Genomic DNA, 71,943 nt, shown 5'->3' with positions numbered 1-71,943 from the left:
TACCTCTGATGCCTCCAGTGAGATACCAATGGGACCAGTAATATCAGCAAGGGAGACCTCCATATTGCTAACTGTAAGATCCGGGTAAATGCAAGACCTACCATCAGAGTACAGCACCTCAACAGGTTCGACCTCAAATTTCTTTTCACAATACTCCGAAAACATTGTTACCTGCGGAATCACAAGAACAGCTATCATCATCAGAACTTATTAGATTATCTTTAAGGGCAAAAAATTATGGTGTTTAAAATGTTTTCACCTACCATTGTATTCAAAACAATGTTTGCCTTTGTCAAATCAGTGGCTGTGCATTCAATGAACACATTTTTTGTCTCCAGAGTGATAGCTGAATGAGCACCATTTATAATCGGTGGCAGTGACAAAACAGTTCTACAGAGCACATCACATCAATACGTAAACAAAAGTAGCATGAAAATTGCTTTGACTGCAAAAAATAATTTTAAGCAACCAAAAGCTCTCGCATGACAAGTTATTGTAGAAAAACAGATATAGCTGCATGCTCATGGTAACACAGTTACATATATTCAGTACTTTAAGAAGTGATCAAAGGGGTATAAAGAACAAGATTGAAAGCCAGTAGAATCTTAAGTAACACAAATAAATATCAGTTAAAAACCAATAAGAAAGAGTAAATCAAATCTTTACATTCAGAAAAGCACAAACTGATATAGACCGACTTACTCACCTATCGTTGTCATATATGACAGGGTATACAGGAGAATTCTCTATTATATGCAAGAATCTCTTCAGTTTCATATCTGACTGCCAAAAGATGATAAAAGCTTTACATCAATGATAATACAATGTCAAAATTTCCAACATATACTATGACCAAGTTGGAGAAAAGGAACACAATCAAGAGGAATTATGTCAGCCTTGTCTGTCACAGGGAACTGGTCTGGTGCTTCATAAAGATTTAAGAGAAGATGAATTATTGCTGCTTACTCTGTATAATTCCAATAGTTCATCGGCCCTGAAACTTTTTACCTAAAAAAGAAATCGGCAAGAATAAAGACAATGTCACTTAAAACTTTTGAACTGCTAATTCTCACTGGGAAGCAGACATCTCCACAATATATATATATATATATATATATATATATATATATATATATATATATATATATATATATATATATATATATATATATATATATATATATATAATGATAATAATATAATCATGACAGGTCATCTAATATCCAAAAAAGAACCATGACAGGTAAAAAGATATACAGGAAACTAAATCCATGATATATTGAAAGATAACAGCATATTTAGGTCCTATATGGTAACCTTAACCAATGCCCACAAATTATTTATTTTTGTATAGGAACATGTCACAAAAAGATGTATTAACATCCAGTATTGCTTCAAGAAAGTGTGATATTAACAATGTTTGATCCCTGTGTTTGAACCATCCTTTAAGAGCATGCCCTTTACGTATGCTTCGTTTCATGTGTAAAACCCACATAAGCACGAGAGTTCGCCAATGCTTGTGTTATGATGATATTGCCCATGGCATGCTCCTTTGTATTGTATTATCACTCAATCCTTTAATTTAGCATTATGTAGTCATAAATTAGTTTTGTCTTCTGTTCTCATTACCAGGTCACTACATGTTAATTAGAACTTAAATGATGGTCATACAATTTGTTGGTAGGTTTGCTAGAGAATTATCAATAAACATATAGTAGCAAGTTACATAGACGTGTGTTGCACCTGTGTTCTTTCCTTTCCTTTCCTTTTTCTAAAAACATGGTAGAATTGTGCCACCACAAGGTTTGGACCTTGGAGCTCTCCCAAGAGCAAACCTTTAGGTGAGCTGAGGGTGCTAAACAGCTGAGACAAGGTTGCTTTGCATCTTGCATCTGTGTTGCTTATTTGATTTTTGGGGAATCGCTATGAGAAGCCCATGTATTGGTTCCAGTTCCACTGTTTCTAAACTACAGCTATGTTAAATGCAAGACTCAAGATAGCATACATAGTGGCTAGCCAATCAAGATATTAAATTCAAAATAAGTTTTAAAGATTATGTATATGTTACCTCTATTAAATTTTTGGGCATAGGATCTCAGCAGTTAAAGGCAAAAATTTGATAAACTATAAAGGAAAGATGACTTGTAATATGGGGGGATAGATATTGCAATAGTGCTTTTCAATTATAACAAGAGATTATTTGCAGCCTCTTGCTGTCTTGCACCTCGTTTATGTTATTTGATTCCCCCTAAAAATATCAGATTATGGATTAAAATTTCTAACATCTCAATAAACAGCAAAGTTTGAAAGCTCTTCCCATTTCAGCATCTATGACAGAAGCATCCAGTCAAGTATTGACCATGTTTGAGAAAGGAAAAGAAAACAAAACAAAAGGGAAAAAAAAAAAGATTCAACCACCACAGTCAAGTACCACAGCATGCAAAAACAATAAAGAAAAGAAACGATATTATGGAGGTTCCTTCCTTTATATTGATAAAATTACAAAAAGTCGTCAGTATGCTTTTGTGTCAAAAACATTGGTCAACCACAGGCTAACTCATCTGCTGCCTAAATATCAAAAATGTAACTGATATGAAAAAGGAACATGTACCCATCATTAAAGATTATTGCACTGCTGCATATGACTTTATATTCCATGAGAACCGCAATCACAGGTCCAACAGTTTAAAAGCAGATCAGTGCCACTAACTCAGATATGTTTCAAGTACCTGTCATCCATGACAAAATTTTGCCTATTATGGATGTTTACCAACACAAGATCAGTTTGAAATCAATTTCCTGGTTCCTCTAGTGGCTTGCTTCCAATTAGTCCAAGAAAAGAAAGGTCTTATTGGTATTCCTAATGACTCAAAAATTTGAGGCTGTATACAGTCCAGCGCTAAAGTGAAAAGAGGTCCCTACAAACCACTTAATCCACTTTAACCTGTCAAATACTCTTTAGCATCTTATCCTAAGTGGTTTTTCAAAAAATAGGCAAGCCTACAACCTGGAGTAAGCTATTCCACCCCATAGGGTGAGGTATTTTGCTAAAAAGTAGAGTGGGTTGCAAGTAGTTTAACTCATTTAATCCAGGTCAAATTACTTGTGGCAACCTACAGCATTGAAAGACCTAAATAAAGCTTCAAAAAACCTTAACTTAAGAACAAATATAAGCTGAACTCACTGTTATAGAAAGTCCTTTTTACAGCATATTTTAACCTATAAATACAGAATGTAATAGCATTTGATATTCCACTACTATTGACCTACCATAGAACATCAAAAATTACTTACAGGAACCATCAGTACAAATTCAATGAGTTTTAAAAGCGGATATACGACCCCGTGCAAAGTTTCATGTGCTCAATTTTAAATCAATTTACATGCTTAAAAAATTCCAAGAATTATTGGAAAATCCCAAAATAAATTCTATCTGTATATAGTCCAGTATCACTAAACTATCTCAAACAAACCCATATATCTCTGATGGTTAAACACATAATAGTTAACCTAAATGACTGACCAATATTTATTTCCTTTCTAAGTCCTAACATTCTGTGCCCTAGATGTTCAAATTTATAAGAGTTATGGAGCATTGAAACTTTTGCACTTCTGAACACAAGAAGACAAACAAAAAATTCTCGGCACTCCAAAAATGGACTGACGTACATATACCAACCACCCAAAAATATCAGCATCCATTGGAGCTTTTCCCTACTCTCATTTCCTCATTGGACAGATTAAATGGGCTACACCTTTCCTTCACAGCAAAAACAGAAAGGGTAAACCAAAGCTTCCATTCATTGCCGCCCCAAAGAAGATGGTGAATTAGTCACTTCATCTTTCTGAATGGAACCAAGGTTGACAATCCTGTTAAGGGACATCATGAAGCAAGTTTTGACACATCGATCTCTCAAACCATTCCAAGGGTCGTATAAGATTGATCTAATTTGTCTAGGCACCTTGATGAAAGTATCATGCCATTTTTTCAAGTAATTAAATACCATCAGAACGAGATGGTACGACTAGTATTGTATCATTCTGATGGAAAACTGGCATATGTGCGACCCTCAAGATGCCGAAAGTGATTGTATCACTATATACCAACAGTACCGGTCCCTACTAGTTGGTATTGGTTGGTACCTATAGTCTGTAGCAACACCATACCAGTCTGTACTGTTTGTTTTCTGTTTTTATTGATGCATTTCTTTATACTGTGTGGAAGCGTTTTCTTGCCAAATTTGTTGGATGTTTTAACTGATTGAGACTTCATGACACCTTGACACTCAGCTAGCATATGAAATGCTCAGGATCCTGCTAACAGACATACCCTTGACTTGATCTACTCCCAATCTATTCGCTATCTTGATTACCATGAGATATTGCATAATTGGATACTATATAGGTTGTGGAAAAAACGGTCTGTAGTTTAGATAGCATTAAAATGACAGGTTAAAAAACAAGTACAATTCTTATTTTTTGGTTGCCAGATAGGATATTTGACCAGAAAATACACATGCTCAAGCTTACATATGAATACAGTGTTACATCACAATTTTGTATTTTCATTGAATGCCAACATCTGACCAGCACAGACTCCCACCCACTATGGAGTAGGTCTTCCACTGGTGCCCTCTTGACTTGAATAAACCTCTTATCAAGGTTTAAGCCATTAATGATTGAGCATACAAGAGCATGGAGACCTGAAATGGAGAGAAATTCCCATTGCTCTCATACCAACAAGTAAGCTTGAAGTTTGGTGCCATGGATTGCAATGAGAATCCCAAGAACCTTCTTATAATCATCCATTATTTACAAGTACGTAGAACTTAGCAACACTATCTAGCATTCAATAATTAGATAGCTCCCAGGCTCCTCTATAGAAAACTTCAATTTTTCATACCTAGAATATACCATATAAGAAAAACGCAAAGTGGCCTCCAGTGCTAGAAGTATATCAAGGTTCTAAACTTCTAAATAACCAAAAAAATCCTGCACAAAGTACTTCACTAAGAACTTCTCAATTGTGAGTTAGTATTTGGTCTTTTTTCAATTAAAACTATAATCAGCTTGTGTTTTGATGTAAATTTATATTCTTCGTGTATGACCCAACAAATACACTGAAAGGGGTGTAATTTGCAAAGAACAAGATGACTGGGTGAGCTATGTTTGCGAATTAAACATGCTCTATATATGTTGAAACACTTCACAAATTTTTTACCAATATCAAGAACCTCTACTTGCCCTCAAAGCCTTGGAGCTTAACTTGTCTATTATATGATAGATGGCCAGTACATATATTTGGTTAAATATTACTAAAATCTGGCAACTCCATATTTGGACTTCTTTCAATTTGAACATTTGTCTTTGTGAGCTCCAGTTAAGATAATTTTGCTCCCTTCTACTTTTTTGTTTCTTAAGAAAAATGATTATATGCTTACCATGCCTTTGTGAGAAAGAACAAGAACAGAAAACAAAAATATAGCCAGAATGGTGACTGGAGTAGTAATGAACAGAAAGACTATAGACAATTTTTCTAACAATACCCATAGAAATTTAATGCATCAATTCTTCGTGAAGATAAAACATGTATTTATAGATCTTGTAGAAAAAAGACAAAAGGAAGGTAATTATACGAGCATAACACATGGCACATTAGTTTGAAATAGTGCATGCACACACTCACCTGCTTCAAAGGGACAAAATTTATCTCTGGCGGTGCCAAAGCCTGAAGAAAAGATAGCATGGTGTAAGATATGGTCTTGAGTAGTATGGCAAGAAAGTGGTATAAGAAACTCTATTAGGTGGTGGAACCAACAAATGGCCAAGTTCTAGGTTATACTGACCATGAATTTTACAGTTGAATCATCATAGAACACTGCCAGATATGTTTTTATGTTAGCTACAAGTTCTGAGTAGAGTCTACAACCCAATTGCCAACGGCTGAATTAGGTATCTATAATATATACCTCTAAAAATAGCTTCTAGAGCCTTCTATTCAAACAGAGTCATGCTGAAACATTTTGCTCATTTGAGAATTGGGAGTTTTCCTAGTTTATTTTATCTATACTCTCAATCTAATTCAAAGTAATCTCATACGAAACTCAAGTTCAGTTGGGACTGATTTATAAACATGAACAAGAATAAACAGAATAAGGCAGGGTCCAAAAATATAATAACATATTTTAATTGAAAGTTACCTCATATGAGAAGGGGCCTTGTATTGTGTCCAAATCATGGGTGCCAATAGCAACTAGAGTCCTCTTCCTGGAAATCAGGAGAACAGTGAGCTTTATTTCCAGAGAATTAATACACAGTTTCTCAGGTGCTTTTTGGAATAAAAGAACAAAGCTGTCAATAAACATAAGGTAGGTATATTGTCAAAACATGCTATACCGGCAAATATTTTGGTGGAGCTTATCTTGCAGGTCAATGAAGCTGTTGTATCGGGCTTCATCAAAAGTTATTCCTCTTAGAACAGCACAAACAACGAAGGGTCGAATCAATGCAGTCTGTTAAGAGATGCTCACATCAGAACGTTTTCTTAAAATTCAAATTTACTTACAGATAAAACAGAAAAAATAACAAGGAAAGTGGAAAACAGAAAAAAGTGACTTCATGAACAAGCCCCTTTACTAATGAAAGCCAATAAATAGACATAACCTAAGGCAGACAACTCAATGACTCAACAATTACCTCGGGCTTAACATGCATTTTAAGCATAGATTTGTGTGGAACATCAGTGACTTTAAAGACAGGAATCTCTTCCTTCCCAATAAATATTCGAAGGGCTCGTGCAATTCCCTCAAGGCAAAGCAAATCGTATCTGCAGTCATTAAACAAAACAATATAAGTACTGAAAGTTACCAACTGTACATGGATATTAAATTTGAGTTGCCAATATCAACAAAAGAACATGAAGGCTAATAATACGAATTCAAGTATATTGAAATACAGTGCATCATCTAATATAAGAGGTCAACTGTTGAATAAAATGCATACAGTCAGCAGCGAATTGTTGATGTACCAGTACTATTTACCCATTTGGATCACCATTATTGGATGAACTAGTCCAGCAAACAAGAAAAGACATAGAACTAAAAAACTAGAATATGCATCTACCTTTTCTCTTGTCCAGCAATAAACACATTAGCATATTTAATATAAAAAAAGAAAAGAAAATATTGTTTATAAAATCTGACTTTTAATCCATTATGCATAAAAATTTGGCAAAAGACTACCGCTAACCGTCTGTAGTTTATGTTAGATGGGGAAAGAGAAAACACATTGCATGTTATTAATCACACAAAGCCATTGCAGCTAGAAATGGTTCCTTAGTTGCCAAGGAGAAGGCATCATCCATCAAGTTCTGTTTAATTTTGTGCCTAACAATCAGATTTAAACTACATGAAGAACTCTTTTCTTTAATTAGTGTTAGAAGGGCAGTAAATGCATCAACTTGTAAAGAACTAATTACCTATTGGCCGCGACTTCGATCTTGTAGATGACCTCCTCGTCTTCATCCTCTGCTTCCCCTTCCAGATGTCTTTCTTTTCTAATAATAGCCTTCTCCGTAGTCTATGAAGCAAAGGAATGCGGGATTTTAGCATCAGATTTATTCATCAAATACTGAAAAAGAGAGAGGAGATCCGATTTGTGTAGCTTACCACGTCATCGAGTTCGATGCCGAATTCGAAGCAAAGCTTTTCGAAATCCTCCTGCGCTGCGATTCAGAGAGAACGATGGCATCAAGAGAGACGGAGATGAAGAGATTTAATTAGTGGAGAAGAGGAAGAGGAAGGCTTCGGCCTTACTGTAGGTTTCGCCGAGGGCTCCGTAGAGGCGGTCTCTGCCGACGCTCACCGTCGGCATGGGAGGAGATCCGGATAGAGAGACAGGGTGAGGCGGGGTTGGGGAGCGGCGGCAGCGGCGGCGGCGGCGGAGAGAGAACCGGGAAGAAGCGTGAAGACCTACCAACGACGCCGAAATGGGGTAAAGAACTTGTTCGCCAAATCGTGGTAACTCGAGACTCAGGCTCAAGGGCCGCCCGATGAAATGCACGTGACTGGCAGTAAGAAGCACGTGCGTGATTGAACGCAGGAGGGGGCCGGGTTTAGTAAATCCAGACCCAGATTTCATACCTAAATTTTGTCATATCAAACCACGTTATGTTGGATAATAAAAATATTTTAAAATTAGTGAGATAAGTCCATATCTAGAAGAGTTTTTCTGTATATATATTCTTTTAAATATCAAATTTTATATAAATATCCTTCTAAAATTAATATTTATATGTATACCCTCTTAAAATATTTGTTTTGTTATTCTACTCTTTTTTATCTTTATTTTACATATATAGTCATGTCATCTAATGCCATTAAAAAAAGTACCAGTTTCAAATTAAAATAACTGAAATATCCTTATTGGGTAGATATGAAGAAGAAACTGTTGAGATCAGAGTTCCCCCGACCTCAGACCTTAGCCCCCACCGAACTGAAATAGAGAAAGAAGACTACGTCCTCATAAGAGATATTATCCACTTTGGGGCAAGGTATGACATATGTCGGCTTTCCTTACGGTTTTGTCTTTTAAAACGCGCCTCTTGAGGGAAGAGTACTTGAGTCTTCCATTTAGGGCACAGATCTTTCCGCTATTTAGTCGATGTGAGACTAAGTCTGAGACCCTTTATTCCTACAATATCAGCCCTCCAGCGGAAAGGTATGAGCCGAGATCAAGGGCCCTACCTGACCTTAAATGGAGGGCTCCAATCATAAATATCTTCTGATATTCTTTTTTTTCTTTTGGTAGCAAAAACTTCCGGTCGTCAAGATGGACGAGAAATGACTATAGAAAAGAACCAGGCCAAACACGTCTTGTCTTTTAGAGCCCATCAAGACCATCATGGACAGGCTGAGCCTAGCCAAGTATTTCAGGCCAGGTCCTGGTTAAAGGTGGTCTGACCCAGATCGAGATAAGCGATCTGGGTTCGTGTTTACTAGGAGTGCAGATGGGTTGGATCAGACCGGGTCATGAGCGATCCCGACCCAACCCGGTTCTTTATTTGGGTTTTAATTTTAGACCTAGATCCAACCAAATAGAAGATCCGATCGGGTTGGATAGGGCCCACGATTATAATTTTTGACTCAACAGATCATTCGGATCGGCTCGGGTCTATGTATAATCCAATCCCAATCCAAAAAATTCAGGCCTAATTTGGATTTGTTTGTTCGATCCACTTCATCGACAAATTATCAGAGAAAAGGGCTTATCAGACAATTGCATGCATTGTATTCACAATTAGAAGAACTGGCGTGTACAATGCACATGATGCTTCAAAATATTGATCAGACATGTACTGATGTACATACGGCTGACTTCTGATGAAGATACACTCGCATAACTTATATAGATAAGTATTCTCCTGTCATATGCAAACACTGAGTGCATGACATTCTTTCAGTTAGCTTTTAAGAGAGAATCAGATAAAATGCATCTCAAGAAAATATCAGTATAATTATTTGCTCCAACTATTATTTACAAAAATTAAAGTGCAATTAGCCGTTCCAACTACTATATATTTGATGTTGAGTGGAGACAGTACTGATAGACAAAAATGGGAAAACATCTTCACTAGTAATAGGGGAGATAATCTAAAAAAACTGAAAGACTTAGAAAAAAATAAAAAAAAATGAATAGGATGTAGTTCTCATAGAAAAGTTTTGTAAGCATATATTGATTTCAACAATAATTACAGCAAGTATCAATGACTACAAATGCTGCTAATGAGCCAAATGCAGTTTCCAGGGGCTCGTACATGAAAATATGCTATAAAAACTGATGTGGCATGCTTTCTGCATTCTGCACTCATGTGACGCACAAATGCAATTTTCAGGGGCATTCTGCCATTTGGGAGAGAGAGCGTTGGCCGACCGGGATTTGCCGATAAGTCGGGCCTCAGGATGGACGGAAGAGAGAAAGAGACAAAATTTAGTAGAAATTTGAAATGGCCGATGGTGTAAGGGCCTACCTATGGGGCGATGAGGACCCGTTGGATTCTTAACGAGTCACATAACTTTGGGCCGGACTTTAAGTGCCCAGCTTCAGCTGACCTATTTGCCCGCAGGCTTAAATAGTTTTATAAATTTAGATCGGATCGGTTCGGAATGAGTCGTAGAATTGAAAATCTAAAATTATCTAAATGTTAAATAAATTGGGTCGGAGCAAGTTGGGCCGGAATTAAGAAAATACAAACCAAGCCTCAAAAGCAGAATGGTCCAATTTTAGAATCTAATCTGGCCCACGGATCCTTAAAATGAGCCGGATCGGATTTAATTGGTCGCACCCGTAGCGTCTACGAACCGGAGCTTACGTATCAACCGAGCACTCCTGCGCAAATGACGAATCCGTACAAGGGGATGATATATAAATTGGCAGGAGTTGCTCCCATGTAATGTCCATCTAGAATTCTCTTCCTCCTCCCTCTTTAACATCCGAACGAGATCGATTTGGAGCGCATTTCTTGGACTCGTGGGTCGATTTTTTTCCGGGATTCGATGAATTCGTCACATTTCATGGACAAACAGGTCACGGGGATGTCGGAAAAATCGCAGGGCGGCGACCTCTTCGATCTGATGGATCCCCAAGAAGAGCCCCGGAACAATGGAGGCGTGATTAAGAAGGAGGAGATCCTCCCGAGTTACGAATTCCAGCCCATCCGCACCGTTGGCTCGTGGCCGCCCATGAATGCGGGTCTTGATGCCGCCGATTCCAAGAAGATCGGTTCATCCAGTCTCAGAGTATGGTCCTTTATCTAGTTTGTACGTCTGTCAAATGATTAATATTGTTTGGGCATATATACGACTGCGTTCTTTGCAGTATTTAATGATTTTTTTAAGAATTTGATGATGAATCTGTCCCCACCTTTTTAGGTCTTTTAAAAAAATTCTATTTTTTCTACGTTTTTCTGTGAATCTTTATATATTGTTATATCTTTAGACTTCAAGATCTAATTTTCATATGTATTTTCGTGAATATGTTACATATTTCGTGCATTTTTAGGCTCGTGTCTGCTATGAATTTCTGTCTCTCCTTGGGATCCGGTTTTTTGTCCTGATCCAGGTAATTGTGGTCATTCTAGATGGATTGCTTGGTGCCTTTTAATGATCATGGCGGAAGAAAGAAGAAATACCAAGGGAAAACCAAATAAAGAATAGGATCTTTTAATGCTCTGTGTAACAAATCTGATGTAGGACATTAGGGTTAGGGCTGTGAATGAACAATTGTAGGACAAAAGGAAAGATGTGGAAAGTTTTAGGTGCTCCCTGTCATGGACAGGGAAACAGGGAAATAGGGCAACTTAAATTGGATCCTTAATTTAAGTGGGAAGGGGAAGTTCGTACATTATCCCTAGATTTTCTGGGAGGTTTCAAAATATTTGCAAGAGAATGTCAACCTAGGTGAACTTAATTGTAAGACAGGTTCAATTAGATTAGAAGAAGTGAAAAGTAAGCGCCCGGTTTGGATCAAGCTTTGGTTACAGAAGAAATTGGATTCAATTATTTGGTAATCTAGCAGTCAAGAAAAAAATAACAGCAGTAATCTACTAGAGCAGATTCTAATAATGTGCAGAAATTAATTTATGATGCATTTATCCAGCAAAGAAGAAGAAGAGTAGCCGAATATGTAAGAAAGGAGAACCTAGTAGAAAGTTAAGAAATAAGGGACAATAAGAGAAGAAAAAAATAAAGGAGGAAAGCCGTACTGGGCCTTCTCTTAATACTCAATGATATCTTAGTACAATGTTTTGGACAACTAGGGCAGTCCCCTTATAAATCCAAACGACTACTATTCCTTCCTATTTTGGAGTCTTAGACTCCTAGGATTTTGGTACAATGGCTTTAGTTGGGTATCAATGTTCATGGTACTGTAGTGTGAACAATGACCCTTTTTCCTCATTTTAGAAGATCTTCCTGAATTACCCCTAAACTCAATTAGACACCAATTAAAATCCGAACCATTCAATCAGGCTTTTGTTTGCTCCTCTAAAGCACTAATTCGATATATATTGCCCAAGTACACCTTCATAAATCGATGATCATGCAATCTCAGCCCTCCTTTGCTCGGATGAACAATCAGGAAGCCTTCTAGGCTGGTTTTTCTATCTGTTATGTCCTCCCTTAGACCATAAAACCCTTTCTTCAATAGTGATTGCATCAGTGAGCCCCTTAGCAATGAAAATATTAGAATAAATGCTATCTAACCTGCATTAAGACTTGAATAAAAGATGCCTACAGTGTTCTGCAGTGTTGATTGTTTGCAGTATAATGATTTTGGGGGAGAAAATACTATTGGAGTGGAGTTGGAGATTATCTTGTGATGCATTGAAGGGTTGGGATTGTCAACATCTTACGTATTTTGTTTGTAGTTTGCTTAATTCTTATATATATATATATATATATATATATATATATATATATATATATATATATATATATTCAGGCTTAGTAAGTCATTACGAGTCATGATCTGAGCTTAAAACATGTCAGATCCGTTTGGATGGTTAGGTAAGCAATTTATGTGGCATAGCCTAATAAAGTAAGCCATCTGAGCCCTTAGATTTGGGTTGTATGTCTCCTTAGGTGGGCTGCCTATGAACAAAAGAGAGGAGTAGAAGAGAAGGGATGCTTGCTGCCTTTTCTTTTGTATTGGGCATCTGTATGCCCCAATGAGAATGCATCCTTTATCCTTTTCTTTCTCATGGTGGGGCCTGCCACTTATAAGGGGTACTTAGGGACTAATGTCTAGTCAAAGTCTTCCTTTTGTTTAAATAAAGGATTTCAATTTATGTAATTAGTTCTTGGAATTTAGAAAAAACAAAATGACTCTCTATCTTATCCCTTTGCATCTTAGGTATTATATATTCTCCACTTCTCCTCTTCAATAATCCAAGATCAAAGAATTAATCTTTTTCTGATCAACCCATTTTGGGGAGCCTATATACCTACTTCATATCTTAGTCTAAGTCAAGAGGTTTATTAGGTAGTCAATAATTTGTGGTTAAGCTTTAAATACTTGTTTTGGCTCATGAATGTAGTTTTCAAATTTTTAGGCTTCGATAGTTATGCTTTATGCACGAATCTTTTTAGAGTTAACAGAAGTACTTATTCTCTGTGACCCTGTCTTTAGGAAGTCATGATGCATTAGTGTGCAGGGATATGAAGAGTCATCTAGTATCTATGTAAAAGCATGTATTAGGGAAATAAGTGCTATGGAGAACTGATGAAATTTGAGTTAGTGTTTTTTTGACTCTAGTAGTGGATTCCAGTCAGAATTCTTCTACTTTCTTCTCCTCTATCTCAATCTCTTTTTCCTTTTGGAGTTTAAGTCCTCTTTGTACTTGCGTTTAATTTCCTCTTCCTTACTATTCTTCCCACTTTTTGTTCCTTTCACTGTTTACATGCTTTAATATGCTGGAAGTCTACTTCATAAGTGCTGTTTGACGTTAACTAATTAATTAGATCTTAAACTCTTGGCTCAAAACAGCAGTGAGGTCCTTCCCTTTGTTTTTATTGTGCTACTGTATGCTTAGAAAATGAAATCTAGATGCTTAGAAAACCAAATCCAGATCTGCCAGCTCCTAATGAGGACTTCTCAGTGGAGTTTATGTACAGTGCCCACAAATTCTCTTTAAACGCCCAAAATTCCTTTTTTAGGGCCTCCAAACCATCTTTAATACAGATTTAACTGGAAGGCTGCATTATTTTGCTAATATAGGTGAGGATTGATTAGATGTCTGTACTAGTATATAATGCAAACACTTGAATGTCCATCTGATGTGCAATGAACTCATATAGGAGGAGAAAAAAAAAGAAAGTGAGGTTATCTGAAGTTGTTAAAACTTTTAAAAGAAAAAGAAGACCCCAACGAGGATGGGAGAATAGAAACCCGATCCCATTCCATATTTTTGTTTTTTTTTCCTTGCATGCGTTCATATTCCCAATCCCCGTTTGCTCTGTGGCCTATTAGATACAGATACGTGAATATCCCAAAGTGTCTAACTGATCAAGTTAAATGGAGAATTTATGGAATTAGATTTTTTGAAAGAAGAGGAGCTAACTAAATCTTTATCTTTTCTATGTACTCACCACTCATCAGATTCAGTTCTTGTCAGATTTTATTTCTCTTTAAAATTTAAGGCATTTATTTTGTATATTAAATAGAGAAAGATGTGCATCCCTAACAAGAACCATTATAGTTTCCCGTCCCTCGTACCTGCATCGTACGACTGCTATCCATCCTCTCTCCCACATGCATTACATGTGCCTAATCCTAGTAGCGTGAAGGATAACTATGGACATGATAGTTTTGCTTTTGGATCAAATCTTTGGAGAATTCTCCTGATTAGGAGAATAGTAAGGGCCAAAATTGGGCACCATTGGTTCCTATGTGAGAGTTTCCACTTTGTGATGTGGGGGAGTTTGCTGCTCTAAAAAATTGCCAACATGTTCCTCATTGTTTCAATTGAGAGACCTATTTGTATATGTCTTCTCTTCAATATATGGTTAATGATTTGGATATTTTTGTTCATCATCACCTAAGATTTGTGTCTTACTTTGCTGCAAATCGCAATGCCAGATGATGCATATTATAATTGGTCAACGCCTTTTCAAAGAATTTCTAACAAGTTGTTCTTGTAAAAATTGTGAAGGTATCATGAAACTATTGCATGTGTATTATGTATATATGTTTGACATGGTGGTTTCTCTCTCCATCTGCACATAATCATGTGGAATGTTGAGCCAATGGGTGACTATGGTTCCCTGTTCCCTGCTTGTTACCGTGCATGTCATTTGTCATTTGTTCAAAGTTTGAAAAAGTGGTTGGCTGTATGCCAAAAATCAAGGTCTCACATCGAGCCTAACTGGCGGACAACCACTTACGTGGGCAGCTATGCAGTTCATATTTAAAAGAAAATTAAGAGCCAATAAATTCGTCATAATAGATAAAAGATTAGAAAATTTAGAAATAACTTGGTAAAAATATAGAAAAGAATAAAGGAAGCTGTAAAAGAGGTGGAGGGCCGCATATCCAGGGGTGGGGCTCATGCGGGCCACTTGGCTGACACCTATGCTGCTACTTTACATACAAGGGAGGCTTAGATCCTGTGCAGGGCAGTTGGGTGATGGCACACAGGTATGCAGCTGTATAGATCACATTTTGAAATATTGTATTGTAAACAAGGACAGACTCCAGGTATGCAGCTGTATAATGGATCTGCATTCTCTAATGGTGACATAGTTTGCGATGGAAAGAGCCCGCCATGTTACCATGGCTGATGGAAGCATTAAAGTCTCATCTCTATATTGATTAATCTATGAATTCGAGTATAGGTATGTTTTCTTCGTATCCCACTTCTGGTTCATTGAATGTTAATTATGCATTAACTAGAGAAGTTTCCTTTTCTTGTTCAAGGTACAACACCCCTCAAAATCTTACAATCTCAAGTTTGGTATATGAAACATTCTTTATTTATCTGCATTATGACCTCTATGTGCTTTAAATTGTGTCCTATTACTCATATCTCATAACCCAATACAGATCAATATCTTATTAACTGTGTATTAATATGGGAGAGGGTTGATCCAATATGGTAACCATCCAATTCAAATGCTGTAAACATATGTGTTTCATAGTAATTATATGTTATGTATAAGATATGATATACATCTACCGCTACTTTTCTCTTTTATTCTTCCCCAGCTTATTGGTCTCCCAAGTCCTACTCCCACCTTCTTGGCACATATTCCTAACCTCAGAAAAAATATAACTTTAACCTGTGCACCAGTCTTCCTTCTGCCCAGGCCCTTGATCATCCACTCATTTCAACCTTTCGCATGCTTATGAGACCTGTTCATGTTGCTGCATTTGATATGAGACCCTTAGTTGAAACAAACTTACATAGTCACCTTACTGGCTTGCCAAATTGTTAAATCAGGTTTGATCAGGCAATGTTCTTGACGAATTGGATCTGAATCACCCGCAGTCTAGTTGGAATCTGATCCAATTACTTTGCTGCACTTGCATTGTGATGAATATGAGCTAACTATTTGTGTACCAATATACTAATTTCATTATACATTGTATAGAGTAGTTTCACATTCTTCCCTACTTTTCAACTAATGTGTTTTTTTGTTAGCAATTAATTTGATCTTCCTGTTTTCCTTTAATGTGAAAATTTCAAGAAAAAAATGCAGCCATGAGGCTTTCTTTTTTGGACTCCTTTTGTTAGGATTAACTCTTGTATATTTACGAGTTTTTGCATATGCAAAACTTGTATAAGGCCATTAGTTCAAAAATGTACAAGATCTTCCAATGTTCTGCAAAGCTGTCAAAACAGAATGAATATATAACAATAGTGGTGATGTTGGGCATGTTCTGGGCCCTTAGTTTTTAAATACGTGTCTTGTCTATGGATGCATGTTCATTATTTCTCGTCCCATATCATTTTTGATATTTTATTAGTTACCGTTTAATTCTTATTGGTCTTATGCAATTTGATTCTGGTGTGTCATCTTTTATAGAATTCAATAGGTTGCATGGATCATTGCATGAGTTAAGATCTTGTATTTAAGGATGGTAGTTATTTGTTCTTTTTAGCATTCAGTGATCAATATGTGAGGATGAAGCAAATATGTTGATTGATGTGTAAAAGCTTCAAAGTCACCATAAATGGAATAAAATTCGGATTGAAGTCTTTTCCCAACAATGTATAATAGCAATGATTTTTTCTATTGAGATTGTTATTGATAGGTCAAGATTCATTGATATCTGTTCCTAGGTAATTCGTGTGCATAGTGAAAACAATAAATTTGTGCTAACCCTTTGCAAGAGGCCTATATATGAAATCAACATAACATTTGGAGTGCAAGGAATTTATCATATGGGCAGTATAAAGAGTTGGAGTTGGTTGTGGCATTAGATGTCGATCTAATAAATTTTTTTTCGTGATGCTATTACTTTCCATACTTCCATAGCTCTAAGTTCAATCTATTTATCATTACATTAGATATATGAAGTGGTTATGGATCTCCTCTGATATGAGGTCATCATTCATGAAACTGCATTGGTTGATAAAGACTGGCACAAAAAGAGGAAGAAAATGAGGAAAAGAAAAGAGTTAGAGTGGATCTCCAAACAGCGCCTTATGATGGGTGGTTCACCTTGTTCTTCTCAATTTAAAAAAGAAATCAGAAAGCGCAGGCATCAAAACAGCACTATATGATGGTTGACCTTGTTTTGCTGATTCTGTAGGTCTGATTTTGGGGTAAAATGTTAAGATCACTACTCAAGTCTCTTGAGTATAGAAATGTCTAGATCATGTGGTGGTGCATTAATTACTCCAGCAACATGACCGTAGCTATATGTGTAAAGTGAAGTTCATAAATCTCATCTTGCCTTTTATGAGGTTATTGAAAATCTGATGACACCATTACATTAATTGATGATTGCAGTCTTATTCACGTGGAGCAATTAAACAAATAATGTTGGCTTATAATGGTTTTGTGATGGTAAACAAACTTTTGAAAGGATTTTGACATGTTAGTCTCTTATTTCGATTTCAATTCCAGATAGTGTGCTTTTTTTTTTTATTTTTTTGAAAAACAGACATGGAGCACTTGATGGTGATTTGGACAAAATAGCCCCTGTTGTGATATGGTTCCTATGCTAAATTGGAAACCCATGCCACTGCTAGTAAATCCCCACTGTCCCTAGAAGTTGTTGATTAGACCTATCATGTGAACAATTAGAGAGACACTTTAATCAACTTTGATACTCTAGCACGATAGTTTGTTGATGTTTTCCAAGCTCACCTTTGATGTTCTTGTATTCACTTGGACCAAAGCACACTAGAAGGCCATCAACAAATTCCTCCCAAGTGGATACTCAATTGCATGACTCAAACCAATCATACCTTTGGCTGGCATCTCTTCGAGGCTGATTAAGGCATTCTCAACTTTGGATTCTGCTGGAGTATGATGGAAGTGAACAAATTTCTTGGCTTACGAAATTCAATGAGTTGGATCACCGCCCTTCCATCATGGAAATTCCATTGTCATGCAAGGATAATATTGATCTCCATGAAATCCAACTCCTTGTTCATTGTAGTTAATTAGATGAGCGTCATGATCATTGCCACCATCATGATCATGCTAATCAATGATTTTTATTGTTAACTGATCCCAATAATAGATCAATTTGGCTGTTATTTGTGGTGCCGTTGATGGCTGCAATTTGTTGAGCGAGGTCTCCAATTGACCTAGTGACAACTTCTTTCAACTTTGCAATCTGCCAGTGAGTTGAAACAATTTGCGCCCCAAGCTGATTATCAAGTTGAGACAAATCCCGTAAAGCCATAATGTAGAACTTGAGATCAGTGATGCCAAGCTTCTCTCTTTTCATGTTAGGGCCATGCACAGGAATGATGCTCTGATACCAATATGATTGGAGCCTGATTTCTATCAGCCGTAGAATAACAAGTTGGAAAGAATAGGAACCATATCACTAGTGGTATGGGTTTCCTATTCAGAATAGGAACCATATCATGTTATTTAACTAATAACTGATTCAGTTGATTGGCAACCATCCAGATCAGTCATTAGTTGAACAAGAGGGACTATTTTGTCTGAATAACAAAAATCAAGTGCTACATGTCTTTTTAGAAAAGTACAGGACCATTTTGGGATTGGGCTGGAAAGGGGATTAACATGTCAAGATCCAGATTATTAATCAGAAAAATGAAACTTGTTTCCAAGATTGAATAATGAATGCTGAGGAATAACCAGTGACATAAGTTTTTGTTTCTTCAGAAGCTAACCTAGATGAAGCTGAGATATCCATCCAAAAATCTTTTTCAGATGCCTTTGCTGGTGTGCACCCCTCTAAACTGAAATAATACTGAAAGTTACGACCTAATTAACTGCCTTCCTGTTTATAAAGCTAGCAATGATAAAATTATGGTTTATAAGATCATATGTTTCTTCCACATGTCAACCATCCGTTACCCTCCAAAATGTGTTTCAGATAGTATTCAGAACAACACCTAATCCATTGTGCACTTGTGGAGAGTCAAAATATACTCATGTACACATGTTGGAACTCAAGAATCTAAGTGTGACATTTTATACTGAGAGTAGTCAGTAGGGCTGATAATGCACTGGGTGGCCTTGTTCTTAGGCCTGGCCTAACATAAGTGAGGGAGCATGGATCTGGCTTGAAGTAGCACAACATGACAAGCCAAGCCTCAGCTGTCCTAGTTAAGAAGGCCTAGGCACCACAGACCATTTTGTAGTTTCTTTTTTTTTCTTGCTTGTGTGTGTGTGTGTTATGGGTGCGGGAATGTGTGTGTGTGTGTGGGGGGGGGGGTGTTGGGATGTTCTACACATTGCCTAGTGATGGTTAATCTAGTGCTGAACAAGTAGTAATTAAAGTGGGGCAGTAGTGGAGGTGGGTAGACCTCTGGACAAAAAGAGGGAGAGGAGATGGCTAAAAGAGAAAAAGGCAAGGGGTATAGGAGGGAGAGGAGATGGCTGAAGAGATATGGCATGGGGTATTCGAGGAGAAGGTGGTGGAAGAGAGATGAACTAGAAAATGGAGGAGGAAAGGTGGTAGTTGGGTACCATTGGGCATAGTGAGTTATTGGAAGGTGAGGTGGAGGTGGCAGTGGAAAGGGCAGGAGAGTGTACAATTGGGAGAAATATGTGAAAAGTTAGGGTTAGAATGTGTATTAAGTTCAAGGTTAATCTTGAGAACCCATGATAAACTAATGGATGTTTCAAGCTTTCAGTAGTTTTATATGTTATTAAGTTTCAGCCTTGCGATGGTCCTGAACTTGGCCTGATGCTTTGTTTCTTTTTTGCTGAAAAAGCCTAGTTGAAGGATGACATGACTTGAGCCTGTTATCATCCTATTCTTCACCGGTTGGCACGGTTGGTACTGTACTTTATTGGGCAATTCACTTGCCAACAGACCATTAAATAAATATTAGTATCAAGCTTTGCTAATAGGCACATCCAGCATTCACAATATGGGGGCACAGACCACCGTATCATGCCTCTATTTGGCCAGTAAAGAACAGACTGATAAGACATAGTAGCTCAATTCCTGCTTTTAATATTACCCAGCAATTCTGTAACTGTGGTAGTATTTAATGCATGCTTTTGGTGATGTAGTTCTAAAGTGATAATCCTGGCCTAACAATAGTTTTGCAACAAAAATAACTAAATAGCTGGTGATGCAAGGGCATATGATGCAGGCAGCATATGATCATGTTATCCTTATTCAAATGCTTGTGGATGGATGCTTTTGTATATGAGAAGACGATAAGACATATGCTAACTTAGCCAAATAACATAATTTGGCGTGCTGTTTTATGTGAGCAATTTTTTAGATCTATGATGCAAGGTCGGCGGATCCATCCCGAACCGGGTGGTTCTGTCCGATCCGAGCCATATCGGTGGCTCACCGGTACGGTTCCGACAATGAAAACGAGACCTGTTGCTGGAGCCATAGAAGGAGAAGAAAAGAGAGAGCGAGTGGGGCAGGGAGAGTCGAGAAGGGTGGCAGACGCCGGCAAAGGGCCGGCGGAGGCTGCGGGGGGCTGGCGGAGTCCGCCGGCCCTTCGCCAACGTCCGCCACCCTCCTCTAGCCCTCCCTCCCCCCCTCGCTCTCTCTTTCTCTTTTCTTCTTTCCCGCAGTGTCATGACCTCTCTCGGTACAGGTCCGACATGGCCTGTACCGTGTTATCCCGCTGGAAAACCTGTATGGTGCCCTGTACCGGTTCCTCCGACCTTGCTATAATGGCAATTCCGTTATTACATGGTATGGTAGGTATCTATATTTCAGTCTTGTTTTTTGCTTCATCTATAGAATATCCGCTTACATCTCTATGTTGTCATTCGTGCAGTATTCTGGTATTGTGGAACCCCATGAAATAGCGAAAGTCAGTCATGATAAAGAAAGAGATGCATATGATGTGGCTGCAGTGGCTGAGATTGATCGTACAGTGAAGAAATATGCTGATAATCTGCTACATGCTTTGGAAGGTGTAAGTTCAAGGTTGTCACAGCTGGAAAGTAGAACTCGTTACCTTGAAAGCAGTGTAGATGAATTGAAGGTTTCTGTTGGGAATAATCATGGAAGCACTGATGGGAAGTTGAGACAACTGGAGAATATTTTAAGAGAGGTATGCATTCTATAGCCTTTTGCTTAAAAACTAGCAGTGCTTGGTTTTCACTGTGGTTTGGCTTGGGCACCTTGTGCTACTACTGTTGCTTGGGTGTTTATTATTTTCCTAGTTACAAAAGTTAGCAGTTAGGATTACTTCATTTGTTTGGATAAAGAGTTGTATTTGCAGACAAACCTTCATTATTTGCTTGCCTTCTGGATTTTCTTGGTTTAGAAGTCCATTTAAAGGACTTTTAGCATGAAAACTTCATTGCTTTGTTCTCTCCATTTCTTGAAGGCCTTGAAGTTACATGACCAGCTTTTTAGCTTAATCTTAGAGGGTGCCAACTGGTCGAGTTGGTAAAGTCACTTGGTGTTGGATACCAGTGACCTTGGTTAAATCCCGCCTTCACCCTGATTTTGGTCAGTATTTCTCTTATCCTAGTTCTATTAAAAAACATGAAAAAAAAAAACAGTTCTGCTTAATGATGCAAAGCCTCCCTCCATCCATGCTTGAGAATCCTACTTCTACCTATCTTGTACAGGTCTGTCACTGCTGCATCTGTGCTTGGGCTGCATAATTATTTCAGCTGCTTACATTTATGCTAGTATTTGGCACATGCAATTCACATGACTTGCGAAGCGAAAAAATAATACAGGGATAATTAAGTCAGCATATGACAGCATATGACCACCATTCATTTCTTTCTCTCTCATTTTTTTTGGGGCCCCTAAACTGTTTGTTCCCTTGCTTAGATTCCCATATTTGTCTCTCTGTCTCTTTCTTTCTGATTGCAAAGGAAAAGGCAGCCTTTTCTTTAAAAAGAGATCTCTGTTGTAGACTTGTAGTACCATTGGGCTGTTAGGACTTACAATAAAAGAAAATTCTGGCTACAAAGAAAAATTCCAATCACAAAGGGAGAGTGCAGTCAAAAGGCTCTCCCGTGAAATATAGTAAGATTATCTATTCTGGTGCAAGGTAAAAGCAGGACTACAACATTTTTTTAAGCATTTCAGTGAGTCTCCCAGATAAAGACTAGTTTGGCAGGAAAAGGTAACCTATGAAGTGTGCAAGAATATCTTGATTGGTTCAAATATATAAATGCTTTGACTGCTATATGCATTGTTGTTATATAGTTGAATTGGATATTTGTTGGTAAATTGTTAACCATTACGACAACAAACATCGTAGCTAACAAGTCATGGGGCAAAAAAGGTAATCTCAGCCACGCCATTCATCTTGATTTTTATGGGGCAAAAAAGGTAATCTGAAAGGCAGTCACAGATCAAGATGTGCCAATCCCTTTTTTGTTTTTTTTTTTTGAGATGTGATGTGCTACCGTATATAAGATTTGTTATGTAAGTCACCATGCTTGTTCCCTCTCCATTTTCTTTCTAATTCAATGCATGGGAATTTGAAAGCTTGCATCTGAATCATATTTGATGCAAATTTGGAATTTATTCCTTGCAGGTCCAAACTGGTGTGCAGGTTTTGCGTGATAAACAAGATATTGCAGAGGCTCAGCTACAACTTGCCAAGTTACAAGCTTCCAAGAGTGAACAGGGGCCTGAAAAAGCTAGCACCGGACAACCAGACTCTTGGCAACAAGTAGCTTCACCGCCACAGCCTGTCCAACAACCACTTCAAGCCCCAGCTGCTCCACCTCAACCATCTCCACATCCTTCTTCCCTTGTTCCTCATGCTCCTCCACCTCCACAACAACAAAATCCATCTCCTGTTGTTCTTTATCCTTCACAATTGCCTCAGCCCCAGATGCCCGCTATACAGTCTCTAGCTCAAGAACCCTGCTTGCCCGCACCAGTTCAGTCAACAGAGAGTACACATCAACAGTACCAGATGCCTGTGCAGCAACCACAGCCGCCACCACCACAACAGTACCAACCAGCACCTCAGCTACAGCAGCCTTACTTGCAACCAATCCAGCCACCCCAAGCTCCAAATCCTCCACTGCTTCAACCTCCATTGGCTCATCCCCCGGAGGAGTCATCACCATATATGCCACAATCTCAAAGCTACCCTCATAGCATCCGCCAACCTGCCCCTCTGGCTCAGCCACCGACCAGGCCCCCTCCTACTCAACAACTTTATGGACCGAACACTAGCATGTATGAACCCCCAGCAAGCAGGTCGAGCCCGATGCATATACCCTATTCTGCCGGCTATGGTGCGGCAAGTGGTCCTGGTTTCTCTGAACCATATTCTTACAGTGGATCACCATCCTGCTATAGTAGCACTACAACAAAGCCATCTCCCTTTTCATCTTCTGCTCCCTCATCAGATGGAAGCAACTACCAGCGCCTCCCAACTGCTAAAGTATTGCCTCAAGCACTGCCAGCTGAATCAAGTTCTGGTGGGACCCCTGGGAATAGAATGCCAATTGATGATGTTGTCGACAAGGTTGCGACAATGGGGTTCTCCAGAGATCAGGTTAGAGCAGCCGTGCGACGACTTACAGAGAATGGACAGTCAGTGGATCTAAATGTTGTGCTTGATAAGCTTATGAATGATGGTGAGATCCAGCCACAGAAAGGTTGGTTCGGACGGTGACTGTGATTATTTATGTTATTTCTTTGTAAATAATAATTGTCATACTGTATATGAACCGTCTCAGTTTGAGTATTAGTGGAGTGTCTTGCTGTGGGGAATCTAGATTCCACGTGCTATTGGAGTGTATGCAAGGTTTTGATGTTTAAAAGTACCTGTCGTTTAACTGAAACAATTTTTATTGTTCGATTCACTCCTATCTTTTTCTGATTTATGGCCCTCTCCCATATGCCACATACTCTTACTGACTATTTATTTCTGCCACATACTTTTTTGTATGTTGTGTTTAAATATCTAATTTTATTTGTATATGCATATATATAAACACACATTTCCTTTCGTATTTTGTTGTGTTGTGTTTAAATATTTAATTTTTATTACTATGTTGTTACAATAGTTCGGCAATCTTCTATAATTTTTAAGGTTCTCATTCCTTAGAGCTCCAATTCTTGCCATACCATATGATAAATCTCATAATTTAGGATAATTGAAGAGGCATTAGTTTTTTTTGAAGTTGATAGTCTAAAATATTTTAAATGTCTATATATCTATTTGTATATCTATTCATATAAAAACAATCACAGAAGAGATGTAAATGATAAACAATAACAAAAACAAGTAGATCACTACTAACCTGTTCCCTTATCTATGGAGCAGCCGTAAATAATTCATTAATAGTTGAACGTTTATTTTTAAACTTAACAACTTGAGAATGATTTGGAGAATCTGTGAGCTAAAGAGAACAATTCAATAAAAAATTTTAATAATTCAAAGGATATTGTTGGTAAGTTCAAGACTTCCATCTTGCCCTTCAGTCTGTCGAGGTAGGAGTGTCATACGTACCGTTAATGCTTGCACTGTATAGAAAATATTTATTTTATATAATTTTGTTTATTTCATTCTCATGTTGTAAAATCCTAATATGTGTAAACTATAATGTTAAAACATGTAACCTTTCCAAACATCCCTTGTCAAATAGGGTTACCACTGAAATAATCACAGTTAGGGGCGTTCCTTGGCATAATCCAATCTGGTCGTCCTAAAATGGTAGCGGCAAAGCCACCATCCAATCCAAGATAATTGTATGAGCTTTGAAAATTGGATAAACACAAGTTCATATCCAACAAAGCATATAACAGATGATGGGATGAGCCTATATTTCCATCAATCTGCCGGTCACTATATTGTGGACTGCTATTACAAATATATTTTTTTTTATTTTTTGTATATTTTGTTTTCTAATTATCATTGGTATACTTATACTAGAATAATATAATAAATCTGAATTTACTAAAAAAAAATCTCCTTTCCATCCAAACCTAGTTTATACCTAATGTAGAGAATAGTGGACATTTTGACATCGACTGAAACTGATCTCTTTGACTTCGGTCATAACCGAGGTGAATGACTTCGATGTAAACCGAGGTGCCATTTTTCTCAAAGTAATAAAGATTAATAGTTAAACCAAAGCTAGTTAATGCACGATCGACATGATTATCACCGTGTGCTGCTCGTGAGGGACAGTAACTACGTTGTTAATGTACAACTGACTGTTACCATACAGTTAAGGCACATAGCGCTAAATCATATAACAAATGCATATTTTATCTTATATAAAGGGATAACCTAGGGATCATCAAGTAATCTCATTCAGAGACTCCTCTCGACATATTTTCTCCCTTCCACTGTTGATTTAGTATTCTAACTTAAGCATCAGAGGGTCCCCCACTGGAAACCTTCCTGCCAGTGGACTTCTTGCAGGTTGGCCTCGGCAACAACTGGTTTCCGTTCTCCTCGGTTTCACCTAATATTAATTCTCCTCAGTTCTCACTGACCTCATTACAGAATCTAGTGGCAATAGACTAGCATTAGAAGGAGGGCCCAGCAGACTGATATCAAGGAAGGGAGTACAATAGTTCATCACCATAAAGTCACGAAGGACTCGTAGAGCATTCAATGCCTCGCAGCAATGGGCTCCTGCATCACATGCTTCTTTGCAGAGCCCGACGCACGCACCACCGCCACCACAATCAGCAACACCTATGAATTTCGAGCAATTTAATCTGCTCGTACAGTAAGCACAAGACTTGATAGCAATAGTTTATGGCTTGCAGCAAACAATAGCATAGCAGGCACCGACCCAACCTGAACTAGCCCAGCCAAGTAACCACTCTCGACCACTGACGCATCATGCGCGACAGTCAAGTCTCCATTCCTGTCCTCAGAGCCCTGAACAATCTTGGTATAGTCGGCACAACCGACAAAGAAGTCCTAATCGGAATGGAAAAAAGCACACTCCAATCCCCTATTTTGACAAGAACTCTACTTCGAGTTGTTCGTCTTCTTGTGGGACAGAGCAATTGTCACATCGAGAAGTTGACCTCGATTGAAAGATTAAGGAGATGGGGCATCAGATTAAGGCATTAAAGACCGGACCTCAAGGCCAAATAATGACTTCAATTTTTCTACGGATACCCTTTTTTTTGACAGATCATGGAGGAACCAATTCTACCTCGGTTCAAAATGCCACAGCTGGGACCATACGACGGCATCTTGGATCCTTTGGACCATTTGGAAAGTTTCAAAGCTCTTATCATGTTGCATGGGGTGACTGACGCTATGCTTTTCAAGGCTTTTCCTACCGCTCTTTGCAAAGCAGCACAATTTTGATTTTCAGGGCTTTAGCCCCAATCTATCCACTCTTTCGAACAACTCGAACATCTCTTTACGACACATTTTGTTAGCAGTCGAAGATAGCGTCGGGGCTCTGATACATTGCTCGATGTCAAGCAGAGGGAAGGAGAGTCCCATAGAGATTTCATCAACCATTTCAATGCGGCGGAGTTGGAAGTCCGCGACCTGAATCAGTCGATCACGATGTCACCTACGAAGGGTGGGTTAAGATCGTCCCACTTTCTCTTCCCATTGGAAATGCTTCCCTGTGGATTTCGCCAAGATGTTGGAATAGGCAGAAAAACATGCCAATGCAGAGAAAGCTATGGCCTCTCATCGCGAGTCGGCTAGGCTAGGCCTAGTGGAGGAGGCAAAAGGATACGAAAAGAGAGGGGTGCTTCGAGGAGCAACTCACCCTGTGAAGAAGGAGGTTCTTGCCGACCGGAGAGCTCTCCTTAGAAGTTTGAGAGGTATATCCCTCTTAATACTTCGAGAAAATAAATTCTTAAGAAGATTGAGGGTCGAGACTCCTTACGGCCTTCATGGAAAATGAAAACACCAACGAATAAAAGAGACAAAAAGAAGTATTGTCGATCCCATCGTAGCCACAGACAATATATTGAAGAATGCATCTAGCTCAAGGATGAGATTGAAACACTCATCCAACATGAATCGTTGGATCGGTATGTACATAATCAGCGCGATTGAGAAGTGCCTGCCTCGGATCAACCTCCACTCGAGGAGCCGATCGATAACCGCTCGACAACGGTGGTTATCAGTACAATTGCGGAGGTGCAGACGAGGTGTTGAACACCTCATGCGACCAAGCCAAGCCGGAGGCAGGCGCTTCTCCAAAGAGATAGTGCACAGGTAATGTCATTTCTTTCTTTGATGCCGACTTGGGAGGAGCGCTGACTTCTCAAGATGATTCTATAGATATTTTTCTTACAATCGTCAATTATGATGTAAAGAGAATTTTAGTTAATAATGGATGTTCTTCCGATGTGTTGTTTTATGATACCTTCTAAAGAATGAAGTTATCTATTGGGCGATTGCAAAAAGTCAACTTACCTCTGGTCGGATTCTCAAGCGACTCTATCCCCATGGAAGCTGTGATTAATCTATCGGTTACCTCAAGACAATAGCCTTGAAAAAGTACTGCGAGGTTGGATTTTTTAGTGGTTCGGATCCTCCCTCCCCCTCGCCGATCGGCATGGCCTCAATGCTTTCCAAGCTGTGGTATCTACTTACCATCTGCTCGTATGTTTTTTCACTAAAAATAGAGTGGGAGAAATTCGAGGTGATCAGATATTAGCTCATCAATGCTACATGGCCGTCCTTAAAGAAAAGAAACCAATGGAGGCATTGCCAATTGAAGGGTTAGACATAAGGGACGAACTAAAAATGCGACAAGATGAGCCAGTCGAAGAATTGGTGCAAGTCCCCTTAAGGAAAGAAGAACTTGACTAAACTGTGCAGATTAGCTCGCAGCTAGATGAGGAGAATCGGGCAAAATTAATCAACTTTTTCTATGCCAATGATGATGTCTTCACCTAGTTAGCCACTGATGTTGGGAAGAAGCCCCAAAGTGATCGTTCACAAGCTCAATATGAACCAAGCATACCAGCCTGTGCGATAAGAAAAAAGGAGCTTTACCATGGAAAGGTAACAAGTCATAGACCAAGAAGTTGACAGACTTCTAGAAGCCGGCTTTGTATGTGGAATGAATTATCTTGACCGGCTGGCCAATGTTATACTTGTCAAGAAAGCTAATGAAAAATGGCGAGTTTGTATTGATTAGACCGACATGAATAAGGTTTATCCCAAAGATAGTTTTCTTCTCTCAAGGATTGATCAACTCGTGGATGCAACCTCGGGACATCAGCTCCTAACCTTCATGGATGCATTCTCCAAGGATGAGGAGAAAACAACCTTCATTACTGTCAAGAGCCTCTACTGCTACAAGATAATGCCTTTTGGTTAAAAGAATATAGAAGCAACTTATCAATAGCTTGTCAACAAAAGTTTTAAAGAATAGATTGGCCAGAATATGAAAGTCTATATGGATGACTTGCTCGTGAAAATTTGAGTAGCAGAGCAACACATAGCTAACCTGGAGGAAGCTTTCGCAACCACAGATAGTTTCGAATGAAGTTCAATCTAGCCAAGTGTGCTTTTGGTGTCATCTTGGAAAAATTTTAGGGTTCATGGTAACACAACGGGGCATCGAGGCAAACACGAAAAAAATCTGAGCAGTACAAGAGATGCAACCACTGAAGACAGTAAAAGAGGTCCAACACCTGGCTGATCGGATTACAATACTTGAAAGATTGTGTCTAAATTGGCTGAATGTTGTCTCCCATTATTCAAAGCTCTAAAGCAACCGAACAACTTTCAATGGACCGGAGTGTCGGATGGCCTTCGACTAACTTAAAAAATATTTGGGTCACCACCTCTCCTTACAAAGATACAAGTCGGAGAAACACTTTATCTATACTTAGTTGTTTATCCTTCTGTTGTAAGCTCAATATTGGTACGAGAAGAAGATAGATGTTAGAAGCTGATTTAGTATATAAGTTAGATATTGTGAGATGCTAAGATGAGGTATTCCAAGTTAGAAAAGACATTTAATGCTCTTATCATTTTTAGCTATGAAGCTTTGACCATACTTTCAGGCCCATTCAATCGCAGTGCTAACCAACCAACCAGTGAAACAAATTTTGCAAAGGCCAAAAAATGCAGATTAGTTGGCAAAGTAGAGCTTGGAGAGTTTGACCTTGAGTATCGACCTTAGCCTGCAATCAAAACACATGTGCTGGCTGACTTTCTAGTAGAATGTACTATTCTTGATGAAAATTATTCCTAGCTCCCCTAGAAAGGTAAGATTACCGGGAAACCCTGAATTTTGCATGTTGAAAGATTATCAAGCTCAGGGAGCAGCAGTGGTGATCTTATACTTACAAGGCCAGACAAAGTAATTATACAATATGCACTGCGATTCAAGTTTTCAGCCTTAAATAATGAAGCTGAATATGAAGCACTTGTTTACTAGGCTTAAGTTTTCTAAGGAGCTCAGCGTTCAACAATTGAAGGTCTTTAGTGATTCACAGTTGGTCGTTAGTTAAGTACGAGGATAGTTTGAAGCTCGAGGACCGTCGATGATCAAATATTTGCAAATGGTGAAGGACATCGCTTCGATATACATCAAATTCCAAGGATGAAAAATGCGAGGGCCCTGTCAAAACTAGCGACCTCGGAGTCAACTGATCTGACTAAAGCCATGTATTTTGAAGTTCTAAAGATGCTGAGTATCACAGAACCCAAGTTCATGATGAGCACTATGGTGGAGCTGAGATGGATAGATTCTTTCATCAATTTTTTGAAATATAAAAAATTGCTAGCAAATTGGGCTGGGGCTCGCTGATTGAAGCGCCAAGCTTCTCATTATATCCTTTTGATGACAGGTTATACTGAATATTCCAATTGCCACTCCTCAAGTGCCTTCATCTAACCGAGGCGGAATATGCGCTTTGGAAGGTACATGAAGAAATCTATAGCAATCATTTGGTGGGCCAATCCTTGGCTTACAAGATTTTACAACAAGGATACTACTGGCCGACCTTACAATGGGACGTAGTCGATCTTATCAAAAAAATTCAACTGATGTCAATGTCATGCCATCATTCAATGACGACTAGTTGTACCGTTAACACCGATCAGTGCCCCTTGGCCATTCGCACAATAGGGGATAGACATTCTCTGACCCCTTCTAGTGGCAACCGGCAAAGTAAGTTTCTCATTATAGCTATGGATTACTTTACTAAATGGGTAGAAACCAAACTAGTGGCTCGGATTACCGAGATAAAAACTAGAGACTTTATTTAGAAGATTATAATTTGCAGATTCGGACTTCCTCGAGTAATCATCACAGATAATAGGCATCAATTCGACAATGCTCGGTTCAAAAAATTTTGTGGTAAGCTCAACATTGATCACTGGTTTACTTCAGTAGCGCACCCCAAACCAATGGAGAAGCCAAAGTGACCAACTGAATAATTTTACAGAGGGTAAAAGCAAGATTGGACTTAGCAAAAAAATTATGAGCCAATGAGATGTATAGTGTCTTGCGGGCATACCAAACAAATTATCAAATTTCTACTTGAGAGATGACCTTCAACCTTACCTTTGGAGCAGAAACTGTGATCCCACTCTAGATCGGACTCCCATCACTTTGGGTGGAGAGCTTCAATGACCATATAAATTTAGATTAGCTTCAGGCTAATCTTGATCTTCTAGAGGAGACTAGAGAACAAGCTCGGATCTATAGTTCAGTACTACAACTCAAGAGTCAAGTGAAAGCTTGTTCAACCTGGAAACCTTGTATTAAGAAAAATCGAAGCGTCACAATTAGGAGAACTCGAAAAATTGCCCTCTAATTGAGAAGGATCGTACCAAGTAGCCGAAGCAATATGACCAAGAACATACAATCTAGGGTATCTCAATGGTACCTTAATTTTTCGGACTCGAAAGTCCGAGAATCTGCATGCATATTATCAGTAAGGCTCACTATATTCCAAGTTAATCCTTAATATATATCTATATTTTAGGTCAAACGATTATGAGTAACTCATCTAGATCAAATAAAATTAGGGATACCCCAAAAATGCTTGGGCCTCGACTTGAGACCCTGAGATCAAGGAGAGCCTAGTGAAAAAACCAACTGCTCCTAAGGAGACACCTTGGAAACATCGGAGACCTCCATAAGCCAAGCTCACCCAAAACATGAGTTAAATCTGGAGATGAACTCCAGAAACTCATACGAGGATAACCAAGGATCGGCTGGCACCCTCATCGATCCTCTGATCGGAATTAAGCTTGAGAAGAGGCATCAATAGAAACAAGTTCGGTGCAATGAATCGAACTTAAATAGAAAATAAATTATATTACTACAAAGCATTTGAAACCGAACTCAAGTACTTAGAAAAATTCCATTTTCATTGCATGAAGGAGTTTGTACATTGACCTCAAAATACCCGAGCAAAAAACAAAATACAATGAACTCAGAAAGGCCGAGTAAAAACAAAACAAAAAAGGATTCATTCCTCGTCATCGCCATCATCATCCTCATCCTCATCCTCATCCTCATTATCCTTCTCATCGCCGAGGTCAATGTGAAGACTGTTGAAGTCCATCTTTGGATAAAGTTTAAGGACTTGAGCTCGACAGTCTTCGAAGGTTTTCGCGGAAGCATTGGTGGCATTTTCAATGGATTCCACCCTGAATTGTCTGAAGAAAGGAAGTCATCTACTGCCTTAGCGACCTTCTCCTCGGCCCTACCAGCCATCTCTTTCGCTTTAGCGGCCTCCTTTTTCAGCCCGAGCAATCTTCGTTCGATAACTCCACTACTTGCTGCTCAGATGCCTAGAAGGCCTCTCTACCCTCAAAAAGATGACTATCAGAGATCATTGCACAAGTTTGTGCAGTCGAGGCTTGAGTTTACCCTAAGAAAATAAAGTTTTATGATAAAGAGAGAAGATAAAGAATTCTAAAGAAGTTTACCCTAAGAGTCGATCGGGCTCAAACCGACACTGATCAGTGTCTCCTCAGACAACAATTCTTATAATAGAGGAATCTTCGATTTAAGAAGTGTTCAAGGATCCCTGGTCGTCACTAGATAATCTTAGAGGTCGGTTCAAAGACCTCGAGGTATCTTCTATAGGGTCTCAAACTACCATGGCTGCTCAGAGAAAATGAAAAAAAATCTCTCCTTCTATCCATGAATGGAAGAGGGGAAACCTTAAATCAATTGGCAGCTTTTCCAAGGAGAAAAGTACCACCAATTGCTTTTTCGAGGATGCCTCTTTAAAGTGAAGCATCTCCAAAAAAGAGAAATTGAGGCTCAGATGTTGTGAAGAAGATAGAGTACAAGAAAACCTATGATGATCCGCTGGGAGTTTGGAACTAGCTAGGGCGGAATAAGGCTATAAATCCTCTTCAGCTGGAAAATAAAAAGGTGTAGAGATAATCCAAGCCCAGCCCCGAGAGTTTTCTTGTACGACTCGAGCCGAGAAGGAGGAGGTTTTGTAACTTGTTTCTCGGGACCAACAAGCCCAAATTTAAACTCAGGAGGGACTAAGTGTTGAGCTTGGAGCATGTCCAATTTCTCTCGGGTGAGGACCAACTCTTCGTATTCTAGGCCAAGTGAATTTTGGGCCCAACCACACTTAGAGGTCAGGAATGTCGAGCTTGAGGAGAATGGTCGAACGATCAACTCCCTGTTGAGACCTCGATCTCAGCCTCGCTCATAGTGAAGAAAATGAAAAAAACGAAAGAGAAAAAAGAAAGAAAGGAAAGAAAAAAATCTGAGCAGCCAAAAGCAAAAATCCGCTGATGATCGTTGGAGAGAAACTGGAGAGGATGCTGGAAGGAGTATCAAAGATGGAGAACTCTGTAAGAGAAGCACCAAGGGAGAGCACAAGCTGTTAGAGAGATTTGCAAAAGAAGCAAGAAGTGAGAAAGGAAGAAAGGGGATCGCCTTATATAGAGGCACAAATAGCTTTGATTGAGGTGATGGCTCAGTTTTTCGAATTGATTCAATCATGTGTCAGCTCAGGATACAGCATGAGCAATCTATCTGGATTGCCACATTAATAACGCTTCAGGATAGCCCCATCATGATGATGCTTCGAAAAGATCAATCGATGCATTAATGCTTTGTTTTAGATGTTTTATCCTTGGTTAAGATGACCATACAACTTTCATCGCCAAAACTAAGATTAATTCCAGACTCAAAAGTAGAGGGCAAATGATGAAGAAAATATTAAACATCTTGCTGAAACCGACCTCTTTAACTTCGATCATAATCAAGATGAATGACTTCGGCGTAGATCGAGATGCTACTTTTGCTCGAAGTAATAAAAATTAACAATTAAACCAAAGTTGCAGTTGATCCACGATCGATGCGATTACCATAACATGCTGCTCATATGAAATGGTTACCATATTGTTAACGTACAACTAACCATTATCCCACAATTAAGGCACATAATGCCAAATTAGGTAAAAAAATTGCATATTATACCCCATATAAAAGGGTAACTCGAGAATCCTTGCCTAAACTCATTTAACGACTCCTCTCGACATATTTTCTCCCTTCTACTGTTATTTTAATATTTTACCTTAAACATCGTAGGGTCCTCCACCAAAAACCTTTCAATTGATTTTTTGCAAGCTGGCCTCATCTCACCAACCTCTGTAGTGGCAACAATATCCATCACATTAGTCACTATCACTCTCTGCGCTACTGAAAGATTAGAACTACATCTAATACCACTAATACCATTAGTAATAATCTACAACCTCTCTCAGTAGAAACATTCAAGATCCTGGCACCTGCAAATGCGGAACCAAACGCGCACCAAAACAATTTAATTTTTCGGTACCTACAAACTGAACACCATCATAATTAACCAGCCTAACCAAACATCAGACGGGCAAAGGAGCCAAATTTAGCAGGCGTTCAAAGAACTATTTCCACCACAAATAACATACTAATACGAGAGAGAGAGACGAATGCCTCAACACTTATTAACAGTAGTACAATTATTGTTCATACATACAGCGAAGCATAAGGCTATGAGAACAAGAAAACCGTATTAAACCCCTTACAACGAAGCAAGACCCGACACATAACCCAACACTAAACAAGAAGTACTACCACTCTACACCAACTCAACATATATATTTCTCCTCTCCAAATGAGACAGGAGCAGTGGAGATTTTTTTTTTCTTCTTTTATGTCCTGCCCTGCATCCCCTGGGTGGCTTCCTTGGTCCGCTGCCCGACATGCCCCACCGCTTCTGCCGTCCGCTGCCGCACCTGCTCCAGCTGATTCGGTGCCTTTGATACGAGCCTCCGGGCCTCCTCCATGAAGCATGAGAGCGACGACAGACCCGTAAGCCCGAAGGCACCGGATGCCAGAAAACCGATCACGGCCAGACCGATGGCGATCGCCGCCGGGACCAGCACCGGGCTGAAAAGGAGAAAGAGCGGGGTGGTGATGGCGAGGCCAACGACGCTGGCGGTTAGCGTCACGCCAGAGAGGACGAGGAGGAGTCCGCCGATGGGGAAGACGGCGACCACGGTAAGCACCTGGGACTTGGATGGGCCCTTCTCGGGGAGGAAGCCCCTTAGGCCTTCAGGGAGGCGTTCGGCCATGTCTGCCAACGGAGGCTGTGGAGGAGAGAAGAGAACGGAATGGATATGAGAGGAGGAAGGGCTGGAAGAGATGGAGACCGAAGAGGAAGAGAGGGGTGTGGGGTGGTATTAGAGGGAGAGAAGAGGCTGACACGTGTGAAGAGGCTGACACGTGTTAGAGAGAGGTCTTGGACATGTAGCTCGGCGATTGGGATGACCTTATAAACTGCCACCTTAGGGTTTTGCGGATGTGCACCCTCGGGATGGTTCGGCCTAAATTGCACCAGACGAATGAAGGCAATGTTCTCGGCGTTTGGTTTCACGGTTCAGAGTTGATTTTGGCAGCATTTACGCCATCTCAGGCATAAATGCATGATCGGCATAATAATTGCCACAACATGAGTCATTACCATGCAATTAACGTACGACTAGTCATTATCGTACGATTATTGCATCCTCTGGTAATTAAGGTAACGAACATTGATCCCATCCTATATATAGAGAGAACTGGGGGGACCCTCAAGTAGATTCTTTGGAACTCTCTTTTACTCTATCATTTCTTTTTCATTCTTCTACTTTTGCTCTAGAATTCCACTGACTTGAACATCGGAGAGTCTTTACCAAAAACCTTCTGACAAGAGAACATTTTTGTAGGTCGGACTTGCATTTCAGAGAAGCTCGACAGCTTTTCAACTTTTTGAAGCCTACCCTCAGTTTAAGTCCGATTTGCTCTTTATCTTGGTATCGGCCGATCTCAATTGATCTCGAGAAATGACTGACCTCAACTCAAATTTTCTTGACAACAAGTTCAATATTTAACATTATCTAAGAGGAATTTCATCTAATAAAAGCAAGGCATGAAGAAACGATGCACTTTTCTGTTACGACTGTTCCAAGAAGATTGGCCATTTCCATGCTCAATCCCACTAGCGATGGCTAATCAAGAGAGGCAACAGCAGAGGCCACATCGATTGGTTCACTGCTTGTCCAACTAGGGGTGCAAATGGGTTGGGTCAGGTCCGATCTTGAGAGGCCCAGATCCGACCCGAGTTCTTGTTCGGGTCCTAATTTTAGACCCAAACCTGACTCAATTACAGATCGGGTCGGGTCGGGTCCACGGCTACAATTTTGATTGAACGGATTATTCGGGTCAGGTTGGATCTATGTATAACTCGGACCTGACCATAAAATTTGGGTTCGGATCGGGTCCAATTCGGGTCTGGGCCGGGTCGGGTTCGGTTCGGGTCATCTTTGGAATTTTACCATCAAAATGAGTGTGAATCACTTTCCTTTCTTAATGTAATGTTGGAGTCAGGTATTAGTATCTTTTACATTTGGACTTACGTTGCACTCTTGAATTGTAGAAGTTGACAAGATTTCAATGAAGAATGCGGATTATTGGCCCAAGGCCCGATCTCTTATCTGGTTGGAGAAACAGTGAACATATTTTGCAGTAAAATATATACAAATTACTACAATAGTTAATGGATAGTTCAATCAAACATAAAGTTGTTATGAGCATGAGAAGGCCAACAAAGAATTTATCAATATCTATGGCTATGGAAAGTAATTGCTGCCCTCCCATTATCCGAAACCACCAATAACCATAGCAGTAAACCGAAGGAGAAACCATAGAAGCAAAAGAATACAAGGTAAAGCCCACCCACCATCCACAACTCCAAATAAATTCCACAAAATCCAACCATTTCCTTCGATCTCTTTTATTACATATCTAAAGGACGTCCCTTCTTCCAAACTAGAAGCACTTCTAACACTTGTGGAAGAGCTAAAGCACACACAGAAACCGCTTTAGCTTATTCTTTAAAGGTCATTTTGCTAATGCGGATGCAATTGCCCACCATGTTCATCAACCTGTAATTCTGAGCATATATTCTCGGTACAGCTTTAGAATAACTTCAAATTTGTTCATACCAATGCTGAATCAAAAGATACTGCATTCCAAATACACCAAACATTGCATTCAAATAGTCTATTGTTTTCAGCTTTACACATCAGAAGCAACAAATTCGGGTGCCAAAGTAGCAAAATTGTTGCAAAAATTTGTCAATCACTGCATTTGATATGAATAGAAGCAAAAGCCTTGAACCGACAACCAACTAACAAGCAAGATCACCAAGATGATAACAAAGAACTCAAAATACTCAAACTGAAGGCTGATGCATTCTGAATCTTTATCCTCCATGGCTCTAATTAGCAAGCTTTTTAGACATTTTAAATAACATAAGCACTCATGCAGCTATGGAAAAGGATAATAGATATAATTAACTATGGATAAAAATTACAATATTATTAACAATGTAAACATAATAATGAAGATGATTGTTACCGGCATAAGTTAATCATCAGTATTAATAACAACAGTAATTTCGTAATCTTCAACCTTGCATTTTGTATGAGGAAGCAGGTCATCTACAAATGAAAAAATTATGAAATTAAAATTTGTAAAGTTTTAAAGCATTAGTACATAATAAAATTTATGGATGCTCTAGGAATTGAACTTGCAAGACGAGGCAAGATGTCTTGAAGCCAATCTTGTGTGCATATCAATACCTCAACCGTATTCGGAGATAGATTACTACGAAAATCATTCAAAACCCCACTAGCAGTACCGATGGCAGACTCAAATGCAATGGTAGAAACAAAATTGCCAAGATATCACATACCATCCTAGACAATATTGGATATTTTGATTCATTGAATCTCCAATACTCTAGAATGTCAAAATTTTGATCCTCTAATGGATGAACCTGCTCAAAAAAATAACATCACAAGTCATTTTTATTAGTATTATTGACTCATATTTCAATATAGGCATCCAAATTAGAGATCATAAAATACCTTCTCTTCCCAATAGGTCTCTAATTCTGACTTGGATAGTTGGGTAATTTCTTTTTTTTGGATAAATTTTTCATAGTTATGCATAAAAAGTTTCTCATCTCCTCTATCTTGGGATGTAGACACCATCTCCTCCACTTGAACATGAGTGATATTTGCACCATATAAAATTGTATAATAATCATAAAATTTTTGAAGAACATCGTGTTCTTTGTTGATCTCAAATGAAGCACAGTCACCATTACTAGAGATTTTCTGAAAGCAATACTTAATAAGCTTCATCTTATGTCTTGGATCAAGAATAACCCCTACGATAAGAATGTGAGAGCATTCCTATCAATACTTGTCAAATTTTTTTTGCATCTTTAAGGACATCATCATCACAACTATATTTGAACTCCTAGATTCTTGAATCAAGAGCATATGTATTCTCCAAATTTCATGGAGACACAAATTTGCGGTTGGCTTTTTTATTTGTGAAAAAATTTCAGTTTTATGATAGAAAACCTTTAAGAAGTTACAAATAATGATGCCTTGAGACCCATCTTTCTCAGTTGGTGCATCTTCAAAATTAGGATCCTAGGCCACAAGTTGCATAAATACATCCTTGATTGTAATGCATTATTTAACATGAGATACGTAGAATTCCAACAGGCAGATATATCTACGCATAATCTTTTTTTACCATTCATCTTGAATTGTTTTACAATTCTACAATTCTCATAAACATTTCCAACCTTGCTTGAGATGATTTTATATATTTAACAACCTCGCGGATCCTATAAATAGCACCCTCCACTACCTTCAACCCATCTTTCACAATCAAATTAAGAATATGTGCACAACAACGCACATGAAAAAATTTACCATCTAAAAGTAATTTTTTTCTAAATTGTTTTTGAAGTTTCGTTGATACAACTATATTTGCTGACAAATTATCAAGGATGATTGAACCCAACCTGTTGGAAATTGTATCCTAAATGTCAATCGTCAGCATATTGATGATTGAATTTTGTAAATGAATTGACAAATTAATAAAGTATTATTTGGCATTATTCATCATTTCATCTTCAAATGAACTCTTATATGATGAAGTCCTTAGGACTTATGTTATGATAAAGGAGGATTTATCTTTGAGTCCTTAAACTTGTTCGCGACCAAATGATATGTTGTTACTAGGACGACAACATTATCGAGATTAGGTCGTTGTGTGACATATACGTTGGTTGTTCTCTTAACCAAGGAGTGTGGAGACACTGGTATGCCACATAGGTGAAGTATAGGAGTACATTTCACCGAACGTGACCAATTCCGGAATGCTCTACTGTCGAGAGATGTTCCGAGTAGATATGGGTATAAGTTTGGCTCTCTGACCTGAGTCCGCAACCTATGACTAGCAAGCAACTCACTGTACTTTGGTACCAGACTACCTAAATTTCTAATTCAGTGACGGAAAGTCACTGGGTGCAGTTAAGTACTTGCGTAGTCAGTTTTGAGTCAAGATGGAATTGACCCCTCCTGAAAATAGGAGATAATGTCTTGTGATTAATTTAGCAAAACCTTGGCTAGGATAATCCCAGTGAGGAGTCACGGGATATCTAAAGTTAATCATATAATGGATGTACTAATTATAGGGTTGACAGTGAGCTCTAAGTCATCCTGGCATTAGGAGTCAAAGAGATTGAATTATACAGTAACCATAGTCCAGGATTCCAGAATATTTACTTCACATATATTCGGCCTATCCGGATATCGGGTACCATTACTGGATGGTCACATCGATTAGTATAGGAAGATGTTCCTATACTACTGGCTTAGGTTCGAACCTATGAGGTCATACATATAGAAGTTTCTAGGTTGATCAAATGGCTGATTGATAATTAAGAATCATTCAGGAATAATTTGGTCAATTCGATTGACAAATTATTCTAAGCAAAAGTTGCATTAAAATAATTATTGAATTATTGAAGGATTAATTAGCAATTAGATTGCTATTGAACTCAATTTGATTGAGTAATTGGGCTTAGGTTGAGCCAAATTGAATAGGATTCAATTTGGGCTGCATCAGGGTTTGACCTAATTGGATTAGGTTCAACCCAAGTAGATTGAGTTTGACCAAATTGATGAGACTTGACCCAATTAGATTGGGCTTGATCCAAATCAATTAGAAGACCTTATTTGATGAGGATTATGAGTCCAAATAATTAGAATTGGATAAGGAGAAGAATCCCTAAATTTTAGGAACCCATCCTTATCTTCTTGGAGAAGAATGACACCTTGATTTATCCCCAATATTTTCCATGCCTATCCTCCTTATTTTTGGCCAAAAATTGGCATGAGAAAGAGAGGAGGCTGGGGCTATATTTTGTATAAAAATGGCACCTTAAATCTTTCTAGAAAAATTTAGATGAATTTTCTAATTTGTAGGGATTGCATGGTGCATGAAATAGGGTGGTCTGCGGCTGAACTTTGGATGTATGAATTCCTATCTTTTAGAGATCCAAAATGCACGAAATTTGGATATGTTTATCTCCTCTTAGCTGCCAAACCACCAAAACTTTTTGGAGATTTTATCAGCTAAATTAGGTGTGAGGCGTGGGGTGGTCTTTTGGCTATAAAAGACCCCCATGGGTTCAAAATATATAATATTTAGAAGTTTCAAAAAATTCTGAAAAAATTTTCTGAGGGCCTCCATCCCTTCTTCTCTTTCTTCCTCACATCCATCCTCCATATCCTTGAAGAACAATCAAAGGTTGAGTGTTTAGAAGGAGACAGCTTCAACCATTGCAACGTTCCTGCACGAGCTAGCACTCCTGCGGAAGACGATCTACCTAGGGCTTTGCGTGTACTTCTCATAGAGGCCATTCGAGTGCGTGGATGCGAAGTCAAGGATCAGATCCACAAGTTTCTTCTATTATAAAAGGTATTAATCCCACATCAATATTTTATTTTAGAGTCTGGGTCTAGGTCTGATTTCTCGAGGTTTTACCCTTCTTTGGGGCTCCTCGCGGAGTTATCTCCAGAATTCATTCGATGGATATTCGGAGATTAATCGAAATAGAGTGTTTACCTTTCAGATCTGATAGTTAATCATGCATGAAAGTTTTAACATAATTATTTAAATGATTTCGGCATAATCCTATATGTTCTTAAGGTGCTGATTTCTAGATTTGATCTTGTAAGAATGCATGAATTAAATTGTTTGATTCGGTTTTTTCATTGCGTTTTAAAACTTAAAAAGAACTATGTATGGCTTGATCTCTCTTATGAAGGGGTACGTAGGCAACCCGATCAGGTTCAGCTATGGTTTTTTTTTTAAAAAAAAATTAAGCATGCTTAATACCGAAGAACCTAGGATTCATTTTCACAACCTTCTCTCAATATTCCAAGATAAAATATAACTAACTGTACAATCACTAATGACTAAGCTCATATGTGGTGAAGGAACCAACTTAAAATTGATGAATGCTTTTTAAGTTTCCAATCATTAATGATGTAATGTGTAGTAAGACACATGTATCCCAATGTTTAATTTGATGCGCAAATGCCAGATGTTAAAGTTGTTTCTTCCACAGCTCGTCTTAAACAAATTTTCAAGTTTTCGTTTTTCCTTTTCATATGTTTTAAAGCAATTAGAAGCCAATGTTGTCCTTGAAACAATATGAAATTCTAGTCTAAGGTTTTTAACAAACATCTGAAAAGCTGAACGTTCAACTGTTGTAAATGGCAACTCTAGAATTACCATTTTTGTGAGGTCCTCAGAGCTTCTTTCTTGATCAAATGAATAGGAATTTAACTCTTCAATGCAACACCATTTTTTGAAGTCACAGTGCCTATTAATATTTTATGTTTCCTATCAAGATATTTTTTTGTCTTACAGTTCTTTGTATGTTTGTGAAAATGACTTGTCCAATTTTTAGGATCGGCTGAAAAAATAAAATGGCAACAACTGCATTTAGCCTCGTTTTTTTGGTTTTCTACCCACTATAATGATTCCATATCTTCGGCCTTCTTTTTTTGTTTGTTTTAGAGCTATCTGTATCATAGGGCTCTATAGCTTGAGAACTACTAAAATGAAGTGCACTTGAAACTTCAGCCATGTTTTCATTGCCACCCATCATAGTAATAACCTATTTTGCATAAAATTCAATAATGATGTATAAGCATGAAATGCAACTAGATACAATGAAAAAAAAATATCAGTTTCAAAATAGTTTCATAACAATGTATAATCATCCTGAACAACAGCCATTCAAGATAACTGCTTCCCTCTTAAATCCTCGGGATCAATATTTAAAATACACTGATACTATGTAATAAAAGCAGGAGAGCAAATGATATGATCCATTTGTTAGCCAGCATACTAAATAGTCCGCTGGCATCAAATCTCTACCAACTATCAAGTATTGAAAAATAGAAACCTCATCCACATTATACTCTTGTTGTAGATAACTTACAACACCTACCAATATTAAGTGGCTCACTTGTGCACTAGTTTATTTTGTATGAGTTTTCATGGATATACATAAATGTATACACCTATTGTAACATCTAACTCAAATAGTACGAGATATTATAAATGTGACAACCAAGCTTTCTTTTTTTGATCATATAGTGCATTAATTAAAAAACTTCTCCTCAAGTTTCAGAGAATCAAAGCTCATAATCATCACCAAGATCCTAAGCCAAAGCTGAAAAAATATGGCCAAGTGAAATTCATCTGCACCTTGGACTGCAGAAATGTGATAATTCCTTCATCGCTATGTTTTCACTTCTCATACACCAAAATCCAGAAAAATAAATATAAGTTGCCATCTAAAGAGCAATTAATCTAGAGAAGGGGACAAGACCTCCTTGATCAATTTGCATATAGCATTTTCTCTACAATTGATGGCACTCAAAAATGCAGTGGCAAGTGAGAACACTTCAAGATGATGCTGTCATAGCATGTCACAAGTTAAAGTCCAAACACAACCAATATTATTGTCATGGAACAAATTAACTAATCATGCAAATTAATCATGTTGTAATTAATTAATCATGCAAATAGAACAAATTAACAAGATGGAGATGTCTCATTCCTCCCATAGAAAAAAATGCATTCACATAGAAAGTTAGGCGGAAAATAGAGCCAAGGCCGGCATCCAGAAGCCCACTTATGCATTCATCAAATAGTCAAAAACATTAGAAACAATGCTGAAACCTAGGGTTATTCAAGGATCCGAATCGAAGTAATATCTCAAGGAGGAATACCTAGGGTTTCGAAGAACTGAAGAAGGGAGGAATATCTAACGGAGGAAGAATCAAAGAAGGGAGGATGGAGGATAACAATGTAGGGCAAGTTGCAGATCTAGAATTTTGGAGGAGGGAGATACCTTGGGAGAAGGGACGAAGCACGCCGAAGTTGCCGAACGCTGAAGAGACTCGCTGAATCATTGTAGGCTCTACGATTTTGCACGAGCATGAAAGGGGAGATTAATCCGGGAAGGAAGGGTTTTCTCTAGGGTTCCTCGACCTCAGCCCTCAGGGGAGAAATGGAGAATCGGAACTCGGAACTTCCTCTTCGAAAGAGAGCTAATGGGCTTATGGCTCTAGCTAGTCTGGGCTAAAAGCTTGATTCAAGTAGTGAATGGGTTATGAGCCTCCTCATGAAAAACCGACTGTTAGAGCGATTTTCTCTATGGGTTGTGGCTACAGTCTGTGGGCCTGCGGGCCTAAATGGATAATCTGGGTTCGGGTCGCTCAGATCGGGTCGTTGCGTAAGCAATTCAAAATTGACCCAAAAAAAGGATCGGATCAGGTCCGAGTCAAGTCGAGATTGGGTTGATTCAGACCCGACCCAAAAAATAGAACATGTCTGAATCCGACCCGAACCTACGAGTCTCTAAAACTAGTCAAATTGGGTCTAACTAGGTCGGGTCGTGGGTCAATCTGACCTATTTGCAACTTTGTGCCTAACTTGCCAACCACGGTTTGAACATAGGCTATGAGCCGATGCGCTTATTACTTTGGTGTGGAAGTACGGATGGCTGAGGAGATTAGGGGGGTGGTTCTATATACACCCCCCTATTGCTAAGGACACCCCCCAAAAACCAAAAAAAAAGTACCCAAACTAACCTTTAGTGTAATTACCATATTGCCCTTGAAATTTTCTCAGTACACCCCCCTTCCTCCTCCTCCGTTTCGTTTTGAAAAGCAAAAAAAAAAAACACCCCTCAAACCCCCCTTAAACCCCTTGATCCATTTACATCGTTTAGGCGATCTTTGAAGGAGATTTAAGCCCCATTCGAAGCATGAACAAGCAACTAGTGATTTGGGACGAAGAATCGGCCGCAAAGGTACGTGTTCCACCTTGTTTCGAAATTTTTTTTTTTTCACGGTTCGTGCTCCGTTCGGCACTGGATCGCCGAACAAAAGGCTTCTGTTCGGCTGAACAGTGTCGAACAGAAGCCTTCTGTTCGGCAACCCTCAACCGAACAGAAGCCTTCTGTTCGGCTGCACAGTGCCGAACAGAAGGCTTCTGTCCGGCACTGTGCAGCCGAACAGAAGGATTCTGTCCGGCTCTGTGCAGCCGAACAGAAGCCTTCTGTCCGGCACTGTGCAGCCGAACAGAAGGCTTCTGGTGCCAAATCGCGTGCCGTGCTGAATTTTGTGCCGAACAGATCCTCTGATTCATTAATTCTTGGTGATAAATTATTTTATATGTAGGGCTATGCTACAACCGAATCGAGTATAATTGGATCAGAATTTGTACTGGATTACACAAGCGAATTTACAACTTACGAGGTATTATAATGTATTGTGCAATTTTGTATTAGTTTAGCGAGCTATTTTTACAACTGTGTACTTACATAAATTGTTTAATGTATAGATCTTCAAGAGTAGAGAGGACTTGTGTAATTGGTGTCGTGAAGCTGGGAGGCGAAATGGTTTTGTTGTTGTAATCAAATCATCCGATGCAGGTACCATTTCTAAGAAACCCAGAATTACGTTAGGTTGTGAGAGGGGTGGGACGTACCGAACCAAGCCAGCAAAGCGAATAAAGACTGCCTGTGGGACAAAGAAGTGTGGATGCCCTTTTGCATTAAGAGGAAAGAAATTGGATACTGCGGATGATTGGATATTACTGGTCGTATGTGGAGTGCACAATCATCCCGCTGCAGAGAATCTGGAGGGGCACTCATATGCAGGGAGATTATCTGAGCAGGAGACGGAATTGTTAGTGGATATGTCGAAGAGTTTGGTTCGTCCAAAGGACATATTATCCACATTGAAGGAAAGAGATGCCCTCAATGTTACGACTATCAAGACTATCTACAATGTACGTCAACGGTTTAAGGTTGTAGAGAAAGCCGGGAGGTCTGAAATGCAACATCTATTAGGTAAATTATCAGAGGCTAAATATATTGAGTGGCATAGGAATTGTACTAATACGGATGTTGTGCATGACTTATTTTGGGCACACCCTGGCAGCATTGATTTGTTCCGTGCATTTCCCCGTGTGTTGATAATGGATTGCACGTACAAGACGAATAGGTATCGTCTTCCGCTCTTAGAGATTGTGGGGGTGACATCTACTGACATGACATTTTCAATTGCTTTTGTATACTTAAATTCTGAGCGGGAAGAAAGCTATACTTGGGCATTAGAGAGATTGCGCAGTGTCATAGCTGATGATGTTTTGCCTGAGTTGATTGTTACAGATAGAGACTTGGCTTTGATGAATGCAATTCATAGAGTATTTCCTACTGCTAGACATTTATTATGTAGATGGCATATTAGTAGGAATGTTTTGGCCAAGTGCAAAAAATTTTTCGAATTGAAGGAGAAATGGGATAAATTTATTATGAGTTGGAATGTACTAGTGCTGTCCTCCACGGAAGACGAGTATAATGATCGCTGGAGTGCACTGCAGAGAGAGTTCGGTACCTATCCAGATGCACTACAGTATGTGTCAGATACTTGGCTGAGCAAATACAAGGAAAGATTTGTTGCGGCGTGGACGGATACATGCAGGCACTACGGAAATGTGACGACAAATAGGTATCACAAATAAAGACTCATTTAATTTTAATTTGCCTCAATTGTTATATCTAACTTTCATTTGTTTACTAGGGTCGAGAGTGCACATGCAAAGCTCAAAAAGCAGCTTGGATCAAGCCAAGGAAGTTTCGAGTCATCTTGGACTAGAATACATGGATTGATTGAGTTGCAGCACAGCTCCGTTAAAGCCTCATTGGAGAAGAGTTTATTGGTAGTGCAGCACAACTTCAAGCCAGCTGAATTCAAAGAGTTGCGAGGTTTCATATCTATAAGTGCGTTAAATCATGTCCTCGCCCAATCGAAACGAGCCAATTCAGTTGGGTTTGATGATTCAAATTGTGGGTGCGCTATTCGACGCACACATGGTATACCATGTGCTCACCAGATTGCGCGGTACAGGGTGGAAGGTCGGCCCATTCCTCTCGACTGCATAGATCCTCATTGGAGGAAACTTGATATTGTGCCTACCCCCCCCGTGCAGCCAATTCAGTTGAGTTGTGATGCAGAGTTAGATTTGATTGCGCTACGATTCAAGAAGTTAGATGGGGCTTCTCAATTGCAGATGATCAAGAAGTTACGAGAGATTGCAAGTCCAGATAGTACACCTCTTTTAGAGCCTGCAAAACGGAAGACCGGTTCACGTGGGCGCGCTTCAATGAAGGTTGATACGTCTACTCGACGTGACCCGTCTGCGTTTGAGTTGGTTCTATCTGGACAGGATAGTTATTCACCTGGTGTTGAGAAAGTTACCATCCGCAATCCATCTACTCAGATTCAAAAGAGGCGGCCCAAGCAAAAGGTAAGTACCAAATATTTATTTCCTTACAATAGGTATCACAACGTCTACGAGACGGTCCGTGCCGTGCCGGTATGTGATGTGCCGATACGGGACATGTCGGGACGTGCCGTGCCGAGATGTGCCGATACGGGACATGTCGAGACGTGCCGTGCCGAGATGTGCCGATACGGGACATGTCGGGACGTGCCGTGCCGAGATGTGCCGATACGGGATGTGTCGTGCCGAGATGTGCCGATACGGGATGTGCCGTGCCGAGATGTGCCGATACGGGACATGTCGGTACGTGCCGTGCCGAGATGTGCCGATACGGGACATGTCGGGACGTGCCGTGCCGTGCCGGTACGGGATGTGCTGAGACGGATAACTATTTGGATATTTCTGCCATTGTTACATATTTTCTATCATTTGATATTATTTGCAGGTTTTTCGTACTAGAGCCCAGTCACATACGCCCATTATCTATATTGATGCTATTCCTTCTGCCTTGAGACCATACATCCAGCATATCAAGGATGTAAAAGCTGATGGGAATTGCGGATTTAGGGCAATAGCTGACTTACTGGGATTTGGAGAAGATGACTGAGTGCGTGTTAGGAAAGATTTATTGCAAGAGTTGCAATGTCATTCGGACCACTATCGCACATTATATGGTGTGGAAGGGACGATTGCTGAGATCACTCATGCATTATCATATTATGATGATTGTCCACCATATGACAGATGGATGACTATGCCGGACATGGGTCATCTTATAGCATCCTGCTATAATGTTGTCCTATACTATCTCTCGTTGCAACAATGTCTGACCTTCCTACCTCTCCGTTCTGTGCCAGTACCTCTTCTATCCCGCAAAGATATCGCTATCGGATTCGTAAATGGAAATCATTTTGTTGAGGTACTACGTTCACAACACTTGCGAATATTTAAATTTGCTTATTTAATTTTGCTTATAATTTTGTAGCTATTAATATTTTCTTATTTCTAATTTTGAAGGTGTTCTTGTTGCCGGGACATCCCGTTCCGCCAGTAGCGACCAACTGGCGAAAATATCATCTTCCTTGTGCTACCGGATGGGAAAATTCATATGAAGCCCGGATTCAACAGTTCAAAGAGAGCATCTCACCTAATGTTATAATTAGCGAGACAGTAGAGTTAGATTGATTGTTTATATATGTACAATTTTTTAAAGTTGTAAATTTTTTTGGGCTCTTAGAGTCATGTACTGTGAAACTCCATCATCAATATAAATCAAAAAATATCTGTCTTCGCATTGTTAGATTGATTGTTATGTGCACTGTTATATTTGTGTAAAATAGAACGGGCCAGGCTTTACAAAGATTACACGTAAATGTACCAAAAATATATATTTTTCATTAATATCAACAGTTTCAAATTACACAAAAAAAAAAGTCGAAGCTACATAATCAAAATAAAGGCTCCATCATCAATCCCTATGACGCCGTCGTCGACGCGTGTACTGCTGTACGTCCGAATGAGAGGGTGCTGGATCCGAATGAGAGGGTGCTGTACTCGGGCCAGGCTCATCACCCAGAAGTAACTGATGCATCTGACAAATAGCATGAAATAGGTGCCCGGCACCTAGTGACGTAGCCTCTGAGGGACCCATCCGTACAATGTCGGTACTGATACCGAGTGCATCTGCAATACGCCGCCGGTGCATGTCAGCATCATCATGACCTCCCCTAGCTCCAGAATGAGTACTCGAGCGCAGATGAGGAGGCTGAACTGCAACGTGCGTGATACGGAGATACCACTCCATGTATCCCGGTACGCTGTCTGATGGCTGGGTAACTGGGTGGCTCCTGCTCGCCTGGCTCAGCACGTGGTCCTCCCACCGCTCCCAAAGCTGATCCATATAGGAGTAATGTATCCGGTACGAGCCTGCTGTGGAACCTCTGTTGGCTCGCGTAGGGGCTAGTGGCGCTCGAGGGATGGTCTGAATACGACCAAACTGTCTAAGAACCCTTTCTGGATGATAGGGTTCTACGATATCAAGGCACTTGATGGAGCCACTAAAAAATGCGATATCAACATATGGGCGATCTCCCCGAAGCCGATGATGGGGATCCCAAATAACCTGCAAAACAAAAGGTCCATTTCAGTTTTATACTATATCGCATATTAAAAGTACTGACAAACACAAGCAAATGGTAATATGATACGTACCTCATCGATGCTCAAAAGGTCCAATGACTCACGTAGAACCACTAAATGGTCCATCGTGATACGGGATGGAGTACCGGGCATCCAGCGGTGCACGCGGGGACTGGCATCAGTATACTCAAGCGACGGGTGAGGACTGAGTGCTGGAAAATGCTCATAAATCCATGCCTGCAGAAGCGTCATATAACCACTGATCTGTCTCACTGATGACCTCGACGCAATCCCCAACTGCCGATACAAATATGCTAAGGCAGCTGTACCCCAGGCATATGTGCTCACCCTATCCAGATCCCGCAGTAAACACAGATACGCTATAGGCACCCTGGTCCCACTTTTATCAGCAAAGAGTGTGCAGCCTAACAAAAATAACAAATAGGCTCGTGCTGCACACTCTATCCTCTGCTGGCTGTCTCTATCAGATACAGAGTGAAACTGAGTCCTCAGCCACTCCATCCTCACTGACTTACCGCGCGATGACAGTACCTCGTGACGCGCGTCTCCAGCTGACACCCCCAACAACTCCACAAGTAGCTCCTCAGCATCCCGATCACTCATCCTCTCAGGAGAAACTGCTACTGAGGCACCTGCGACAGGAATCCCTAAAATGGCGGATACATCATCCAACGTGATAGTGATCTCGCCAAATGGTATATGGAAGGTGTTCGTCTCGGGCTGCCATCTCTCTACGAAGCCCGAAATCAGAATCTTATCGGTGAATCGATAAGAGCACTGTACTAACTCTATGAGGCCCGACTGCCTCAATAGTGCTTTGAACCTGGTATTTGGTTGGTTTGAAGACCACCACTTCCATTCACCAACCTTGGCAGTATGGTTCATGCACTTTAGTGGAGCCCGTTCCTGTAATATAAATGTATAATTACTACTACTTTATAAAACATCAATAAACAAAATATAATGCTATAACAAATAAACAATACCTGTTGCCTCCAGATGGAAGCTGCTATATGCGTCCTGAAACTGATCAGGACGGACTCATCCTCTGGACCTCCTGGACATGGTCCAACGGACTCATCGTCTTCGCCCCTAGCGGGCATATCATCATGCTCTGACTCAGGAGAGGGCGATGGCATATGAGCAGGCTCGGGAGAAGCAATCCTAGCACGACGTCTCCTAGCTGACGCCGTAGGTCTAACTCTGGAGGGACCGGGATCCATGTCTGAAAATATAGAAATTCAATGTTAGGCTATATCAAAGAAAATAATTCAATTGCATACATAAATGATAAATGATAAAACAAGCCAAAAAAGAAACAAGTTACTTCTTGGAATCTACATGATTGGGTTTTGTGATAAATAATTCAATGTTACTTCAATTGCATACATAAATGATAATTCAAAAGTATACGACTCGTAAACTCAAGACATAACTCAATAATAGACTTTACCTAAAACTATGCCGCAGTTCTTAGTTTTTGTTTTTAGTTTTTGTTCGTTAACTAATGTTGTGGTTTTATTATTTGATAGAGCATTTGATATGAGATAATCATTCCAAGATCAAGAATGACATCGATGAAGGTAACAAGATCATCATATTTGGATGCACCATGTTAATGCTATATGATAATGATTCTAAATTATCCCTACTTCTCAAATTACTATCTAATCTAGTAATGAAAAACTTGTCCTTGATGTTGGGTATCCAATTCACCCTAAGGACGTGATCTAGGCTAAAATTTGGGAATAAAAATAATCCTTAGTCTAGCAACAGAAAAAAAAAAAAAAATTTGGATTCGGCCCCATGGGGACCAAGATACATTGGTTCGGCCCCATGGGGCCGACCCAATGTATCTTGGTCGGCCCCATGGGGCCGACCCAATTGCAGCGGGTCGGCCCCATGGGGCCGAACCGAAGGCACTGGTTCAAAGAACCAGTGCCGAACGATTTGGGGAGGCGGGGGGGGGGGGGGGGGGAGCTACCTCGAGGTGGTCGTGGAGGCGCCGGCGAGGTGCTCGTTGCTCGGGAGATGGCCGGGGAGGTGGTTCCGGGAGAAGCCGGCGAGGTGGTCGGAGATCGGGAGAATGCCGGCGACGAGAGGGAGAAGGGGGAACGGGGGGGTTTTGGGCGTTGGCGAGGTGCTTTGGGCGGAACAGTTCAAAGGGAGACGGAGGGGGTTTGGCCGCCGGCGAGGTGCTTGAGGCGAGGTTTTTTGGGCGGAAGGGAGAAGCCGGCGGGTGTTTTGGAGGGGAAGAGCGGGGTGGGGGGGGGTTTGGGGGGTGTAGAGAGCAATTTAGGTGAGGGGGTGGGGAGGGTGGGGGGTAATTTAGGAATTTTTAATTTTTTAGGGGTGTCCTTAGCAAATGGGGGGGTGTAGAGAGTATTTAATTTTTTTTTAATTTTTGGGGGGTGTCCTGAGCAATAGGGGGGGTGTACATAGAACCACCCAGATCAGGGTTAAGGAGGAGATCAAGGGGAGTTGACAATGCCCCTTCGCTTCAACAATATTACCACATTAGCCATGCACTTATTACTTGGAAACCGGCCCGGTTGATATGGACAAAATCCGATCCATCCAATATGAATCGGACGGGGTATTTGGAGAACCGTATCATTCGCCATTTGTTCAATTAAATCCCCGGTCTAGCCGAACACGGTCCAACCGGTGTCCCGAATCCGCCGCCGTTATCCTCAGTGGCTTTCGAATCATAAAACCCCATAGCCCTTGGGTCGGTTGGTCTCTCTGGTTCGCATACTTCGAACCAAGCAGCGGCGGCCGCACCCGAGCAGCAGCCTCTCTCTCTCTCTCCATCGCTTCTCATCCCCGTCAAGATGCCGAAGCATTACAGACCTCCTGTAATTTCTTCACCATCTCTCTCGTTATCGCGATATCTTGAATTCCAATTTTTTCCTTAATTTCTATTTTTTTTTTAAATCAGGGGAAGAAGAAGGAGGGAAATGCTGCTAAATACATCACAAGAACAAAGGCAGTTCACCATCTTCAAGTCAGTCTCCCCACCTTCAGGTGCTCTTCTTCTCACTCCTCAAGTCGAGATTATTAGGGTTTCAGGATTTTCTTTTATTGGTCAGTTTTGATTTTTTTTACTAGGAATCTTCTTTTTTCTTTTTTTGGTTCGAGACTATTAGGGTTTCAAGATTTTTTTTAGCTCAATTTTAGTGTAGCGACTTTTTGCTGATTTTTGGCTTTTTGTTCAATTTTCTTGTTTTTGTCCCTTGTGTTTCATGCAGGAAGCTATGCATCCTCAAGGGCATCTTCCCGCGAGAGCCAAAGAAGAAGGTCGAAGGAAATCACAAGACTTATTATCACATGAAGGATATCGCGTTTCTTGCTCACGAGCCTCTGCTCGAGAAATTCAGGTATTGCCACATAGCAATGCCTGGATTGAACTGGAATAGTATTGAATCTATCGATTTAATCTTACCTTTGGATTTGTACTGGTATTTCCCTGCATGATGGGGTATAATCTTGATATTATGGTGATATTGCGAGGATAGGAATTGGGATGCGACTGATCTTATTGGATTTGCGCCAATTCCATTTTCTGAGTGCAGCTATCTTTTTCAGGCATACTGTTGCTTTAGTTCATAAGTTTGTAAGAGTTGGTGGTTTGGCATGATTTGCTAAGGAGGTTACTGAACTTTATACCGTGGTGTAGAAATCTTATCCGTCATCTTGTCCTCAGTTGATGTGATACCTAGGTGTCCCTTGATAAGTTCATATTCTCTCTCTGTTCATGGTTTTCTAATCATTCATGTGATTACTGTTATTTTTTGCCACTTTCCTCTTGTTTGCTTGGGTTGGTGAGCTGGTATGTATCAATATATGTCTTGAGGGTCGAGGAGTGACTAGTTCCTTAAATATACCGATAAATTATCGGATGTCCTGGTGGCTAACATGGCCGGTGTCCTGCATGTAGTTTATAAAATTTGAATTGTGCCACATTATTTCCTCATGGTATTAGTATTTTGATGACTATCGGTGGTCTTAGTTCATGGTTTAATCAAATTCATGCAGTTCCATATTTACATGTCTTCTTGCTATTCTCCAGGGATATAAGGGCCCATAAGAGAAAGGTTAAGAAGGCTTTAGCAAGGAAGAATAGGGACCTTGCAGATAGGCTACTGAACCGCCAGCCAACATATAAGCTTGATAGGCTTATCTTAGAGAGGTTTGTAAATTCTCAACTTGCCAAATATGATATGTGTTTTGATCAATGCCCTTTTATGATGTTGCATCTCGTGATTCAGGTACCCAACTTTTGTTGATGCACTTCGAGATTTGGATGATTGCCTCACTATGGTACACCTTTTCGCTGCACTGCCTGCTGTAGGGGGTGAACGTATTCAAGTGCCACAAATCCATAATTGTCGAAGGTTGGCTGTTGTTAAGTCCTTGAGTATGTTTTTATATTTTTTAATCATGTTTGCACAAACACTGCTTAGGCATGAAAAGATCAGTTCATTACATTGACAGCATGTTCTTGGTTTACTTATTTCAGACACTCTGTGTAACAATATAAAGGTCAATATGTGTAGGTTCGAATTGGTGGGAATCCAATATGTGTTGTCTTTCTAACTTCACAACTTTGACTAGAGTCGCTAGTTTGTTTAGGCTAACAAGTTGGTAGGCTTTTGCAAGATATTGGTTTAAAAAGTTTTCGCAATATCAAAAACTCATATTTTGTAGTTTATACTTAGAAAACACAATCTGTTATGGCTAAAGACTCTTGGCTTGGTTTTGTGTTAATACTTGCAGTTGGAGGTAACCAAATTTTAGAACCAACAGCTATTAATATCAAAAAAGCATGTCAATTAATCAATTTATCACTTGTTTATATATTATTAATTTGAGAGATATTGGATTGTTAGAACATTTTTTTCTCTTGTGATAACTATCAGTTTTTTAGTGTTACTTCTAGGCTGATGAAGGATGGATTAATTTTATGAATGAGTCCTATCAAAGAAATGAGAACTGAGTATTAGTTGGGCAAATTTTTTGTTACATCTCAACTTTGGCTGTATGTCTTAATGTGATGTTACTCATTTGCTTGATTAATGTTGCTTATATAGGATATTATTATAATTTATGTCAACAAAATCTGAGGTATAATTAGTATAAAATAATTACTGATTATAAACAAAAGAACCTATAGCATATATGTCTATGGATTTCTTAGATTACCAGGAAGAAAAATGTATGATTTGTATATTATGAATTTGAGTGCAGCATGAAGGTCAGTTGTCATCAAATATAAAAATTATGCTGAAATTCAACCACATGGTATCAAGTTAATGCATATCCCTGCAAAAACAGTTAGGATTACTATATCTGTACCTTTGACATTTTATTGGTAGATATAATTATTTATACATTGTTGTCAATGAAGTAGCCCGAATTGCATGATTTTATGATTTATATTTTTGGATATTTGGATAATCATGGTTGTGCAATTGTTTCATGATCCTTTTTACACAATGCTTACTTCATTATGAGTTCTGTTTTATATCTGCTTGGAAAAAAATGTGCTTGTCCATAAAGGTACATTCTTTAAACAATAGTATCTGATACAAGTGTTCCAGTTTTATGGCTGTTCTTATTCAACATTTTTTTTAAATTTAGGAGCATGATTTGGATTCTGCTTGGTTGTCTATAAGCTTTACTAGTACTGATCTTCTGAAAAAAAAAATCTGATTTGTGTAAAACAGCTTTTCTGAAAAACAGGTGGGCTGCTGTTTTTCATAAACTCAAATTTAAGAATTTATCTGCATTGGTTATTTCAGAACAGGTTTTATGAAAAGCAACCAAACAGTTATTTTTATAAAACAAACCTTTTTAGGTTTTGTATTAACTCATTTTACTAAAACCTTATAACAAACAGTGTCATGGTGAGCCAAGTAGTTGGATGACTGAAGTATTTTGGTTTCTTGATATGATTTGCATAGATGATTTATTTATAAGAGCCTGCGTGAGAGGAGTGAATTGATGCAAAAATAAGGAAAATATTTAGTAGGTTCTTGCGATTCTTTTCTTGGAGGATTGTGATGTTCAATCTTCTGTTGAGGGTGTCATGTATATAATTTGATATTATTTTGATGGCGTGTTGGGATTGGAAGGTAGTTAGTGGAACTTGAGATTTGCTTCATAGTTAAGCTATGGGCCTTTTGTTAAGCTTAGAGCCATGTGTCGTGGAAGCCACTGACATGAGCAAGAGGAAAGGGTATTGGCTGAAGTTGATAACGACTTGGTAGAGGCTGACCAGTGTATAAACCCTGTGTGATGGCTGAACCACTTTTTAATGCATTTCCTCTTCTTTTACACCATGTGGCTTGATTCCTATGCTTATATTTTTTGTCTTTTTTTGAGATAAAACTTATGGAAGCTGAATGGAAGCTGACCTACTCCTCTCTGGAAAACTTAGGAAAGCCATTGGGATGTTTAGCTTTTAGAAGGTTTTTGTTTCATGATGTAGACTCTTGTATGCTGTTGTAGAAGCTATTCTGTGCAGAGAAAAGCATTAGGGTCTTGAGCTAGTTTTAGATTTAGAGTGGTGTTTAGATTTAGAGTGCCTTTCATCTGAAATCTGATTTTTAATCAGGCTTCCTTTTATTTGGAAATATATGCTTTTGGAAAAATATATAAATTTAGTGAAATGAAGAGTGTAGAGAAAAACAAGAAAATTCAAAAAAAAGGAAAGAAGGGAAAAGAAATATGATATGAGTGCTATTTGATCTTGTTGAACAATTGTTGCAATGGATGTAATAACATGGTACTTGTACCAATTTGTACTATCTGATTTGACCTGTTTTTTCATACATGATATGGATACCTTGCTGACTTAACACTGATTTTGCATCTGTACCTTGTGTCAATACAATGCGATACTGTACCATGCTATACTGTATCTAAGATACTGGTATGAGCTTTGTACCAAGATATAAAAACTTGTGTAATATAGATGCTGTAGACGAGGTCTTAGATCTCTGTGGTACTACACCGTATCCCCATATTGATGCTATGCATTGCACTGGATGGTACCATCTAGTTTGGTGAACCATGAGTAGATAAATTTGGGCCGTGGAGGGGGATATCACATCTTATGATGACAAGGGGTGGGGTTCTGAAACCCTAAGGTTATGTTCGGATGCTAGTTAAAGGGTGCATAACATAAAGTTGTCTTGTTAATGAGCCAAACACCATCCAGAAAGTGGTGGATAAACTTATTTGATCAAAAGCCCCAAAGTTGCTTAACTGAGGTAAGTTTATTTCAAGGAGGAGGTTGAAGTAACTCTAACCACCCAGTGCTCTCTCTCTCTCCCTTACCACTCTTACACTTTTTCCACAACTTCATTCCAGTAACCATGGAAGCATCAACCAAACAGCGAATGAAGTTATTCGTTGGTTAGCTGGTTAGGCGTAGGTGTTGAATACAAATGGTTAAATATATCCGAGGGTGGGAAAGGGGGAGGGGGCTGGTTAACTGCTCGACATCGAAACACAGCCTAATTGCAGAAAAGGTAAACTGCAAACACAATTTTTGATTAATTATTTTATACAAGAGGAAATATGCAATCTCAAAATAGAAAAGATACAGTATGTTGGAATACTTCCTTGAAGGAGTGAGGGACTGCAAAGCATTGAACTATAATGGTTTTCAGACCTATTCATCAACGAGAGTCTTTTATTAGCTCTGTTTCATTGCAATGTTAAATTTGGAATTTGAAGCATGCAAGAGAGTGTTGAATAAAATATGGAAGGTTTTAAGCACCAGTCTGTGCTGGCATGCTGGGCTGGTGCCATCATGGGGCATATGCATGTGTGATGGTGCTGTGTATTGTAGGGTTTTGAACCATGCTGGCTCGTGCTGTTCTAACACTGGTCAAAACAAATCAGTGCTGGTCAAAATTTCTTTTTATTTTTTTAAATTTTATTTTAGGATTTTGGTGCGGCATGGCATGACAGTTGCAGTACAGGCCATTGGCTTCCGTCCCTCGTGATATAGCACTTGAATACTGATAATATCATAGGCTTTTAAGACAGCATATGTACATCTGCTACTTTTTTCTCTTTTTTGGATGAAATAATCGAATGAATAACCTGTGGGAAGATGCTTTTTTGATTTTGATTAGGTTAAGTCATGAATGGCAAGCCTACATATCTCGAACTCATAGCCTTCGGAAAACATTCATATCCGTGAAAGGCATATATTACCAGGTAATATTAGCTGATATCTTCTACATTGGAATGCTCAATCTGTCTATCTTTCATATGTTGACAGTACCTTGTTTCAATTTTTTGACAGGCTGAGGTTGAGGGTCAAAAGATCACATGGCTAACACCACATGCCCTACAACAAGTTTTGACAGAAGATGTTGACTTCAATGTTATGCTTACCTTTTTAGAATTCTATGAGGTAATGCTGTTTCATTCTCTTTAACCCTATGGGCGACAACATGGTCTGCAAATGTTAGCACCGTGAAATATTTTGAATTATGATCCCATCATTCCTAATTTGGTCCGAACAAAAGATCTGATTTTGGTAGCAGAGCTTGCAGTTCTAAATGTTTATTTAGTGTGGATCTTAGTCCAACATGCCCTAATGTTTTTTTGGATGGACTTTCTTGTCCAGGTTTAGATTAGTCTTCTTGCGCTACAAAACTTTAAGGTTGTGCGTATACTGAATTCGTATTTGAAAAAGTTTTTTCATGATATAATCATTGAAAAAAGCATGAACCATGCTCTCTAAGTTAATAAATTGACTGAAATCTAATTTACATATCCGTGATTTATGTCTATGTTGTTCCAATCTTTTTCCCGCTCTGCAACCCTTTTTCAACTCAATGCGGGTATATCTCAAGTTGCAGATGCTTAGCATATAGAAATCTGATAATGATATTTAATATGGATGTGGATAGATGTATAGGTATGCCCTTTTTTTCTATATCCGGATAATATTGATTTTGATTTCAGAAATTTGTTGTGTTCCCAGCTTACATGTTCGTTCCATTTGTCACTCTTGTTCGGTCACTTGTTATCCTAGTTATCTTGCACCATTTTAACATGTACCTTTTCCATCCTAGATCAATGTTTGGAGTTACTTCTTTGAATTGATCATGAGTGAATGGCACCTGATTTGGACACATTAAAAGAATAGTAAGAATAAACGGCTCTGGTCTTGAGTGAACATTCTTTAATGATGCTCGCAACATTTTAACACGTGCCTTCTCCATCCTAGTTCGATGCTTGGAGTTTCTTCTTTGAATTGACCATGAGAGAATGGCACCTGAGTTAGACACATTCAAAACAAGGATAGTCAGGGTAAACATGTCTCTGGCCTCTAGTGAACACTCTTTATGATACTAGTAGAAGCTATGGGCTTTCTATTTCTAGGAATGATCTTTTGGTGTATTTGTTGTACCTTAGCATCTTCTATTCCTGTCTAAGGTTTTGTATTTCTAAAAACCTGTTGCCATGTAAAAGGGGGGCATGCATTGATCTGTTGTGTGTTCAAGCCCATTCATGACAATAAGTCTTGGTCATGAGTCTGAATTGATACTTGAAAGCATGCTGAATCTTTGGTCTCAGTTGGAGGGGCGATAGGCATGTGATATGTCCTTGAGCTTTTTCAATTTTCAGGTATTCTGATATGTTTGTGGGAAGTGGTTTAAATTTAGCAACATTAAGTGAATAATGACCAGAAAGAAATGACAACAGCCTAGGTAAGGTTGAGGCTGCTTAGAAGGTGTCAACTTTGTACCTTAACTGCAAACCCTAAAGTCCAATAAGAAGTTGTTAATTGCTCTTTAACACTTACACGATGGTTTCTAATGGATTGGAGATATGACATGATGGCTTTAGAATGTATGTTTAGACCTTTTTAAGCATGTTTGACCTACTTGCTTGTTGTTTGGCATATCATGGATTTGAATCTGAGAAAGATAGTTTTCTTGTTTTTTATTTCCAAGTTGGATGAGTTGCCTATTACACCATGTAATACAAATTTGATTTCTTAGCTTGTGAATTAAGATTTTAATAGGCAAGCTTGAGATTTACTAAACCTAACGCCAATTTGTTCTTGAGCTTATTTATCATGTCAATATAGAGAATGGATCATGTGCTTAGATAAGGAGGAGTATGTGCTGCCCGCACGAATCTCAAGGAGTGATTCATGTTAATTAGTACTAGATATCACATTGAATACAAAAAAATATTTAGTTCATAAAAATGCTTATTTAGTACTGTTGCTTTAGCTTTTGTGGAAATACTGGGAACAATGATTTCCCTACCTAGCACGGGATCCAACATGAAGGTTTTAGTCAATATGAAATAAAATAATTTTCTAGACTTTCAAGGAACAAACTTTAAATTCAATTTTTAGGATTTGCAATGAGAAAATTGTCTTAAATAGAGGTTATGCAGATGCAAGTTTGTGTTTAAATATTAAAAGTGATTTTGGAGATGAAAGGATGATATGGATATTTTAAAATTCTCTATTGTGTCTGTGACAGAAGTAGCTACATAGCATGTTATACCATGTCATACCACCACTTATTGGGCTATAGCAAAGGCAGCGAATTTGGGAGTTGCAGACATACCTATTTACATCTGTTCCATCTAACCTACTGCTTATATTTTTGTATTATATTTGATTAAACTTTTTAATGATCATATATTCAACAAGATTGAAATTTTTAGAAAAATTTAATAGAATTGAACATGCTGCTATTTGTATTAGTAATTATATTTATTATTGTATCTGTATGCTTCATTTTTATAGAGAAACTGTGATGTGAGAGAGTTTTGTTTGTCTAAGAGAAACTAGTTTTCAGACAAATATCTAAATAGACTAGAAATACAAAAAGAAATTGAAAATTAGATTTTGTTAGATGTCTCTAAACAAGACAAGCCCAAAAAAATGCAAGTATACTATTAATTTTTTGTCATATTTCATGATGCTGACTCAAAATGATTAGGGTTCTGTAAGTCAAAGAGTTATGGTTAAGCCTTACCACAAGCCCAATTCTACACTTAGGGAAGTGCATAAAGTGTCTTTACTCTATTAACTGGTTTGATATAGCTTGAGTTGTAATTGATGCTAGTTGACATTGGCAAAATTGCCATGGTATTAAAAGGTCCTGAGCTGGTGGGACCCTAGAATGCCATTAGTAGTGATTGGTTTGGTGGGCAAGGAGTTTGACTCTTATGGCATAATATCTAAGGACTCATTTGGTATTGCTTTTCTTTTCTACTTTTCTTTTCAAACCCGTGAAGAAAAATGAACTGGACTGAACAACTTGTATGATGAAACCCTTTTGGTTTTTAAGATTTACTGCATTATCTTTAGAGCTTTTGGAAGCAAAATTTATTGCTTTGTGCAAAGGAGTGAATATTAAAACAAGGAGGAGCTGAAGAAGTGTGCAAATGCTATTTTCAACATAAATCTACATGTAGTGTTTCACTAATTTATATAGAACAAGAACATGAAAACGATGATGATGCCAGACAGGCCCTAAGTTTCTTGACTATTTTGTTTTGGCGAATTTTCCTATTAGGTACTTTGGTTACTTCAAGTTTCTGTTATTTGGAAGTGTGTGATTTAGGTTTTTGTTTAGAAATTTGATTTGCAGAAGGTTAAGTGATTAGATTTTTAGTTGTCTGAGCATTCAAAATAAATACTTGTGGCTTGGGGTTAAACACAATCTTTTATGTTTATTCTAGTGATGTTTTTACTTAATCTTGATTTTTCCCTAGCACTTGGGTGTGGCCATATGGGTATGGCACTTGTATATTGGTCCTCAGCAGGAATTTTTAGGTGCGCGAAAGAATTATAGACATGCACTGAAAACTGTCTCTTGCGCCTCTTTGTTCGTAACATAGATTGTCAGCATAAGCCGGCTCCAATAATTTGCAGTATTTTGATTTATCTTATGCTGTTGAGACTTGAGACGTGCATTTGCCTATTCTGATATATACCTGTATATCAGGTCTTGTTCTTGTTGCTATTTTTGATTTTCTATTTCTTTTCTAACCTTTTGTTTTGTGCAGGCTCTTCTAGGTTTTGTAAATTTTAAGCTTTACCATTCAATAAATGTGAAATATCCACCTCTTCTGGACCCTCGACTAGAAGCTTTAGCAGCAGGTAGATATTCGGATGTATCCTTCATTTTTTTTGGGGAAATCGTTTGCTTTAGCCTGCAATTGTTGGTCATGTCACAGAACTTGGTTCCAATTATTATGGCGTATTCCATTTTGTGTCATCCATAGACTTTTATTTTTGGCATTTTGTTTTTTTCACAATATTCTTACTCCAGTCCTTGTTGCTTTTTATGTGTTTATTAGAGCTTTATGCATTATGTCGTTATGTTTCTGCTGCTCCTGAAAGACAATTGGGGGATTCTCGAGCCATCAGTTCGCCTGAAAATGAACAGTCTGAGGACAAAAAAGTAGATGCACAAACTGATGAATCTGATCTTAGATTGGCTCAGCTTCAGCATCAGCTTCCAGCCAATGAACCAGGTACGTTGATGCACCTTGTGGAGGATGCTACTGCTGCAGATGATGAGGACAATGAAACAAAGGACTGCAAAAATCTTTTCAAAAATTTGAAGTTTTTTTTAAGCCGCGAGGTGAGTCTTTCATTATGAATTATTCTGAGTCAGATTATTCTAAATATATCAGAACTATTCTCTTTATATAAAGTGGAAACTGTTGTTTGAAATTTTTTGCAAGATTTTTACAAGTTATATAAATCATTTCTGTATCCATCTTATAATTTTGTACCTATCCTAGGTCCCAAGGGAGTCACTGCTTTTCATTATTCCAGCTTTTGGAGGTATGGTTTCTTGGGAAGGTGATGGTTCTCCATTTAAAGAATCCGATGAGGACATCACACATCAGGTGCAATAAACTAAAATATTTGGAAGTTCTTTCCTTACATTTAGTTATTACTGAAATTTTCATTTTAAATATGCTTTTTAAGTATTATTGTGCATTAAACCTTTTTGGTATGCTTTATAGTCAAACTGCACCAAGTAGGCACAAATTGAGAGCAATGGATTTGCAAGTACAAAAATGTTATGAACTGATCCTTGTGGAGCCTTTTTTTTTTTCTTCTACTTGAAATTTTGATTCCGTTGTAATGGTACGTCGCTATTTTCTGAACCTAAGTATGCAATCATTTTTGCATGCACACTGGTGCTTATGAACATTTTCACCCATGCTTGCATCCATTAACCCCAACTCTCTTTGTAGTGTGTGTGTGGGCGTGCGAGTGTGTGCATGTGTGAAGCAGCTCATTGGATGTCTTTATCACGTGAATGATGCAATGACGTATACACAATGTTCACGTACATGTGAGCTGGGTTATCAGTGATCTTAATACACAAAATAGTTTTTTGAAGTTCTGGATATGACGGTGGTTTCTTTTTTTCTCCATTTAATCATTTTGAATCACATTTAGACAGAGCACATGCAAAGAAGAAGGAAAAAGGTATCAAAATGCATGTATTTGGATGACCAATTTTCGGTTGGACATGGCATGTATTGCTTACCAAGATAAATCGGGTTTAAATGATGCTTTATAACAAAGTGTATTGACTTGTTTGCATCTTTAACTGTAACTAATTTATGCTCCATAATGACCATGTGTTCTGTCAATCCAAACCTCATTGTGGGGCCATTCTTAAAATTGACAAGGTTTGAGTGAGTTGATTGATGGTTAATTGGTCAGGATTGTATATGTATCTTGATTAGAAAATTGCTAAGGCTTGCATGGCCATTGGGTTTTGAGTTATTTGTTTTGCTTTTTTCCCCCAAGGAATAAAAACTATTATATGAAACACAAAAGAGCAAAGTCTAATTTCCTTGCATTTGAGTAAATCTCTAGCATAAAATTCTGTCAGGATCTTTCCAAATTCAATAAAAGATGTCCTAAACTTGATTATACATTTTGTACTAGGAAAGCTCTCCCTTTTAAATATATAAATGTTTGACTATGACATTTTTTATCTTGTTATTATGCTTTTGTAGAAAGTATATTTGGATATGTAAGAAATCCTACTAATGGATATAATCAAGCTAAAAATGTTCAAGTAATGATTCCTTGGAAAGGAAATATCATAAGACTATGGCAGAGTTAAGGATGAAATTTCTTACTTAATTGGAATATATTTCATGAATAATAAAAAACTGCGATAGTCCGACATTTTTAATTCTGTCAATTTTTAAAATTTGAATATTAGATCCTTCTTGATGTATTGTATCTATATTTGAAGTCTGTATATGTTTAATCATGTTCGTTTACTTTTCTGTATGTGTGTGAGCAATCAAGTGCTCATAGATTTTGTATTGCGGAGATTGGTATTTCTGCATGTATATCTGCATGTCTGCAGACACATGCATCAGGCCATGTTGTTCTATAGATGCTTGTATCATGAACACTACGATAACATATTTTATGGACTAGAGGTTTGGTTAATGCAAAGTTACATAGTTTTGTTGTATTATGTAGAAGTGTCTTGGACTGATCTTGGTCTGGGTTTCCTTTATAATTGGGTTTGCTAGTCTTCACACATATTTAATTCTAGAAATATGTATTCAACATCATTTAAGCTATGTCTTTCTTCGCCATCTAAATTGTTGCTTGCATTAGCTAATGATCAGATTTCTTTCACATAATATTGCAGTATTGTTGATTACATTAAATCACATTAGTAATGCTTTCTCCAATAGATTTGTATAAACTGCATACCATAATTTATGATATTTACCTTGTCATTGGAAATGTTAGTCTTCATGGATATTATAATTACCTTATAGCACTTATGAGAAATATCTTGGTCGATTTTTTTGTCACGTGGTTAAGGTCCAAAAATTGATTGTTAAATCTTCCAACTCTTCTAGAGTCGATTTGTGTAACCTATCATTTCCCGTTCCCTTTTTTAACCTCACCGCCTCTCCTCCTTTTTCGTGGGTAGGAGTTAAGTCTCCCAATTCCGTTTTCTTTTTGCCCCCCACCCTCCTCCCTTCTTTTTGGGTAGTAGTTAATGGAAAAGATGACTTACAAGTGTATCCGAGATGCATGAGGAGGTACCATATCTCAAAGCCATCAAGAAACACAGCTTTACTCTGATGTCGCTAGCTGTGCAATATCGCAACACATCAGTTAAGCAGTCAATGCTGCTTTATCCCTCCTTAAACTGACCCGAACTAGCACCATGTTGCACCAGCCACAAATGTGCCCAATGCCTAGGAACACCATATCGGAACACCTCACAAGATTTTAATCTAGGAGCTCCTCTAAGTAGGGCACTAGTGCCAACCGCGGGTCCATGCCTGGTTGGTAAAATTCTCGAGGCAACATCCTTTGGAGCTCTGAGGCCTGAAGTTGTCACTTGGATACTATGGGCTTTGATGTCAGACACCCATTCAAGGTGTCAGAATTCATACTTCAAAAATTATGATATGTACATGCATGCATTCATGCATACATGTATACAAATATGCATGCATACATACAAGCATGAGTATATTTAATTTATCAAAATATAAATTCTTATGGACCCTCAGGTCAACTGAGGTGCTTCATGTTGACTAGGATCCTATAATTTTGTAAAGCACCTTTCTTTTTACATACATATATACATACATATAATATGCACAAATGTGTGATGCATGTTCTGAATTTATATTTTGATAACTTTAAATCACATTTTATTTACTTTCAAAATAGTGATATAATCGGTTGATGGTCATAAATGAGTCAAAGAAGCATCTGTTACTTGATTACTTAAAATGACGTGCAAACCCTGGAAATTGCATGTTGAGTGTATTTAATTTATTTAAACATAGATTCTTATGGACCCTCAGGTCAACTGAGGTGCTCCATGTTGACTAGGTTCCTATAATTTTGTAAAACACCTTTTGTTTTCTTTGACTTAATTCTTTACGAGTAGGAAAAGGAGGTTCTCCATTCTATAAGCCTTGATTCCTTCTCTTCACTCTCACACAAGAATAGAAAGAGAGAAAAATGGAAGCATTATATCAGTTAAAAAACTCTGAAAGTTCTTTTATTTGCTTTTCAAGAACCACTATTTTTCTTATTTAAATAATTTCTTTAACATCCTGCAAGTATAGGTATTGCCACCAACATAGATACATGTCCACCATTTTTACCTCACTTAGGAAACTATAGATTTGGCCCTTTCTGAATGTGAATAGCAGAGTAGGAACCATGATATTCAATCCCAGATAAATGGGTAAATGGTTGTTGGTTATGGTTGGTAGTCTTAGATGTATTTGTTTAGGTTTCACTTTAATCACTGTGGACTGTGCAGAATGAAACTGCAACTCTATCTGTTGCAGAGTTTCTTGTTGAATTGCTATAGGTTGGCTCGTAGACTTACCTTTCTAATATCCCTTGTTTGGCATTATGCAGATTGTTGATAGGCCAACGCAAGGTCATATGTTTCTTTCTAGAGAATATGTGCAACCACAATGGGTTTTTGATTGTGTAAACGCCAGGATCATATTACCAACAGAGGCATATTTGGTTGGAAGGTATGTATTAGATGCTTTATATATGTTCACATTACATGTTAGTACAGGCAGACTGGTTGCAGAGGCTCTTGCTTGATGCAGGAGAATAGATTAGTAGCATAATCGTAACTACAGTAAATTATTAATTAATTATCAGCTGATTCTTTGGTTCCGTGAAACCTTTGGCTTGTACAACTTTATGCCTTCATTCAGAATGTGCTGTGTGCATCTTAAACCTTATCTAGCTTCCAGATATGCCTTGTTTCTCCTTAGCTCTACAGTCTCTACTTTGATGTTACAATTGTTCCTAGCTTTTCCAGCAAAGTAAGGAGTTCTTAGAAGCATGGCATGAATTATAAATTAGACTATGTTAGTATATTCAAACAATCAAATCATTATATCCTTACTGATTTACACACTCAATATGATGTACACAATATGCATTGGTGATTATGGAATCAAATAATCTCCATGGCAAAAGTCATGGACCTGCTTGACTAACTGATTGTACCTTCTTGCTTGGGAAATTGATGGGAATATTTTGTTGCATGAAAATAATACATAGAATTTGATTAACTTTTAGGAGGCACATGACAATGTAGCGTACAGTGTGATTTGGTATGGCATATGCTGTAAGAGAAAACATTAGGAAAGATTTATACCCAGAGCATAAAATAAATGTAAGATGGATTGGCAATTTTGAGAAATGGTTGCAAACTTGCTTATGTTGGATGAGTTTCTCAGACATGTTTGGTCTATATGAAGATCTGCCCGATGACTTGAAACAATGTATGAAATATCAAACTAAACATTCAGGTATTTTGGGGATTTGAACTGCACCTATCAGATAGCAATGTGTTTTCTCCTGTTTCACAAAATATGGAGCCAAATTATTGTCTAAATGTGTTTTCTTGGCTCAGTTTCAGGTAAAACTAATTGTGAACCAGGTCAAAACTGTTTTATTCAGATATAATTGACTGAATTTGGATAAGAAAATAAAAAATTGTTTAAAATTTGTTAATTTTTGGTTGTTTGAATATCAGTTCAGCTCTCTAAAATTTAACTCTGGGTGGCTTTTATCCCTCTTCATTTTGCACTTGTCATCAATATTCTGATAGCTTATATTCATTATGGGGAAGAATTAATGCATAGTTTAATCCAACAAAATTTCAGATGGTGTGTTTTCATGCAGTCGTTGAATTTTCATAAGCTTATGCTCGTTTGAAAATGGGGTCAGATTTGGATTATTCAAGGATAAAAGACTGATAAAAAGTTACATATGTAATTCATGAACAATTTATTGTGGTTATGTTAGGTATTATCCTGCTACGAATATGTTTATTTACCCAGATCAATAATATTATGTGTTCTCTAGGTAGATCTATGTCTATATTATGAACCATTGTTCCATGAAAAGGTTAGCAACTCCATATTTTTTTTTGGGGGCGATCATCATCTAATTCCTTTCATCTTTTGTACTTATTCTTCTTCAAATGCACAGACTGCTCCAGAATTGTGTTCTGTTGAATTCCCAGAAGTATGTTATGATGTTATCTTAGTAGAAACCCTGGAGCACATGATTTTGGAAGGACAAACTGATGGCCCGGAGATACCTAAATGTGATCACAATGGTTGTGTTGGATCTATTATATACTCCATCTGATAGATTCGGAAGCATATTTATAAACTGGATATATGGATAAAGTGGATAGGTGCTTTGAGGTATTTGTTGTTGCATGTTTTTGGGACAAGTATTTTAAGTTAGCTATATAGATGATTTTTTGTATTGGATCATGATTTTGAGTAATAAAGCTTATGGTTTCGCCCAGGCAAAATATTTCATATCTTTTGTGAGATGTTACAAATGAACCCCAAAACATATATGGTCCAGCTTTATTTGGTGCTATAAGCCAAAATGGTACTACCAGTGCACTGTTAATTTCTTTAAGTTTTGTCATTGCCATCATCAGCATCGAACTATAGATGACAGCTTGTCAAGAAAACGTATGGCCTGAGAAGATGTTTACATGCAAAAGGATCTCACAACTTTAAGGACTTGTTTGGCAGCATCCCTGATGGATCAACGGGATCGACAACAAGAGAGCAAGGGGAAGAGAGCGAGGGAGCGGGAGAGGGAGACAGAAGGGGGTCACACGGTCTGTTCCCTGCTGGATTAAAAGACAGACCTTGAGAGGTCCTTTTTTTTCCAATCCTGTTGGGATCAGGCTGCGATACCCGCCGATCTCCCTCTCTCTTCTCCTGCGACCTCCCTTTCTCCCCCCTCCACACACTCTTCCCTGCAGCTCCTGCCGAATCCAGGCATAAATGTTTTCAAACAGGCCTTAAGAATTTTTTGCCCCTTTTCAAGACAGTTACTTGTTCTATATAGTTTTGTAACTATCCTAACCCCTGTTTTTATCACTTGCCAACAATTTTTCTAATGTTATTTTTGGTTCTCCTCGTTAGAACGTTTAGTTGGTTTCCTCCAGATCTGCTTGGTTTTAGCCCAAAATTCTGATTTTGGCTACAATTTTTAATTTAGGGGTAAAGCCTATTTTCCAAGCATTATCCTATCTACATAGAATGGGCTTTGAGAATCGAGTTATGACCAGTGACTATTCGTGAATATCTTACAACCAGCTATCCAGCCTTTAGAATGTTTTAGGACATCCATTGACAGGTTGTCTCACTGCCTAGCATGGCTACTTGATTTTCCTCATTCTATAGATGATGTTGCATTTATAGATGGCATTTGACTGCGGCATTGCAAGTCTGGTGTTTCCAGTGAGATAGACAAGTGCCTATTCTGGGTACTACTTTACTTGTTCTGATTCTCTGATACTAGAATTTCAAGACTCGTGCCTAGGTAACAAAGGTTTTGAAGATTATGTCTAAATTGTATTACTAACATGTTCTCTGTTTTGACCTAATGTCTCATGAACTTATTGAGAAGATTGTGAAGATAATCCACATGTAATCTTTGTTTCTTTTTTTCTTGCTACCCATCCATATGTGATCTTTAATGTGCTTTGCTAATTGTCTTTAATTTCAAACATGTTTTTCCTGATCACTTTTCTATGGCGGGTTTAGTTTTTTGCTTGATTTATTTATGAGGAGTTCTAATTTGTTTAAAGTAATTGTTGATCACTGAAATATGCTTACATTATTGTCTGGAGAATAACCTATCCCAGACACTTCAGTTTATGAAGGTTGAAGTTACAGTAAATACACCCATAGAAATAGAAGATTATATCCATAGCTATTATGCCATTTCTGTCGGGAGAGTAAGTACATTCATCTCCTATATTGTACTACTTGGATATATCTGCCAGACACTTCAGTTTATGAAGGTTGAAGTTACAGTAAATACACCCATAGAAATAGAAGATTATATCCATAGCTATTATGCCATTTCTGTCAGGAGAGTAAGTACATTCATCTCCTATATTGTACTACTTGGATATATCTGCCAGCCTAATGCTTTCTTCCCTGAGAAAAGGCTATGGAAATATTACCATATGCTGGAAATAGCCTATCTTCTTAAGCTTTTAAAGACATACAAAAGGGCTGGAGGAGCAGGAGGACCTTTTCACAGTTACATTGTTTATGTCTTATTCCATAATTTAATGTTATCAGTTAGCTGTATAATTGCCTTATGATTTTTGAATGTCTAGGAATTCAATGCTTGTGTGCCAATTTATTATTTCTAGAAAAAGAATTTTTATAATTTTCTTGTTTGACATAACAGGGTTCCTCCACCTCATTTGTCACCTTTTGTTGACAATGAGGAAGAAGGCTATGTCCCTGAATATGCTGAGACAATCAAACGCCTCCAGGCTGCAGCTAGCAAACATGTTTTACCAATGCCAGGTCTGGAGAGTGGAGATTTGGATGATGCACAGAATCTTTTAGCTGAAGGAATCATTGATCGGGCAGAAGCTAGTGAAGCTGCTGAAAAGAAGCAGAAGGTATGTGTGTGGTATGTGTGTTTTTAGTTGGTTTCGTTTCACTATGCTAAGCTTGATATGCTTTTTCATATTTTTGTGCGTCTTCAGACTGACAGATTGGTAATTGTTATTGCAGTTGGCAATTCTCGAGAAGCAGTACCATGATGAATTGAACATGGAACTTCAGGGGATTACTTACTCTGCTTCTTTGTCAAATAAGAATTTGCAGAGCTCAGTTGAAGATGTACAGGAAGATGCTCCTGCAGATTCAGAGCAAATGGAAAAGGATGCCCGTGACCTTTCCATGGTTTCCATGACACGTAAAAAGAGGAGGCTGTATGAAGCAATGCAGGTACTTATTCATCTCTCTGTCTGCTTGAGTGGTCTTGAATCTTATTTTACAAACCAGAAAAATAACCATCAGTTTAGGCCAGGGTAAGCTGGAAATTGGCAAAAGGTACATCCATTTTATGCTAGACCCAACCAATTTTTCAGGCTAAAATTAGGCTTTAACTTGGGCTTTGATTTCTTCAACGCCCAAGCCCTAGCTCATCCTTGAACTTAATTCACTCATGATTATATAAGACTTGAATCGGTCCAAGGAAATAATTGCTGAGCTCGATCAAAAGTTTCAGTCCAAACTGTTGGGCTGATTTTAGCTTATTAGCCCATTTGTGCCCTTATCAAAAAGGCTGGTTGGCATGTAAGGTGACCTACCTAATGAATTTTGCAGTTTAAACTCATGAAACCCCGGCTTGAGGTTGGGAAATTAGCACTCCTGCACCAATCTTGTAGCACTTCTGAGTTATGCCAAATAACGTTCTTTTTGTCGTGGGTAGCTTCACCACTATCACAATAACGAAATGTTTCAAGTTTTAGTCTTTGAATCTGTGCCATGAACATCATCAGACTTGGTTTAGTTTTCATAGAATTGATTTTCATTTGCATGACTAGCATGAACCACGGATTCTAGGCTTTTGTTGTTTTGCTGCTTTGCCAAAGAAAGAGGTCCTCCCTCTCTCAAACTCATTTGCTCGCTGGTGGGTTGGGTGGTTTGAGCCAAATAGCACCTAGACCTCCTGATCACAGAAACTTCTTGCAAGGTGACATTGATGAGTAGTGATCATATACGTATATATACTTTTTGCAATAATCTGTTGTCTTCGGTTCTAGGTGGGTCAGATTCAGGTCTGCAGGCAGACTGATTGTCTCTGTCTGCGCGCGCGCCCATATGCTGATACTTCATTGTTTGTTTTGTCTACTCATCTATTCTTTAATCTGTGTATGATCGCACTTGTAATTGCTTTAGTACTCCTTTCAAACATCTGTAACATCTCTCCAATGGTTGATTGGTATGATTTTTTTCGTCTTACAGATCAGCAGAGAACGGAAAAAGGCAAATGTCAATATTCTCGAAGAAAGGAAGAAAAAGGCCCATGCCAGCAAAAAAGAGTGACAGCATCTTTGCAATCCCTGTTGGTTATGAATTCATTTATGCATCGTTTTTGTGCTCTAAGGGCTTCTCCCTGCAATTTTTATTTATTTTTCTTGCTTATCACATTGCTGCCCACACAAAATTTTGCGAATATGATGTATACTGATGGGCTCTACGGGGAACAAAGAGAACTTCAACTTAACTAGTTGCTCTTAATTTGACTAATTTCGCAATGGTAAAGTTGTTTTTCTGGTATATGATAGCTTTTGTTTAATTTTTTGGACTAAATTTTATAAATCAACGGATGAATTAAGAACCTTTATTTGGTGGGGGAAGTTTTACCCAAAAAAAGGTTTGTTAATATATCAAAAGGTCTATAGGATTTGTCCCCTAACCCTAGCAGGCGTTCAACTTGGTGCAACATCATACTCGAAATGGAATCTGGTAATAAGAAAGTATGTTGTAATTATTCACTACAAATATAGAAATATTGCTAATATTCGATATTGCCAATATCACTACAAATATAGAAACTAGTTAAAATTTGATACCGTCAATAATAAAAAATTTATAAAAAAATTGTGCAAGAACTTTTAAATCCTATTTGTTTGCATGCTGGCTCACATAATAGAATTAAAATTAAATATTTACTTGTTGAAGTTTTAGCTCATAAATGCATTGGCTCCTGGGAGGCTTAGCATATTCCAGATGATTATAATACTTACTGGTTACATATTATGCTGCATCAAATACGAGTGCAACTTGGTTGTGTTCAACTCGAACTTGCCCTCTTAACCCATTTATTGGATTAGGTCAGGTTGGGGTTTATAAAAGTATGTTGCGCTTTGGCTAAAATCCCATTCTAATCTTAAGTAGCGTTAGGTTAGGATTGATTTTTAATCCAACATGAGCTTCCCCTAGTCCAACTCGAACTTGACCTAACCCAACTCAAGTTTATATATAAATAAGTGAATAAATAATATATATTCATGTTTTATATGAATTACCTATTATTTATATAATTTTATTTGTAGCCTTGTTATATCATGTGCGAATGGACTATTGATATTTATAAATGATGGGGGTATCAGTAACAAAAATTAATCTAACAAAAATACACCAAACCTTTTCCCTTTCTTAAACTTTTTATTGAACTTTGATTTAGCTCAATTAAAATGCAGAATCTAACTCAACTTGACTTATTCCATCTGACCTGATAATATGACCTGATCCAAATTTAGTGTAAATGGGATTAGGTTGGTTTGGCATAGAAAAATCTCATACCTTGATCAAGTTGGGTTACAGTAGGGTTTGCCATCACCCTGATCCAACTTGTTCAAGTTGTAGCCCTAGAGGGAAGGAAATCTTTCATGACCTTCTTTCTCACCATTCAACATTAGTGGCAAATCTCACTACCATCACTATTGTTGGAAAATTTCAATCATCATTTATTACCCTAGTTGACCCTTACTACCATTGTCGATTTTGATTCTAGACCATTGCCCACCGAAGA

At 38.5% G+C, this 71,943-nt stretch overlaps 5 protein-coding genes and 1 long non-coding RNA gene across 7 annotated transcripts in view; 3 read left to right on the top strand and 3 right to left on the bottom strand.

Annotated features, from left to right (window-relative positions):
- LOC103715927 (tRNA synthetase beta subunit family protein) overlaps window positions 1-8,147 on the bottom strand; it is a 31,065-nt gene extending 22,918 nt beyond the window's left edge. The window contains exons 1-11 of one of the 2 annotated variants that reach the window (XM_008803726.6): window positions 7,815-8,147; window positions 7,668-7,723; window positions 7,478-7,578; window positions 6,697-6,826; window positions 6,397-6,512; window positions 6,201-6,267; window positions 5,687-5,728; window positions 967-1,008; window positions 707-783; window positions 264-390; window positions 4-171 (exon numbers count right to left, since the gene is read on the bottom strand). In XM_008803726.6, coding sequence (XP_008801948.3) covers window positions 4-171; window positions 264-390; window positions 707-783; window positions 967-1,008; window positions 5,687-5,728; window positions 6,201-6,267; window positions 6,397-6,512; window positions 6,697-6,826; window positions 7,478-7,578; window positions 7,668-7,723; window positions 7,815-8,139 — 1,251 coding nt within the window. In that variant the 5' untranslated portion in view covers window positions 8,140-8,147. The remainder of the gene's footprint in view (window positions 1-3; window positions 172-263; window positions 391-706; window positions 784-966; window positions 1,009-5,686; window positions 5,729-6,200; window positions 6,268-6,396; window positions 6,513-6,696; window positions 6,827-7,477; window positions 7,579-7,667; window positions 7,724-7,814) is intronic. The other variant, XM_039127447.3, reaches the window with a different exon arrangement.
- A 2,196-nt stretch (window positions 8,148-10,343) lies between these two features.
- On the top strand, window positions 10,344-23,981 carry LOC103715926 (uncharacterized). Its single transcript, XM_008803725.6, has 3 exons — window positions 10,344-10,796; window positions 20,963-21,241; window positions 22,694-23,981. Exons 1-3 carry the CDS (start codon window positions 10,554-10,556, stop codon window positions 23,789-23,791), a joined length of 1,620 nt encoding a protein of 539 aa, XP_008801947.1. The 5' UTR covers window positions 10,344-10,553; the 3' UTR covers window positions 23,792-23,981.
- Window positions 23,982-33,968: 9,987 nt separating this feature from the next.
- On the bottom strand, window positions 33,969-34,772 carry LOC103715925 (oleosin 18 kDa-like). The gene has a single exon (XM_008803724.4). The coding sequence runs from the start codon at window positions 34,676-34,678 to the stop codon at window positions 34,256-34,258; it is 423 nt and encodes a 140-aa protein (XP_008801946.4). The 5' UTR covers window positions 34,679-34,772; the 3' UTR covers window positions 33,969-34,255.
- Window positions 34,773-44,519: 9,747 nt separating this feature from the next.
- Window positions 44,520-47,519, top strand: LOC148702894 (uncharacterized). The gene is made up of 3 exons (XM_088701189.2): window positions 44,520-46,355; window positions 46,777-47,250; window positions 47,349-47,519. The coding sequence occupies exons 1-2, from the start codon at window positions 46,119-46,121 to the stop codon at window positions 46,936-46,938; spliced, it is 399 nt and encodes a 132-aa protein (XP_088557315.1). The 5' UTR covers window positions 44,520-46,118; the 3' UTR covers window positions 46,939-47,250; window positions 47,349-47,519.
- A 185-nt stretch (window positions 47,520-47,704) lies between these two features.
- On the bottom strand, window positions 47,705-48,867 carry LOC149753133 (uncharacterized). Its single transcript, XR_016395903.1, has 2 exons — window positions 48,543-48,867; window positions 47,705-48,453 (listed from the first exon to the last, which is right to left on the bottom strand). It is a non-coding gene; the product is annotated as an uncharacterized LOC149753133 (long non-coding RNA).
- Window positions 48,868-51,213: 2,346 nt separating this feature from the next.
- On the top strand, window positions 51,214-70,685 carry LOC103715924 (pescadillo-like protein). Its single transcript, XM_008803723.6, has 14 exons — window positions 51,214-51,349; window positions 51,433-51,518; window positions 51,743-51,871; window positions 52,564-52,683; window positions 52,763-52,888; window positions 56,642-56,726; window positions 56,815-56,925; window positions 60,558-60,651; window positions 60,852-61,138; window positions 61,302-61,409; window positions 64,948-65,069; window positions 68,797-69,016; window positions 69,132-69,347; window positions 70,371-70,685. Exons 1-14 carry the CDS (start codon window positions 51,326-51,328, stop codon window positions 70,449-70,451), a joined length of 1,809 nt encoding a protein of 602 aa, XP_008801945.1. The 5' UTR covers window positions 51,214-51,325; the 3' UTR covers window positions 70,452-70,685.
- The last annotated feature ends 1,258 nt before the right edge of the window (window positions 70,686-71,943 follow it).

The sequence above is a fragment of the Phoenix dactylifera genome, chromosome 7 (genome assembly GCF_051530095.1).
Source record: "Phoenix dactylifera cultivar Ajwa chromosome 7, Ajwa_hap1_PhDact_Kaust_v1.1, whole genome shotgun sequence".
Taxonomy (NCBI): Eukaryota; Viridiplantae; Streptophyta; class Magnoliopsida; order Arecales; family Arecaceae; genus Phoenix; species Phoenix dactylifera.
Note: the sequence above shows the minus strand (reverse complement) of the source record. Positions and strands in the feature narration are given on the sequence as shown.

Coding starts and splice junctions, on each gene's coding strand:
- LOC103715924 (XM_008803723.6), top strand. CDS start 51,326: ATGCCGAAGCATTACAGACCTCCT. Junction 51,519..51,742: donor GTCAGTCTCCCCACCTTCAG/GTGCTCTTCTTC, acceptor TGTTTCATGCAG/GAAGCTATGCATCCTCAAGG. Junction 56,926..60,557: donor CCTTTTTAGAATTCTATGAG/GTAATGCTGTTT, acceptor TGTTTTGTGCAG/GCTCTTCTAGGTTTTGTAAA.
- LOC148702894 (XM_088701189.2), top strand. CDS start 46,119: ATGATCAAGAAGTTACGAGAGATTGCAAGTCCAGATAGTACACCTCTT. Junction 46,356..46,776: donor AGAGGCGGCCCAAGCAAAAG/GTAAGTACCAAA, acceptor TATTATTTGCAG/GTTTTTCGTACTAGAGCCCA.
- LOC103715926 (XM_008803725.6), top strand. CDS start 10,554: ATGAATTCGTCACATTTCATGGACAAACAGGTCACGGGGATGTCGGAA. Junction 10,797..20,962: donor TCGGTTCATCCAGTCTCAGA/GTATGGTCCTTT, acceptor TCATTCGTGCAG/TATTCTGGTATTGTGGAACC. Junction 21,242..22,693: donor TGGAGAATATTTTAAGAGAG/GTATGCATTCTA, acceptor TATTCCTTGCAG/GTCCAAACTGGTGTGCAGGT.
- LOC103715925 (XM_008803724.4), bottom strand. CDS start 34,678: ATGGCCGAACGCCTCCCTGAAGGCCTAAGGGGCTTCCTCCCCGAGAAG.